Source organism: Coregonus clupeaformis, chromosome 23, assembly GCF_020615455.1.
Source record: "Coregonus clupeaformis isolate EN_2021a chromosome 23, ASM2061545v1, whole genome shotgun sequence".
NCBI lineage: Eukaryota > Metazoa > Chordata > Actinopteri > Salmoniformes > Salmonidae > Coregonus > Coregonus clupeaformis.
This window is the reverse complement of record NC_059214.1, coordinates 46,745,311-46,806,258: the sequence shown is the minus strand read 5'-3', so window position 1 is coordinate 46,806,258 and position 60,948 is coordinate 46,745,311. Positions and strand designations below refer to the sequence as shown.

At 43.7% G+C, this 60,948-nt stretch overlaps 4 protein-coding genes and 1 long non-coding RNA gene across 8 annotated transcripts in view; 1 reads left to right on the top strand and 4 right to left on the bottom strand.

Annotated features, from left to right (window-relative positions):
* Nucleotides 1-426: 426 nt before the first annotated feature.
* On the top strand, nucleotides 427-10,813 carry LOC121536574 (NXPE family member 3). Its single transcript, XM_041843954.2, has 6 exons — nucleotides 427-679; nucleotides 2,659-2,838; nucleotides 3,388-4,172; nucleotides 4,339-4,409; nucleotides 8,480-8,701; nucleotides 8,820-10,813. Exons 2-6 carry the CDS (start codon nucleotides 2,689-2,691, stop codon nucleotides 9,368-9,370), a joined length of 1,779 nt encoding a protein of 592 aa, XP_041699888.1. The 5' UTR covers nucleotides 427-679; nucleotides 2,659-2,688; the 3' UTR covers nucleotides 9,371-10,813.
* Nucleotides 10,814-18,693: 7,880 nt separating this feature from the next.
* LOC121536573 lies at nucleotides 18,694-19,055 on the bottom strand. Its single transcript, XR_005994882.1, has 2 exons — nucleotides 19,017-19,055; nucleotides 18,694-18,972 (listed from the first exon to the last, which is right to left on the bottom strand). It is a non-coding gene; the product is annotated as an uncharacterized LOC121536573 (long non-coding RNA).
* Nucleotides 19,056-19,068: 13 nt separating this feature from the next.
* On the bottom strand, nucleotides 19,069-41,538 carry LOC121536572 (NADP-dependent malic enzyme). The gene is made up of 15 exons (XM_041843953.2): nucleotides 41,311-41,538; nucleotides 40,492-40,706; nucleotides 29,938-30,068; nucleotides 29,161-29,310; nucleotides 28,980-29,055; nucleotides 28,672-28,833; nucleotides 27,998-28,101; nucleotides 27,805-27,914; nucleotides 27,263-27,360; nucleotides 26,936-27,049; nucleotides 25,261-25,366; nucleotides 22,468-22,610; nucleotides 21,489-21,662; nucleotides 21,053-21,151; nucleotides 19,069-20,916 (listed from the first exon to the last, which is right to left on the bottom strand). The coding sequence occupies exons 2-15, from the start codon at nucleotides 40,699-40,701 to the stop codon at nucleotides 20,755-20,757; spliced, it is 1,839 nt and encodes a 612-aa protein (XP_041699887.1). The 5' UTR covers nucleotides 40,702-40,706; nucleotides 41,311-41,538; the 3' UTR covers nucleotides 19,069-20,754.
* Nucleotides 41,539-44,405: 2,867 nt separating this feature from the next.
* Nucleotides 44,406-53,195, bottom strand: LOC121536570 (immunoglobulin-like domain-containing receptor 1). The gene is made up of 8 exons (XM_041843952.2): nucleotides 52,922-53,195; nucleotides 52,348-52,518; nucleotides 51,720-51,869; nucleotides 51,477-51,596; nucleotides 48,850-48,996; nucleotides 48,651-48,773; nucleotides 47,410-48,311; nucleotides 44,406-46,084 (listed from the first exon to the last, which is right to left on the bottom strand). Exons 1-8 carry the CDS (start codon nucleotides 52,983-52,985, stop codon nucleotides 46,046-46,048), a joined length of 1,716 nt encoding a protein of 571 aa, XP_041699886.2. The 5' UTR covers nucleotides 52,986-53,195; the 3' UTR covers nucleotides 44,406-46,045.
* A 2,266-nt stretch (nucleotides 53,196-55,461) lies between these two features.
* LOC121536568 (immunoglobulin-like domain-containing receptor 2) overlaps nucleotides 55,462-60,948 on the bottom strand; it is a 21,956-nt gene continuing 16,469 nt past the window's right edge. For 3 of the 4 annotated variants that reach the window (XM_041843948.2, XM_041843947.2, XM_041843950.2), the window contains 3 exons: nucleotides 60,336-60,537; nucleotides 59,421-60,129; nucleotides 55,462-56,489 (listed from right to left, as the gene is read on the bottom strand). In XM_041843948.2, coding sequence (XP_041699882.1) covers nucleotides 56,454-56,489; nucleotides 59,421-60,129; nucleotides 60,336-60,537 — 947 coding nt within the window. In that variant the 3' untranslated portion in view covers nucleotides 55,462-56,453. Of the gene's footprint in view, nucleotides 56,490-59,420; nucleotides 60,130-60,335; nucleotides 60,541-60,948 lie in introns of all 4 variants that reach the window. The other variant, XM_041843949.2, reaches the window with a different exon arrangement.

The window sequence follows — 60,948 nt, the reverse complement described above, 5'->3', positions numbered from 1 at the left end:
AACTCAATCTAAACCCTCCCCCAATGTGCCTCGTTTCCTTTTCTGTGTGAGAATAAAATAAATATCATAACGGGACCATTCGCTTTCTGGGTCCGTCTGTGAAAGCATTCATTATGCATTTTCACCGATGCCCCACGGTGACAGTATAACGCAGAACAGCAGTCAGTAATGTTATACATAATTGAATAACATATTGCAGGCCAGCCAACCTTCAGTTCAGTTTACATGGATAAAAGAAACGACATATGTGTATATTCTAACAACCAAAATAGCTGTATGCTGGGTCAAATAAATTCACATAACAAATAAAATGTGGTCTCCACCACTAAGGTATAGAAAAACGTTCTCCATATGATTTCCAGTATCTTTGCTTTAAGCCAAAAGGGGATGGCTTTATACTGACGTAGTCTTAAGGTGACGTTATATCATATCTGCAGCACTGCTTGGGGTAACTGCATTTCACTGGTAGGCTTTGATCAAAGTATAAACAGCGCAAACTGATGAATCTCGTTCTGAAATCTGAGAGATTCGTAGAACGACACAATGAGCTGCACGCGCAGTCGTGAACATGAATATGATTGGCACAATCACAGCAAATGATATTGTTGGCAGAGCCGCACAAAGGCACACCGCGCGACAGTGAGATCATCTCTAGGAACGCAACTTTCAGTTCAACTAAGTAAGCATTTGTCATATTTCGCTATCTTATACAGTACGTCAGATATGTGCATGTAAAAGTAGCAAGCTAGCATAAGCAAGCTTGCTAGCTGGCTAGCTAGAAGAGCCAACACGGAAATCGTATTGGCTACACTAATTTAGCTAACGTTAGCTGCTAAGGATACTACAATTGTTAGCTAGGTGGTTAACTACATTTTCCAACGAATTATATTCATTCCTCTGGAACTAGCAAGCTATCTATACAGCTATGACGTGCAGCTGAGCAAACGCTGCATATAAAGTGTGCAGCCCGTTCCCGCCTCCATCTGTTGACATCACCGTCCATTTTTTGTTACTGATAAAATGTGTTTGGGAAAACGCATCTCTGGTGGTGGTGGTAGGTTAGTAGCCAATGCTAGAGTATGTAGCCTACTGCAGGTAGCATGGACTAGCTAGGTAAATGCTTATAATTCTAAGGGTAAATCATTGCGTAGTCTGCCCGGAATAGACATAGTTAGCGGTCCTATGGCTGGCTGTTCCATAGTATGCAACAGGAACAAAAAAACTGCAGGCACTTTCAGTCATGTGACCAGAACAAGTGGATTACAAATGTTACAACATAGCAGCACACTCGTGATACAGATATTTTGCCTGAACAAAGTATTAACTTACTGGCGGGACATTGCTGCAGCAGTGGTAACTGTAAAGTACTTCGTGAGCTATACTGCTGGCTAATAGGTTTGAGTAGTGCACTGAATGTTGGAATACCAAGATATTACCTCAAATGAACCTGGATTCTCCACCCTGAGCTAACATTTGAATGATGTATGACTCTGTAAGTGCTTTCCCTTTCTGTAGATTGATTATAATGACAAGGGATGTCAATGTGAGTGCTTCACAAAACAGGAAATCTGAATTGTAGGATCGGACCCTTTTTTTCAATTGTCGCCTAAAATGACATACCCAAATCTAACTGTCTGTAGCTCAGGACCTGAAGCAAGGATATGCATATTCTTGATATCATTTGAAAGGAAACACTTTGAAGTTTGTGGAAATGTGAAATTAACGTAGGAGAATATAACACATTAGATCTGGTAAAAGATAATACAAACAAACAAACATGCGTTTTCTATTATTTTGTTGTTGCATTGTCTTTGAAATGCAAGTGAAAGGCCAGACAGTGATGTAGGATTCTAGATGTAATTTAGATGTTGTCCACCAGATGGCAGCAGTGTGTGTGCAAAGTTTCAGACTGATCCAGTAAAGAATTACATCACTACACAATATTCTGTATCAAGTCTGCCAGGAGTTTTCCCAAATGTGCCGAATTGGTTTTCAAGTACATAACTATAGAGAACATACAAAAATGCTATGGTAATACAACATTTAAGTTTGCACACTCCCAGGAATGTCATAAATGATGGATCATTAGCTTCCCTACAGAAAATACACTAACCTTCACACATCTAGATGGCCGGGCGGGGTGGGTGTGGAGTCAGAGGTCAAACTGTAGAACCCAGTTCCTACATTTGAATATAAAAATTGATTTTTCAAACAAAACTACACTACAGTTTATCTCTGGGACCCTCAGGATGACAAATCGGAGCAAGATTACTGAATGTAAGTACATTATTTACCTTCAGAGGTGAATGTACCAAACCAGTTGCTGTGATAAAAGTGTTTTGTTGTTGTGCACTATCCGCATGGTATTTTCTAGCTGTAATACCTACTGTAAATTGGACACTGCAGTTAGCTTACATTCTTGTTAATCTTTCTGCCCATATAAGACATGTCTATGTCCCAGAAAGTTGGCTGTTGTTTACAACACCATTCTAGTCACATATCGCATATTGAGCAACAACCGTCCCGTATAAGGGACACCGAACCCGTAGAGGTTAACCTAGGGCTCCATGCTCTATATGTAAATGCAAACACTTTCCCACGGTTGGCTTCTGACTCCTTTATGACTTCTGTACTTCTGTTTCTTTGTGCTAATATCAGGGGGACTGGTAGGGGCGTGACACCGTTGCCATGGTGACATCAGAGCGTGAGACTGGGCCTGAGCATGGGAGGCAGAAAGGGGGTACCGTTTGGAAGAACCTGTCCAAATACACCTCCATCTTCCTTGTGCTGGCCCTGTCAGGAATCATCTTCCTGTTGCGCAACATTCACACTCTTGAGGTGAGGAGGGGAAGGGGGAAAAGGTATGTTTGTTGGAGTTGGTCTAGTAAGGGTTGGGGGGGGGGGATTTACGTTCACTTGGTTGGGAGGGAGGGTTCAGATTGGAGGGAGAGGGGTTCGGACAAAGCATTCTGAAAGATCACCACAACTCTTTCTATTTTTTAAGTGCTGAGGGGTTTCAGTTGGTTTTTTCAGCTGGTCATAGAGCAACTCTAGCTCTAATGTGGAGCAGAGAGAGAGAAAAAAAAAGGTTGTTTTCCTTGTATGAAAACATCCAGTCAAGCTCAGCGTGTCCCTTCCTTTTCACTACCTCCTCTATTGCTTCTTACCTCCTTTTTCGCCTTTGTGATGACTTTGTTGTTCATCATTAGCAATCATATTGAGGACAATGTCAACAAAATGGAACAGCAATAGGCCTATAAGCTGAACAATGAACAACCACCTCAGCAGTGAGATGTGCTTTGATGTTTCTTCCTTTCTCCCACATTTCTTTAATCACCATCCTCCATTACTACCCTCCCTCTTGGTGACCTTTCATCTTCTCTTCAGCAGAAGCTAAACTGCCAAACAGTGTCGACACTCTACCAGTTCCAGAGCAGCATCCATTCAGCCTTCAACCCAGAGGAACCTCCTCCACTGGATCACAACCGGAGCTACTGTGGCCACCTGGGCCTGGAGCCCTCAGCCGAGGAGGCTCTGGAGGAGCGTTACCTCCTGGAGTCCATCGCCTGGCCAGAGCCTCAGCCTCGGCCGACGCCTAGACCCCTGCGGCAGACCAGCGACCCTGCACACAGCCTGTTTGCAATCCTGCCAGGAGAAGGTGGGAGAGAGTGGCGTGTGGGGGATCAGCTTGAGGCGCTAGTCCATATGCATGACTTCCAGGGGCGTCCCAAGCGTCACGGTGGGGACTTCCTGCTGGCCCGGCTGCATTCCCCAGAGTTGGGGGCGGGTGTTGCAGGACAGGTGCTGGACCACCGGAATGGGCTCTACTCAGCTGTGTTCCCGTTACTATGGGAGGGGTCTGTACGGGTAGAGGTGACACTGGTCCATTCTAGTGAGGCAGTTGCTGTGCTGCGTCGGTTACGAGAGGAACGTCCCGACCGCGTCTTCTTCAAGAGTCTGTTCCGCTCTGGATTCCTGTCTGAGACCACCATGTGTAACCTGTGCCTGCCAACCACCCAGCAGCCGCTGTGCAATTACACGGACCCCCACACAGGTGAACCCTGGTACTGCTACAAGCCCAAGCTGCTGAGCTGTGACACGCGGATCAACCATGCCAAAGGAGGCTACCAAAAACACCTGCTCACCAACAAAGAGTCACTGCTCTTCCAGAGGTTAGTGAGTGATAGATAAGAGTATGTGTGAAGACTGTATGTTAGGCCTATGTAGTAGTTGTGCCTTTGCTAGTAACATGTACATTTACAAGGTTTGTTTCAGGTGTATGATATTTTTTAGCTGCAACATTTTTACACAAAATAAGTCTCTTTTGATTTTTCTCAGCGGTGTAAACATCAAAGTCCGTATTCATGCTTCAGGGTCTGACAGTGTCATTGTGCAGCCTGAGAAGAAAGGTAAGACAGCAAGGGGATGCTACACACATGCTAGTGTGCATCCGTGTGCTTGTTTGTAGGGTGGGAGGTTTAGGATTTGTTGGAAAGTGTAATGAAAAACCAGCATACCAAGTGGGTGCATATAAAAGACCTGCACCAGAACAGAGCCCTGGGAACCCCTTGTGTGACTATCCAAGCTGACTATTGACAGACAAGTTGTACCCCAGGGCTAAGTTCTGGGACACTGTTGTTTTTGATCTGCATGCTATCACATGGTATGCTTAAGCAATAAGGCCAGAGGGGGTGTGGTATATGGCCAATATACCATGGCTAAGGACTGTTCTTCAGCATTACATTTTTACATTTACGTCATTTAGTAGAAGCTCTTATCCAGAGCGACTTACAAATTGATGATGCAACACGGAGTGCCTGGATACAGCCCTTAGCCATGGTATATTGGCCATATACCACAAACCCCCGAGGTGCCTTATTGCTATTATAAACTGGTTACCAACGTAATTAGAGCAGTAAAAATACATGATTTGTCATACCTGTGGTATACGGCCTGATATACCACAGCTGTCAGCCAATCAGCATTCAGTGCTCGAACCACCCAGTTTATAATCAACGTTTTGTACTGGATTTGTGTGTATGCAGTATTTGTGTGTTTAAAAAAAAAATCAATTTACAGTCCCTTCAGAAAGTATTCACACCCCTTGACTTTTTCCACATATTGTTGTGTTACAGCCTAAATTTAAAATGGATTAAAATGAGATTATTTGTCACTGGCCTACATACAATAATGTCGAAGTGGAATTTTTTGAAATGTCTACAAAAAATAAATAAATCAAAAGCTGAAATGTCTTGAGTCAATAAGTATTCAACCCCTTTGTTATGGAAAGCCTAAATAAGTTCTGGAGTAAAAATTGGCTTAACAACTCGCATAATACGTTACATGGACTCACTCTGTGTGCAATAATAGTGTTTAACATGATTTTTTGAATGACTATCTCATCTTTGTACCCCACACATACAATTATCTTTAACGTCTTCTCAGTCGAGCAGTGTATTTCAAACACAGATTCAACCACAAAGACCAGGAAGGTTTTCCAATTCCTCGCAAAGAGGAGTATCTATTGGTAGATGGGTAAAAAAAAAAAGCAGACATTGAAAATCCCTTTGAGCATGGTGAAGTTATTAATTACACTTTAGAGATGGTGTATCAATACACCCAGTCACTACAAAGAAAGGTGTCCTTCCTAACTCAGTTGCCCTGAGAGGAAGGAAACCACTTGAGGATTTCACAATGAGGCCAATGGTGACTTCAAAACAGTTATAGAGTTAAATGGCTGTGATAGGAGAGAACTGAGGATAACGGAGTGAAAAGAAGGAAGCATGTACAGAATAAAAAATATTCCAAAACATGCATCCAGTTTGAAACAAGGCACTAAAGTAATACTGCAAAAAACATGGCAAAGCAATACACTTTTTGTCCTGAATACAAAGTGTTATGTTTGAGGCAAATCCACTACAACAAATTACTGAGTACCACTCTTCATATTTTCAAGCATAGTGGTGGCTGCTACATGTTATGGGTATGCTTGGAGAGTTAAAGGATAAAAAAGAAACTCAATGGAGCTAAGCACAGGCAAAATCCTAGAGCTGGTTCAGCCTTCCTAAAGCTGGTTCAGCCTTCTTTCCACCAGACACTGGGAGAGGAATTCACCTTTCAGTAGGACAATAACCTAAAACAAGGCCAAATCTACCCTGGAGTTGCTTACCAAGAAGACAGTGAATGTTCACAAGTGGGCGAGTTATAGTTTTGACTTAAATCTACTTGGAAATCTATGGCAAGACCTGTAAATGGTTGTCTAGCAATGATCAACAACCAATCAAATGTTTTAAAGAATAATCTGCAAATATTGTACAATCCAGGTGTGCAAAGCTCTTATGCAAAGCTCTTAGAGACCAACCCCTATTACTAGCCTGTTCAACCTCTCTTTCATAACGTCTGAGATCCCCAGAGATTGGAAAGCTGCCGCGGTCATCCCCCTCTTCAAAGGGGGTGACACTCCAGATCCAAACTGTTACAGACCCATATCCATCCTGCCCTGCCTTTCAAAAGTTTTTGAAAGCCAAGTTAACAAACAGATCACCGACCATTTCGAATCCCACCGTACCTTCTCCGCTATGCAATCCGGTTTCCGAGCTGGTCATGGGTGCACTTCAGCCACGCTCAAGGTCCTAAACGATATTATAACCGCGATCGATAATAGACAGTACTGTGCAGCCGTTTTCATTGACCTGGCCAAGGCTTTCGACTCTGTCAACCACCGCATTCTTATTGGCAGACTAAATAGCCTTGGTTTCTCAAATGACTGCCTCGCCTGGTTCACCAACTACTTCTCAGATAGAGTTCAATGTGTCAAATCGGAGGGCCTGTTGTCTGGACCTATGGCAGTCTCTATGGGGGGTGCCACAGGGTTCAATTCTTGGGCCGACTCTTTTCTCTGTGTATATCAATGATGTCGCTCTTGCTGCTGGTGACTCTCAGATCCACCTCTACGCAGACGACACCATTTTGTATACATCTGGCCCTTCATTGGACACTGTGTTAACAAACCTCCAAACGAGCTTCAATGCCATACAACACTCCTTCAGTAGCCTCCAAATGCTCTTAAACACTAGTAAAACTAAATGCATGCTCTTCAACCGAACGCTGCTTGCACCCGCCCACCCGACTAGAATCACTACTCTACGGGTCTGACCTAGAGTATGTGGACAACTACAAATACCTAGGTGTCTGGTTAGACTGTAAACTCTCCTTCCAGACTCACATTAAGAATCTCCAATCCAAAGTTAAATCTAGAATCGGTTTCCTATTTCGCAACAAAGCCTCCTTCACTCATGCTGCCAAACATGCCCTCGTAAAACTGACTATCCTACCGATCCTTGACTTCGGCGATGTCATTTACAAAATAGCCTCCAACACTCTACTCAGCAAATTGGATGTAGTCTATCACAGTGCCATCCGTTTTGTCTCCAAAGCCCCATACACTACCCACCACTGTGACCTGTACGCTCTTGTTGGCTGGTCCTCACTACATGTTCGGTCGTCAAACCCACTGGCTCCAGGCCATCTATAAATCACTGCTAGGCAAATCCCCGCCTTATCTTAGCTCATTGGTCACCATAGCAACACCCACCCGTAGTATGCGCTCCAGCAGGTATATCTCACTGGTCATCCCCAAAGCCAACACACCTCCTTTGGCCGCCATTCCTTCCAGTTCTCTGCTGCCAATGACTGGAACAAATTGCAAAAATCTCTGAAGCTGGAGACACTTATCTCCCTCACTAACTTTAAGCATCAGTTGTCAGAGCACCTTACCGATCACTGCACCTGTACACAGCCCATCTAAAATTAGCCCGCCCAACTACCTCATCCCTATATTGTTATTTATTTTGCTCATTTGTACCCCAGTATCTCTATTTGCACATCATCTCTTGCACATCTATCATTCCAGTGTTAATACTAATTGTAATTATTTTGCACTATAGCCTATTTATTGCCTTACCTCCATAACTTGCTACATTTGCACACACTGTATATATATTTTTTTCTGTTGTATTTTTGACTTTGTTTTGTTTATCCCATATGTAACTCTGTGTTGTTGTTTTTATCGAACTGCTTTTCTTTATCTTGGCCAGATCGCAGTTGTAAATGAGAACTTGTTCTCAACTGGCTTACCTGGTTAAATAAAGGTGAAAAAAAAATAAAAAAAATAAAGAGACTTGCCCAGAAAGACTCACAGCTATAATCGCTGCCAAAGGTGATTCTAACATTTATTGACAAAGGGGTGTGAATACTTATGTAAATGATATATTTCTGTATTTAATTTTCAATAAATTTGCAAACACTTCTAAAAACATGTTTTCACTTTGTCGTTATTGGGTATTGTGTGTAAATGGGTGAGAACTCCCCCCATTTACATCCATTTAGAATTCAGGCTGTAACACAACAAAATGTGGGGTATGAATACTTTCTGAAGGCACTGTACTTGTAAGGTGATCATGCTGGCACCTCTTTTCAGACAAACCAGAGATGGAGCGCAGCAGTGTGAGAGCGGAGCCTATCAGGGTTACTCCCTCTGGGTACTACTTCCAAGGGTCATGGCGGGCGCTGGGTGGTGTCGCAATGCATCAGTTTAACGACTCCTCTGCCATTACTCAGTGTCTGAAGGGCAAGGTGGTGTACATGTACGGAGACTCCACTGCCAGACAGTGGTTCGAGTACCTCAATGCCTTTGTACCAGGTGAGTGCTGTCTGCTAAAGCTCAATGACATCTCTCACTGTGCACTGTCTCGGGTGCTTTTTAACTCTCTCTTCTGTTTGTCCAACTCCCCATTCAACTCCTTCCCTCTTTATCACAGAGCTGAAGGAGTTCAACCTTCACAGTCCTAGGAATGTGGGGCCCTTCATGGCGGTGGACAGCACCCACAACATCCTGCTGAGGTACCGCTGTCACGGTCCTCCAATCCGTTTCTCTACTGTCATCGCCAGTGAGATGCGCTATGTAGCTAACGAGCTGGACGGCCTGGCGGGGGGCCCAGATACCGTGGTGGTCCTCAGCGTTTGGGCCCATTTCAGCACCTACCCTGTAGAGGTCTACATACGCAGACTACGCCACATTCGACGGGCGGTGGTGCGGCTTCTGGACCGGGCTCCAGGGACCCTGATAGTGGTGCGTTCAGCCAACCTCCAGGCCTTGGACCCGGAGGTGAGCCTGTACAATAGTGACTGGTTCTCAGTGCAGCTGGACGGGGTGCTCAGGGCCATGTTCAGGGGTCTGGATGTCTTTCTGGTGGATGCCTGGGAGATGACCCTTGCTCACCACCTCCCCCATGCCCTTCACCCGCCTCCAGTCATTGTAAAGAACATGATAGACAATATCCTCTCTTATGTATGCCCAGAGAAGAGCTAGCCGAGGAAGGAAAGAGCGGTATGGAAGATGAAAAATGAGCGCGAGATAGGAGTGTGGTTATGTTTACGAGGGTTACTTATAGTGTGATCACAAAGCTCACCTGTTTACTGCGAGCATGGCCTGATGTAGCCTAAGCCCTATCTGCTGTGTACCTGCTTCCTGTGTATGGGATTGGCTGTTGTGAAGTGACCTAGTGTTTATATCAACATCACACACTCACAAATAAACCAGGAGAGATGGGAAGATAAACAACGGGGCTGATTGAATCAATCAACTATGAGCACATTACTGATTTTGACCCAACCTGCTGTATTTAAAGTTGAATGGCCAACAGGTTTTCCCCAGTTCAAACGTTGTTTCAAAGGGTTATTAGAAGAAATGTGTGTGAAGTTTTATGCAATAGTTTCTGACATTCAGTGTTTGTTTTATGGGAAACAGCCATGTTATTGAATTGTGACCCACAGATTGTTTTTTAAAAAACGACAGATTTCAACAAATTCTGTTCAGCCCACTTTTGCAAAACCTGAATGGGATATCGGCTGCCATAGAGTGCACTAAGTAAATGTAGGCTACTGCAGTGCAGTAGGGGAGATTGAGAGTGGGAATCGCAGTATAAAAAATGCATTGAAAATGACACGTTTGCCAAATACTGTACTTTAGACTTGCATTAATGCTGTTCTCACTCTAAATATCAAATATGTTTGGTTATACAGAAACAGGAGCACAGTGTCGAAGGTATTTTGACAAAAGTAAATGTGAAAAAAATTATACCAAACAATGTGCTTATGGTTACAAAACTCAATGTGAATCCAGCTCTGTCATGTCAAATAAATCAGTGTGGTTTAGTAGTGGGGCTCTAGGAAATGCCCAAAGCATGTCGCCAAGATTTAACCTACAACCTAAAAGATGAATACTTGTTAACTCTGTACCAAATCGTATGCTTTCCTATGTGTTCCATATCCAAGGATGTTCAAAAACTTAACCCTTGAGGACTTTGTCTGCTGGCTTTTGTCATCCATCAAGAGGTTTACAGGCCTGAATCAGATGCTGATGGAAACGGCAAGGGCATCAACCAACAGACAGCCTTCCTCCAGGACTGGCTTTATTCTTTTTATCCAGTGTTATTTTTCAGGTACTTCTGCAACAGTTTATATCAAAAATGTGACATTATTTAAATATAGGAATGAACTTTTAACATGTAACTGTTTTTAACTCTTGTTAGGCAGTCTCAAAGTGATGCCATTTTGTAACTAACGATTACAGCAGTATTATTGCCTAGGCCGTGCACCACAGCTGGAACGCTTTAACATGTTACCCTTTGCCAAGCTATGCTATTGCCAAGTGTTACCTCACTTTCTACCAGTTACCATAAGTGTCAACTTGCCACAATTGAAATATATCTCCCATTGAACAATTGCAATAAAGTGATTGGTGATTTATTTATGAAGGAAGATCTAAGGTCTGACTAGCTAGCTAGGGTTAGCTTCTGCAAATTCTGACTAACAAGGGTGATATTATCAGTTTTATTAGCTATGGAAGCACTGATTTACTTATGACCAGTCTTCGTTGAACAAGTTCTTGCATTCCTGCCCCTCCCCCCGCCCCCCACATTAACAAATGTGCTGATATCCAGCTAGTTAGCTAGCTTAAGGTTAGCTAAAGCTTTAGCTAGCTAAGAATTCTCAAATTCTGCCTGGAGTTGAAAATTCTCAGCTAAGCTTTAGATAGCTTTAGCAAGTGATCCATCGGGATTGTTCGATAGTCCGGAAATATAGGCAACTGATCTGTCTACTTGACACATACTGTACTTCTGCCCTTGATATCAAATATTTGATACTTCATACAAGATAGCCAAACTGTCTGTTTTAAGTTCAAGTTAAAAGCATGTGTGCACCTCTTGCTCGTGCACCCTGCGCGTGTTACCTGCAGCTGCGTGGTGCTTGCTTGCGTAGCCGTTTGATTCTAACCAATCATTATTGCATCATCCATGACAACACAATACAAAATCCAAAGGTACATCTGATGAATTGAAGCGTGCACCTGTCATTCATTCATCATGGGATAAAGTATAGGACTATAGCATGTGTGCTACCATTTTGTTGTGGAAAATAATTAGCTAAATATCAACATTATTGATGCCCTCCTCTCAGTGTTGTCCGAAGCAAAGAGGAACGCTTTCCCAACTCTCTCCATTCTCTCAGAAAATGGTGAGGACTGATTAATAAACTAAATGCTATGTTGGAGTAATAGTGTAAGCAAACAGGGGAGAGAGATGTAACTTAGAATTGTAATCTAATGAATTGCTCATTGATGTCCTCTCTCATTGATAACATTTGGTCATATGTGTCGTCATTTACCGAGCGGCAGATGTCCTTGCTGAAGGTAAAACACATTTTTACGGTCAAAGATCATAACAGAATCCTGTAATCTAGCGGCGATTTTAGCATGTTAATCTTGTTGGGGCAAAAAAAATAATGTTTTAGATGCATGCCAGCAAAGCCACTACACAACACAACACTAAATAATACATTAATTGCACTATAATTGTGACAAACTGTGCCCACAAACTGTTGGGGCCTATATAAAGCTGTCACAATATCAGAGCTTTCTTTTCAGCACCATGGACTCAATCCTTACCACCGCTACACCTGGCTATCATCAGAGCCTTGTCTGACAGCAAAACAGTTAATTCAGCCTCATTTACTGCCTTTTTTAAAAACATAGCTGATATGGCTGACTTTCTTAAACAAATGTGGTTTCTGATGACAATTGAGATGTACAAACTATGGCATAAGGGAACGATGAGCGGATGAGGCAATCCGTAATTTCGAGTAAGACATGAATGAGCGAGCTAAAACGGACGTAGTCAATATAACTATATGTTCAGCACTTTTGAAATGTACAGCGACCAGAATTCAGAACATGGGCCGTTCTTACAGTGTTCTCTCTGTACACCAAGTCAGAACCATAGGATAAATAAAGGGGGCATATAAGCAGACAATGAAAGCTCTTACAATATTCGATGTTGACATTTCTCTAAAATAGGCTGTAGGCTACATGTGCACCACCAAGTCAGAACAGTATGCGAAAAATTAAGAGGGGTAAATTATTAGGGTGAGGCACATGGGCTACTAACAGCTTACTACACTACATACACTTAGTATTACTTTCGTAGCTACAGTATACATATCTCCCTGGCATATTACATCATTTATGTATCAGCATACAATACATTTTTGGACTCACCTTGTTGTGCTGTGCTCACTTGAACAGCCTTGTGGGCAAATTTTGTCATGAAACTTTGTGATCAAAGTCTGGCATTCTCTGAATTTATGGTGCTTTCAAGACAACTGGGAAGTCGAAAAAAAACAAGGTTGAATCATGACGTCGGTGATCTTCAAGTCGGGGCTTTAGAAAGAGGCCTGAGTTCCCGACTTGGAATTCCGAATTGGATGACCGTTCAAAACGTATTTTCCCAGTCGGAGCTCTTTTTTTTCAGAGTTCCCAGTTGTCTTGAACTCAATGAAGTCTGAGATTTCCCAGTTCCGAGTTTCCATTTGGTTTGAACGCGACAGAAGTCATGCTGTATTGACAGCATGGCCAATGTATTCAAACTTTTCTGGCCCATGGTGTTGTGTGTGAATGTTTATCCTTTTAAGCTTGGAAAAGAGACCCTTAAACCCAGACTTGGACCACACACCCTCTCCACCGAATAGCAGGCAGGGGAAGCAAAATAGTAATTGCTTTGCAACGCTTGCAGTTAGCCACTAATTCCTTCCAAAACACTCATTGTTGAATTTGAAATTTCCAACTTATTGTGTAATGTTGATGGCCGATGAGCACCGATACGTTTTAACTATCATTTATCTTCATATGACAAGGATTGAAAAATATTTGCCAGTAGATTGTCGACGTGATTCATGATGATGACTGCTTGTCTAGCTTGCTAGCTAAGATTTTGAAAGTATGATGTTGACATGATCAGTCCAATCAAAGCTACGGTAGATATAACGTGATTTGACATAATTTTATCTGTGGCAAATGACCTTGAGCCTTCTTGGATGGGCACTTCTAATGTAAATCTATGGCAGCACCTAAGGGGGCTTGAACTTTGTAGCTCTCCCTGTAGATTTTGCAGTGACGTAGTGTCCCCATGAGTGACAGAACACTGAGCCAATCACGGCGCAACTAGAGAAGATTAGTAACCCCTACGCTCTGTATTTTCCGCTGGCTGCCCTTCCACCACAGAAAGCACTGAGCTAGGCTGAAACACCTGCATTTTGGAGCTGCCTTACTCAAGAAAGCAAAAAAGAGACCATGTTATTTAAAAATAAATAAAAATAATACTAATTGGGGTAGAGACCATGTTTGTATGTGGCTTTATTAACTCAACATGTTTTTTACATTGCAACGTTTTTTTTAATATAGCTAAACAGGTGGGGCTCTCACCTGCCCTGGATGACGGGTCACCACTGCTGTAATCACCTAATGAGTGTGTCAATAGGTTCTAACACTTCTTGCAATAATATAAATGCTAATGTATGATAAAGAGTGGATACTAGACTTTCAATTCATGTTTTCAAAGTATACAAATCAGAAAAGGTGTGTGTGTGTGTAGCGGACCCGAGTCTGTGCTTGCTCATGATCACGTGATCTGCGACTTCAAAATCAGTGTCGGCCCATCTAACTGCTGTCAAAGAGACTGGCCCACTCCCACAGCCTAAAGCAGGTCACACCTACTGTACGCTGTTTGGCCCCACCTCAAGTGTTCTCCTAACTCCCTGCTCTCCTCTCTGTGTGTGTGTGGCTTACATGTCTTTCTGTCGAGCAAAACATTTTGGGGAAGTTACTGCGCAGCGCACAGACCCCACTCTCGCACTCAACCTCGTCAATATATGTCGAGTTTCCTTAAAAGCCTATTTGGCAGGGAAACTGTGAAGCCAGCTCTATAGCCTATTGCCTGTTTGTGTTTGAGTCTTTTATTAAAGAATGTGAAACAATGTTGTGTCTGTTTGCTGTGTAGTGTATTAAGATTATGACTTTGCTAATGTTTTAAGTGGAACCTGAGAGGATGTTTATTTAGTTTCAAAGGGAGTTGTTTTAGGGTGACGCCCCAGATGGGACAGGGAGTGTGTGTTGTAGACAGGGGATTGGACAGTAGAGGGAGCCACCCATATTTTGGGAAAATTATAAGTACTGGGTTTAAACAAAGAAGAGCAGAGCGGCCATTGCAATTTGGAAAACACTGCTCTCCGGGTGATCATGACATCTGTAAACTTATGCTGAAATCTTGTGATATGAATAAAACTTATGATCAAGGCTCAGTCTAAGCGGACTCCTTTGTTACAGCATAATTAGCAACATTGACTCGACACTACAGCTGCTTTTCATTAAGTCACGCAGAGCTGTTCTTTATATTCCACTGCTATGGCAAAGATCCCTCTACTGCAAGCAACAGAAGGATCTGGAGTCACTGGTTGAGAAGTACACCAGGACTCAACGGCTGGAGTCTTACCAGAAGAGCTTTGCCTACACTTTTAAGTTGCAGTTGTGAATTTCTTGAACTCTATTTCTTGAATTGCATTGTTGGTTAAGCGCTTGTAAGTAGGCATTTCACGGTAAGGTCTACGCCTGTTGTATTCGGCGCATGTGACAAATACGATTTAATTTGAATAATCCTAAATCAATCTGAGAAAAAGTAGCATACTTGGACACTTCTTCTTGAAACATCAATTTCAACCCTTTCAATGACTCTAAAGTCACCTGTTTTGACCTCACATTTTTAGGGAAAAAATAAATAACAAATACCTGTTTTTGTCATGATTTAACTGGATTTGAACCCAAATGCAGATAACTACACCGAGCCAGAGAAGGTTTAACAGGTTTATTTACAAAGTTCAATTTGTCCAGGTTTCCAATAATAGGGGAAGAGCAAGTCCAGGTTTACAGGGAGGGTAACAGATCCAGGTTCAGAGCAGGAGTGGTACCGTAACGTCCTAGTGTCCGTGGTGAGTCCAAAAGGGAGGTCCGGTAGTGGAAAGCAGGATGGTGGTGGCAGGAGTGAAGCGGAGGCAGGAGTCAGGTTCCAATAATCTGTGGCACAGGAGAAAAGTAACTAGAACAGGCCAAAAACACAAAGGGCGAAAACAAGCAGGTTGAGTCAACAGCGAAACTAACATGGTCGTCTTGACTATGATCTGACGATGAGTGGCAAGTTTGACCGGGTCTTTAAGGCTGAGGTGATTATGGTGAATGAGCTGCAGCTGGAACCCTGACTCCCGCACACCAGACTTCACTCCTGCAATCAAGGACAGACAGAGGGGAGGGGGAGAGCAGAGAGAGAGCTACCTAGCAGCAGTAGGCCTAACAGTTTTGCATGTTATTTTGGCATTAATACGTATCACATACCAGTGTTTCAGCCTAGCTCAGTGCTTTCTGTGGTGGTGGGGCAGCCAGCGGAAAATACGGAGCATAGGTGTTGGTAATGTTCTCTAGTTGCACCATGATTAGCTCAGTGTTCTGTCACTCGTGGGGACAGTACGTCACCGCCAAGTCTAAGAGTGGACCTCGAAAATTCACATCCATCCAAGAAGGCTCAAGGTCATTGGCCACAGATAGAATGATGTCAAATCACGTTATATCTAAAGTAATCCTTCTACCCCACCTTACCCCACCCCCAAAAAATTAAATAAAAGGTTTTATTGTAAAGTGGTTCTCCCACTGGCTATCATAAGGTGAATGCACCAATTTGTAAGTCGCTCTGGATAAGAGCGTCTGCTAAATGACGAAAATGTAAATGTAATGGTTTTTGCGACTGCACTTGAAAAAAGTTCTTGACATTTTCCGTATTGACTGACTTTTATGTCTTAAAGTAATGATGGACTGTCATTTCTCTTTGCTTATTTGAGCTGTTCTTGACATAATATGGACTTGGTATTTTACCAAATAGGGCTATCTTCTGTATACCCCCCCCCCTACATTGTCACAACACAACTGATTGGCTCAAACACAATAAGAAGGAAATAAATTCCAGGCACACCTGTTAATTGAAATGCATTCCAGGTGACTACCTCATGAAGCTGGTTGAGAGAATGCCAAGGGTGTGCAAAGCTGCCATCAAGGCAAAGGGTGGCTATTTGAAGAATCTCAAATATAAAATATATTTTGATTTGTTTAACATAAAGAAAAACCCTTGAATGAGTAGGTGTGTCCAAACTTTTGACTGGTACTCTATGTCATTTATCCAGTGTGTTAAAGTAGGGGGACTATCTGATTTTCAGAATAATGTTATGCATTTCTTTGCCGCTAGCACAGACAGATCAATATATTTTTTTACTAGTCCCAAACAGACACAAGCTAGGCATGAGAGGGATAGATATCTGTAAACATTCTGAAATTGTGTTGATTACTGATTCCCAAAACATTGAAATAAGATTGCATGTCCAAAACGTGATAATAAGTACCCTTTTGCCTCTTACAGCACCAACAAAGGAAATATATTTTAGCATTCATTTTGTGAAGTTTTCTGGTGTATAGTAAACTCTGTGAACGGTTTTAATCTGAGATTGTGTATGAGGTTGTAGGAACATTGGTGTGCTTTCAAACATATATAAGACCATTCTTCTCTGCATATTTCAACCTGTACATCTTCCCATTTCAATCTAGTAACATCTGTGTCTACTGGCATATGATCTAACCACAATTTATAAACCTTAGAAATTACACTTGACAGTTTTTTCACTATTATCAGTAAGAAATCAAGTTTAGATGATTTGGGTTCCCCAAGAGAACCCTGTTTCAATTTAACCATATGTCAGACTTGAAAAATAGATGGAATACAGAATTTCTCTCGTACCATCCTGAAAGAGGTGGTACATTTCCTTTATACCCTTGTTGTGCCAGGATTTAAATGTATCATCATTAAAACAGGATGAAAAGCAGGAATTTCTCCATATGGGAGCAAAAGGGGAGAGAGATGCATTGTAACCCAGTCATTTATTAGTTGCTTTCCATACTTGTATACTATTCAAAATGACTGGGGTATTCGTAATCTTCTTTGTCTCTTGCAGGCCAAAATAGGGCAGGTATTTCAACTCATATGGTAAAATGTCAAAGGGTTCTAGCCTTGCCCAAGAACCTAATGAGGGAGAAAATCATTGCCTAACTTGGGCAAGTTGGACTGCCCAATAATAGTAAAGTTTTAGGTTAGGTTAGTTCAGACCACCCGCCTTATATGGAAGATACAGGACCTGCAAACTAATTCTGGGTGATTCGTTATTCCAAATAAATGAGAAGAGGCTCTGCATGTTTGTGACATTAGAAGATTCTGAAACAAATAACGAAAATGTGGTAATATTGGCATTTTGATGACATTAACTCTGGCCAGAAGAGAAATAGGAAGGAAGTCCGTTCTTTTCAAGTCATTGGTAACCTTTTCAATAACTGGAATGTAGTTCAATTTATACACATCATGTACATTACAGGGTTTGAAAAATCCTAAGTACTTAATATTCGTCAAGGACCATTTCCATTTGAGTTCGTCTTGTAAAGGTTTGGGGTTGAAGATAGATATAGGCATAATCTCTGTCTTGGATCAATTGACTTTATAACCAGATAGTTTACCAAACTCTTCAAGCAATGCCAGGAGGACTGGAATTGAATTATAATTCCTTTAATTTGGTAATGTTATCTAATCATGGCGGCAAGGGGTTCTATGACCAAAACATTCCTGCAGTCAGCATGCCAATTGCACACTCCCTCAAAACTTGAGGCATCTGTGGCATTGTGTTGTGTGACAAAACTGCACATTTTAGAGTGGCCTTTTATTGTCCCCAGCACAAGTTGCACCTGTGTAATGATCATGCTGTTTAATCAGCTTCTTGATATGCCACACCTGTCAGGTGGATGGATTATCTTGGCAAAGGAGAAATTGCTCACTAAAAGGGATGTAAAGACATTTGTGCACAAAATTTGAGAGAAATAAGCTTTTTGTGCACATGGAACATTTCAGGGATCTTTTATTTCAGCTCATGATACATGCGACCAACACTTACCGTGTTGCCTTTATATTTTTTGTTGAGGAATGATATATTTATGGATTTAAGGTATTGTTTTCTCTCTATACAACCCGCCTGCCACCCACCCGGGTTATGAGTTACCACCCGCTGCCCTTAAATCTACAATATTTCATGACCCTAAACCGGTTATGAGTGAACCCGCGCATCACTAATAGACGTCGCCTGCTTCCTATCCACTTTCATCACGACACACACACACACACACACGTCAGCAAAATCAGTGTTAATCATCAATAAAACACTCAGTAGTTTTGTTACAACATTCACTTAAAAGTGCATTTTATTCCCTTCAAAAACATTGTCTTTCATTAAAAAACTGAAATAGAATTCCTTTCGTAGCGCATCACTCCTAAGCAGATAATTATTACCTTTGGCAAAAACACCTAAACCGAAACAGGCAAAGCTTTATACAAAACAACACTCAAATAAGCAACCCCTCCATTATATAAAAAACGTACTTAAAGAGGCAATTATATATCTAATCATCGTGGCGGTACACTGGTGAAGTGTTTCCCAACCCTGGTCCTCCAGTAGCCCCAACAGTATAACATTTAGTTGTAACCCTGGACAAGCACACCTGATTCAGCTCATTGAGGGCTTGATGAATGACTAGTTGAATCAGGTGTGCTTGTCCAGGGTTACAATGAAAATGTGTACTGTTGGGGCTACTGGAGGACCAGGGTTGGGAAACACTGCACGAGTGCTTGCTCAAAGATACCTCTGTACATTAACTTTCGGCACCTCACAGACCTGAAGTCAGTTGCTACAGGTAGTGACATTGGGGATAAAACCATGTAGCTATGCATCTCGTTAAAACTCTACTGACACTCGCATATCAAACAGGCGATCAGTGACAAAGTCTAGAGGAAAAATATAAGATGAACAGGGAGTGTTTTTTAAAATAAATTAAAAGCCCTATTTTATATCCTTTAAAAAATATATCCTTTATAACTTTATGGCCATTATCAGCAAGTGGGCTATGCCCAGTGCAACCTGCGTATAAAAGACAATAGTCCCATGATGCATCCTGCTACCAAACAATCTAACCAATCACTGCCATGCAACATGATAATCAAGCCATTTCATATGCATGCTTGTGTTACGTTACAAGGCTTGAAGTTCTATAGATTGTCTATCTGGCCCTGTCCTAACCCAGGCTTTGGCAGGAGTGTAGCCTAAAGCATGCAGGGACAACAAGGAGCAATATGTCAGTTAATAATATAAAGGAGTTGCGCTTGAAAATCAATGAGGAGGTAATGAACAGTGTGAACTGGCTTGTACATCTCATTCCTTACTAATATCTGATAGAATCCTCCAACCAAAGACTGCAGGATATGACATTGTGAGGTCAGAAGGTCAAACAGAGGAAGGCATTATGAGGGTTTGTGCGTTGATGTCCGGACAAGGGGCCCATCTTAATAGTCTAAAACGGGGGTCCTCGTCTCCCATCTCCTTTCATCCTGACTAATTAAAAAACAATGGACAGGTGAAGGCGATATGGTGAATGCCTAATGGGAATTTGCTTTCCCTTGTCCATTTTGCAGATGCAGATGTAGTAAAGATGAAGGAGTCAAGGGAAGGAAGCCAGGTAAGACTCCTGAGATGCACCCTACAATAGATGCCTGAGAGACCTAGCCTTTTGTAATAATATTATGTAATTTATATTAGAGTTTCGCCTGTTAGTTATTGAAGCTAGACCACACAGACTGGACCAGGCCTAGAAAGCTCAATAGAGTGTGTTATTAGGGGCTTGGTGACACAGGACACAGATAGAATACCATGGCGCTATGGTGATGTCAATAGTCTGTCTCCAGATTCTGTATCAATCACAGATAATTCCAAGGTATTAGAATATGGGAACATAGAAATAGAATGTATAGAACAGTTTGAGGGTAGCCTCAATTTATACATGAAATGATGTGGCACTATAACCTGGAAGTACGACTGTATGGATACAATGTTGTGGATATGACAAACAAACCAATTACAAAAGACAAAGGAGGCTTCAAGTTACTGAACCTTCAAAAATACCCTTCAAAGTATCTCTGTGCTGGCTAACTACTGGTCATCTGCAACTAATATGTACATCCTATGCATTACTATGGGCACTGGGGAGTGTCTAGGGGCAAAGGAGTGTCTCGTATTGATGACCTAACTTCAGAAGGAGTTGAGTGATGATTGGTGAAAATATGCGAGTGCTGGAGAGAAGAGGCGGCGGTGCGTTTCTGATATGTGGCTCCCTTGTGCTGTACTGAGAGTGATCGAACAATGGAGACAGAAAGAGAGGTGGCTGATGGGAGATGGAGTTCACACGTTCTGGACATTCATGGCGTCCTGGGGCCAGTTGTAGGTGTCCTGGATGAAGGAGTCGTAGTCGGGGCTGTAGACGTGGGAGAGCACAAATGCCTCCTTGTCCTTGGGCTCCGGGTACAGGGAGGCGATGTTGTGTCTGTAAGCATAGTCCACCACCTGAGTGATTGGTCGAGAGAAAGGGCATTGAGTTAGAGCGCTGATGCAGTGTCTTTCTCTGCAGTAACATGGGTGTGGATGTGGGAATGTAATGCTGGTATTGATGATGGTTTGTGGGGAGGTGTCGGTCTCCAACCTTGACAGCGATCTTAAAGGACACCTCTCTGATGCTGTTGAGGGGAGGGTAGAGTCTCCCTTCGGCTAGGTGCTCCTCTGTTACCATGTCAGCTATCGCCTGAGCGAGAGAGAGAGAGACAGAGAGAAACAGGAAATTTAACAAATAAGTGAATAAATGAGGGGGGAAGGATTTGCGCAAGAGAAGTGAAGCGAGAAAGAGGGTTATGGGTGACAGAAAGAGAAGAGAATGGAAAATAGAAAGTGCGATGTGACATTAAAATAAAATAACTTCTCAAAAATGTGTGTGTGTGACTGTGTGTGTGTGTGGATTTCTCTTGATCAAGTCTCTTCCACTTTACCTCTGCAGTTAGGGAACTTTTTTTTGTCTTTCGTTGAAATGTTTTACGAAAGTCTGTCTTTTGCTGAAAATGTGATAATAAAAGACAAACAGTTACCTCAGCTGTGGTGAGGAAGATGTCGTCAGAGATTTGGCGCACCCCGCATGCGATGACCCCCAGCGCCACGCCAGGGAACACGTAGGCGTTGTTCCCCTGGCCGGGGATGAAGGAGCGCCCATCAGCCAGGGTCACTTTACTAAAGGGGCTGCCACTCGCAAAGATGCCCCGCCCCTGGGAGAGGGAGAGAGAGAGCATGAGAGAGAGAGCATGAGAGAGAGAGAGAGAGAGAGAGCATGAGAGAGAGAGCATGATAGAGCATGAGAGAGAGAGCATGAGAGAGAGCGAGAGAGAGAGAGAGAGAGAGAGAGAGCATGAGAGAAAGAGAGAGCATGAGAGAAAGAGAGAGCATGAGAGAGAGAGAATGAGAGAGAGAGAAAGCATGAGAGAGAGAGAGAGAGAGCATGAGAGAGAGAGAGAGAGCATGAGATAGAGAGAGAGCATGAGATAGAGAGAGCATGAGAGAGAGCATGAGAGAGAGAGAGAGAGAGAGCATGAGAGAGAGAGAGCATGAGAGAGAGAGAGAGCATGAGAGAGAGAGAGAGAGCATGAGAGAGAGCGTATCAGAGAGAGAGAGAGAGCATGAGAGAGAGAGAGAGCATGAGAAAGAGAGAGCATGAGAGAGAGCATGAGAGAGAGAGCATGAGAGAGAGAGAGAGCATGAGAGAGAGAGAGAGAGAGAGAGAGAGAGCATGAGAGAGAGAGCATGAGAGAGAGCGCATGAGAGAGAGAGAGAGAGCATGAGAGAGAAAGAGCATGAGAGAGAGAGAGAGAGAGAGAGAGTATGAGAGAGAGAGAGAGAGAGAGAGAGAGAGAGAGCATGAGAGAGAGAGAGAGCATGAGAGAGAGAGAGAAAGAGCATGAGAGAGCAAGAATATTTAGTAAGCGTACATTCAGCGGCACTCAAACAAGGGAACAGAGAGTGAATCTATATTCTCTAGGTTAGGGTCAGAGGTCAGAGAGGTGAGTGTTACAGTACCTCGGTGAGTTGGTAGCACTGCTCGGCGGTGCACTCTGCCTTGCTGGTGGGGTTGCTCAGGGCGAAGATGATGGGCCTCTCGTTGAAGGACGCCATGTCCTTGATGATGTTTTCAGTAAATGCCCCTCCGATGGCCGCCACACCTGCACACAGGAAAAGAGTACTGAGTGTGAGAATAAAACATACAGTGGGGGAAAAAAGTATTTAGTCAGCCACCAATTGTGCAAGTTCTCCCACTTAAAAATATGAGAGAGGCCTGTAATTTTCATCATAGGTACACGTCAACTATGACAGACAAAATGAGAAGAAAAAAAATCCAGAAAATCACATTGTAGGATTTTTAATGAATTTATTTGCAAATTATGGTGGAAAATAAGTATTTGGTCAATAACAAAAGTCTCTCAATACTTTGTTATATACCCTTTGTTGGCAATGACACAGGTCAAACATTTTCTGTAAGTCTTCACAAGGTTTTCACACACTGTTGCTGGTATTTTGGCCCATTCCTCTGTGCAGATCTCCTCTAGAGCAGTGATGTTTTGGGGCTGTCGCTGGGCGACACGGACTTTCAACTCCCTCCAAAGATTTTCTATGGGGTTGAGATCTGGAGACTGGCTAGGCCACTCCAGGACCTTGAAATGCTTCTTACGAAGCCACTCCTTCGTTGCCCGGGCGGTGTGTTTGGGATCATTGTCATGCTGAAAGACCCAGCCACGTTTCATCTTCAATGCCCTTGCTGATGGAAGGAGGTTTTCACTCAAAATCTCACGATACATGGCCCCATTCATTCTTTCCTTTACACGGATCAGTCGTCCTGGTCCCTTTGCAGAAAAACAGCCCCAAAGCATGATGTTTCCACCCCCATGATTCACAGTAGGTATGGTGTTCTTTGGATGCAACTCAGCATTCTTTGTCCTCCAAACACGACGAGTTGAGTTTTTACCAAAAAGTTATATTTTGGTTTCATCTGACCATATGACATTCTCCCAATCCTCTTCTGGATCATCCAAATGCACTCTAGCAAACTTCAGACGGGCCTGGACATGTACTGCTTAAGCAGGGGGACACGTCTGGCACTGCAGGATTTGAGTCCCTGGCGGCGTAGTGTGTTACTGATGGTAGGCTTTGTTACTTTGGTCCCAGCTCTCTGCAGGTCATTCACTAGGTCCCCCCCGTGTGGTTCTGGGATTTTTGCTCACCGTTCTTGTGATCATTTTGACCCCACGGGGTGAGATCTTGCGTGGAGCCCCAGATCGAGGGAGATTATCAGTGGTCTTGTATGTCTTCCATTTCCTAATAATTGCTCCCACAGTTGATTTCTTCAAACCAAGCTGCTTACCTATTGCAGATTCAGTCTTCCCAGCCTGGTGCAGGTCTACAATTTTGTTTCTGGTGTCCTTTGACAGCTCTTTGGCCTTGGCCATAGTGGAGTTTGGAGTGTGACTGTTTGAGGTTGTGGACAGGTGTCTTTTATCCTGATAACAAGTTCAAACAGGTGCCATTAATACAGGTAACGAGTGGGGGACAGAGGAGCCTCTTAAAGAAGAAGTTACAGGTCTGTGAGAGCCAGAAATCTTGCTTGTTTGTAGGTGACCAAATACTTATTTTCCACCATAATTTGCAAATAAATTCATTAAAAATTCTACAATGTGATTTTCTGGAAAGAAAATTATCAATTTGTCTGTCATAGTTGACGTGTACCTATGATGAAAATTACAGGCCTCTCACATCTTTTTAAGTGGGAGAACTTGCACAATTGGTGGCTGACTAAATACTGTTTTCCCCCACTGTACATAAGATGCTGATGCTCTGCAATGTTGATTATCTGTCCGTTTTAATTCAGCTTCTGAGCTTAGTGGCATTATGAAGAACATGTTGTGTAATACTATGCATGCCACTCTCTCTGTGCTAAGAGTTGAGGCGAGACTGACTGCATCACTTCTTCTTTAACAAAAAAATAAAACCAGGTAAGCCAGTTGAGAACAAGTTCTCATTTACAACTGCGACCTGGCCAAGATAAAGCAAAGCAGTGCGATAAAAACAACAACAACACAGAGTTACATATGGGATAAACAAAACATACAGTCTATAACACAATAGAAAATATATATACAGTGTGTGCAAATGTAGTAAGTTATGGAGGTAAGGCAATAAATAGGCCATAGTGCAAAATATTTACAATTATAATTTTGTATTAACACTGGAGTGATAGATGTGTTGGAAATCTCTAATTGTTTGCATAGTCAACTTACACAAAGCTCTGACACACACACTTACCCCACCAGACATGCCACCAGGGGTCTTTTTACAGTCTCCAAATCCAGAACAAATTCAAGAAAGTGTCCAGTATTATATAGAGCCATTATCGCATGGAACTCCGTTCCATCTCATATTGCTCAAATGCTAATGGAAATCCTAATTAAATACCAAATACCAAAAAAGTAAGGTCAAGAGAAACCAGGGACGTGTTCTGTGGGCATGAAATGGGGGTAAATGTTGACACAACGGTGGCACTCAAAATGTTTTCTCATTTCGGGCCTAGTACATAACCCAGGTGAGCCCTAGTTACACAGGTGAGCCCAACTAAGCCAGTAGGTCAGGGTTCTTCAATTCCGGTCCTGGAGGGCCGAAACACCTCTGTTTTTCACCCTCTCCTTCTAATTAGGGGCTAATTCAGACCTGGGACACCAGGTGAGTGCAATTAACTACCAGGTAGAAATAAAAAACAGAAGTGTTTCGGCCCTCCAGGACCGGAATTGAAGAACCCTGCAGTAGGTGATCATGGGGACTGACCGATGATGGCAGTGGGCTTGATGGTGTGCACCACCTCCTCCAGGGTCTTGACGTGGGCGTGGTCATGGGCAAACTCCTCCTTCTCATGGTTCAGGTTTCCTCTGCCCTGTGGGTCGCATAATGATGACATCAGTAAGTCTGACATACAACTGGATCCAGTTCAGGAGGGAGCAACGTTCTGAATGTTGCCGATACAAAATGACTGACATTCCCTATTCTACATGACAGCGCAGCATGACTGTTCTACATATGATATTTCTATCTGAAGCTCTAGGATGTTGCATCCTACATGTCTAGATGGACAGCTCAGGAGAAGGCTTATCAGATCAGTGTTTTGAAGCTATTCAAGTGTATTAGGAGCAATGTTCCCACTAAGCTGCGCGCGTGTCTGCAGCTCCCCCGGGACTGAAATATCAGCCCGCACAGAGAAGCATGAGACTGAACTTCACTCAACGTTCTAGAGTTTTCCCCCTTAGTTAACACTGTCAATGTTTTCCTTTACTGTGGGAATTGTGATCGAATCAATGCAATATTAGCCACTTTCAATGCAACATACCGAAACAAAACTAACTATGCAAGACTTAGTGTGCAACACTAATAACTATGCAAGAGATTTTGTTGTAGGTAGAACGCATCAGAGTATGATTCCATTGACACGCACGATTCAGCCCGTACTCTACACTAACCGGTGCGGCATAACCAATCATAGCTGCAGTAGGCCTATATGCAAATAGACCATTGCCATATATGGATCTGTGCCATTCACTTTGAACTGGACTGTTTACAGCTGTGGTCGTGAGTAGATGCACTTGTTTTGAGATCAAAGCGAGAGCTACATGTAGCGACGTGTGTTCAACCTTCCCAAGTTCTCTCACGTCACCCCGCTCCTCCGCACACTACACTGGCTTCCAGTTGAAGCTCGCTCTGCTACAAGACCATGGGGAGTGCTTGCCTACGGGCTGTGACAAGCGGCACCTCCGTACCTTCAGGCTCTGATCAGTCCCTACACCCAAAGCAAAGAGCATTGCTTTCATCCACCGCGGCAGTGCTGGTCTACCTCTGCTGAAGCACAGTTCCTGCTCAGCCCAGTCAAAACTAATAGGCTGCTGGCACCTAATTGTGCGAACAAGCTCCCTCATAGCCATAATACAATGAGTCACTCACCACCTTCCGGAGACATTTGAAACCCCACCTATTTTGTAAAGTGGTTTCTTGCATCAAACAACACAACAACATTTTCAGTCACCTCATTGTCTGAAGGACAAGTGGATAAACAGGTTAATGTCAAGCCCTGCATGTTATTTTTTTCAAAAGTCTCATGGAATGTAGGCGTATATTGAACACCACACATTGGCTGCTACTGTAGGCTGAATTATAGAACAGCATGTTAAAATGTTATGGGATTTATTTTCTCCATTGTTTTTGACGGTAGGCCACACTGGTAACCCTACATTATGATCAAATAGCCACAGAAGCCAACTTGACCACTGTCTGAAACTGTAACTTCAAGTGGATACAGCCTCAGTGTTCACAGTAAACGCGCGCTGGAAGTTGCACCGAATTTTCACAATGTTCAAGTTTGCGCTCAGCAGACCTGAAATTTGCTCAGTGCCAAATGTATTTTGAGGGAACATTGATTAGGAGGTTAGCTATGATATTAGGGTATTGCCGTTACCTTGACGATGAGGCCCCTGGAGTCGACCATCCAGATCTTCTTTGCAGCGTCCATGGCGGACACGCCCTCCTTCGCCATGGCCATGATCAGCAGGTGGGCGATGCCCAGTGCAGCCTGGTTAAAAAAGACACATCGTCCCATGATGCATCCTGCTGCCAAGCAATCTAACCAATCACTGCCATGCAACATGATGATTATCAATCCATTTCATATGCATGCTTGTGTTACCTTACAAGGCTTGATTCAAGAGAGTGAGGTTTCCAAACGTTAATAAGTTTTGGACAAAGAGTTTATAATTAACACAGATCAGCACGTTTGTCCTCCTACCTCCCCTGCTCCCTGGAACACAAAGGTGTGGTCTGACAGTTTGTTCTTGATGATCTTCAAAGCAGCCAAGACCCCAGCTACTGCTACCGAGGCTGTGCCTGGGAGAGGGAGAGAGTGAGTTAGAGAGGGTGATAAACACGAGGGATGGGTTGGAAAGTTGTGCTCGGAATGGTTTTCCACATCTATCTTTCAACAAAACAAAAAATTATATAATGTGTCATCAGGATGTCATCCGTGAACCACACAGCCTACAAATCCCAATAACTGTCCATGGTAGGTTTGCAAAAAACAAAACAAATAAAGTTGTATTTATTTATTATTTTGGGTTAAAAAACACTCCAGGCCACTCTTATTGAATAGAGAAAGTATGTAGAAATTATAATGGACCTATACGTTTTCAAATAAATGCCCTCTATCTGGGCCGCAAATTGCTTTTGACAAACAAATCGGTCCGGGAAAAGATTCTGTGTGGCCCTCCGCTGAATTTTGAAAATCTCGATATGGGAGTGGGAGTAGATTTTGGATAGGGTCTGAGAGATTACCTTGGATGTCATCATTGAAGGTGCAGTAGTGGTTGCGGTACTTGTTGAGGAGGCGGAAGGCGTTGGCGTTGGCAAAATCCTCAAACTGGATCAGACAGTTCATCCCGTACCTGCAGCGTAGAGCAGTGAACAGTCGGTCAGATAGTCAAATTACACAGCCCCACCCACCCCCACACACACACACACTACCCACTTGTCAGTAACTGCCTGCATGAACTCATCGATGAGATCATCATACTCCTTTCCTCTGACCCTCTTGTGCTTTAGACCGATATACAGGGGGTCTTCCAGGAGCGCCTGATCAAAGATTAAACATCATCAACTTCACACTCTACGACAAGGAGCAGGGTTTGGGTTAAGGCTAGGTTTAAAATCCGGTTTTATGACTTTGTGGCTGTGCAAGCTAGCGACCACTCTGCAGAGCTGCCTTTAGTATATGAGTAATCTCAATAAATGTCAACCTGCCGACGAGGACCTCTAGGGAAATAAGGGAAGTAACTAAGTGATAGTGGAGCCCTGAATTGCAAATGACTTCTAGCCCCTCCTCCCTAAGCACTTCTGTAGATCTGAAGGCACCTATCCAACCCCATCAGATTTACAGGTCTATGAGTATGACGGGGGAGCTAGAGGTCGATTTGGAATTGAACAATACTGTTATTCAATCATGGTGAATCCCAAAATGATTGGATTCTTACCATAACCCTACATAGATCCCACGGTCATAGAACTAACAGTAATACATTTAGTTCACTAGGTAAGATACTGCCTTTTCTATATGGCTGGGTCAAATGAGAAGTACCGTGATATTAGCCTACGAAGGCCCATCAGGCCTGGGTGTTTCCTCATGGAGTGTCCCAGTTGAAGTACCTGGTTGTCGGTGCCCACGTCCAGCAGCACTGGCAGACACTGTTGGGGTGGCACTCCTCCGCAGGCCGTGTACAGGGCCAGTTTGCCCACGGGGATGCCCATGCCGTAACTACCTAGGTCCCCCAGACCCAGGATACGCTCTCCGTCCGTCACCACGATGGCCTGTGGAATACACACACAAGGTTTGGTTCACATGGTGAAACTTCTAGTCTCCAGCTAAGAGCCTTATGCTGTTTACGACCTCCTGTCCACATCCTGTACAATGGAGTAAAGTAAAGTAAAGCGTGTGTGTTTGTGGTACTCCTCACCTTGATGTTCTCCTCAGGCCAGGAGTTGAGCATGGTGGCGATGTGGCCTTTATCATGGATGGTGATGAAGAGACCTCTGTGGGATACATGCTAACACTTCAGAACCACTGAGACACTATTATCACACAACAATTCCCTGTCTCTGTGTGTGTGTGTGTGTGTGTGTGTGTGTCATGCCTACCGTGGTCTCCTGAAGGCCAGTCCGTACTGTTGGCAGGCCAGCCCTACAGTAGGCGTATAGACGATGGGCATGAACTCCTCTACATCAGACGTCAGCAGGCGGTAAAACAACTTCTCATTCCTGTCCTGCAAAGTCATCAGCAAAATGTACCTGAGAGAGAGAGAGAGAGATAGATAGAGATGGTGAGAGAGAGAGAGATGTAAGAGAGAGAAATAAATAGAGAGAGAGAGAGAGAGAGAGATGTAAGAGAGATAAATAAATAGAGAGAGCGAGAGAGAGAGAGATGGTGAGAGAGAGAGAGAGATGGTGAGAGAGAGAGAGAGAGATGTAAGAGAGAGAAATAAATAGAGAGAGCGAGAGAGAGAGAGATGGTGAGAGAGAGAGAGAGATGGTAAGAGAGATAAATAAATAGATAGAGAGACAGAGAGACAGAGAGAGAGAGAGAGAGCAACAGGAGATGTAGGATGAGGTGAAACAGAGAGCTGGAAGTGATAGTGATGATAATGATAGTGATGATAGTGCTATTGATGATAGTAATAGTGATTATAGTGATAGTGATGATAGTGCTAGTGATGATAGTGCTAGTGATTATAGTGATAGTGATGATAGTGCTAGTGATGATAGTGATAGTGATGATAATGATTTGTGATAATGAGGGGGGAGGAAAGCTAATGTATTTCTGTCTGTATGTGTATTTTTAGCCATCTTGTGTATGTTTGTTTGTATATGTAAGTGTATTATTTGTTTCTGTGTGTGTGTGTGTGTATTTGTGCTCACTTGTCGAGGGGGGTGCGGCCCTCATAGCTTCTCATGATGCGGAGCACCTGGATGTCCTGGGAGAGGAAGACGGGGGGCAGCAGGCCGTGGATGCCCAGCTGCAGGCGCTCCTGCAGGGTGAAGGCCATGCCCTACAGGGGGGATGGAGGACCACACATCCAACATTCGGATCAATCGCTCCAATATTGTAGCATTGATCTAGCTAGCATTGGTCTAGCTAGCATTGGTCTAGCTAGCTGTTGTTCACAAAAACACCCAGCTATCAGGTCTTTACAATTATTGTATTTGATCGAGAAGCTTTGGTGCTTTAGCTGTGTTGTGGTTCTGATCATGTTTAGCATTCATTTATTAGGCCTATTGCATGAAGGAAAATTAATATGGTTGCTCAGTGGGCTGATTGGGTCGTGACTGAGGTCTGGTTGTGGTTAGTGCCACTCTACTTTGTCATGTCAGTATTCTGGAGGGGTGTGTTTGAGCGTTTGGGGGAGGGGAGGTCATCTATTTATTCTGTCCAATAGGATAGGAGCCTGAATTCCCTCCCCTGCGAACTCCCTTCTAATCTCTGCTTTCCTCTTTCTCACACACACGCCCTACCTCTTCTTTCTTCAATGGAAAGAATTCTTCTGAAAGCCAGAGAGGCACGTCATGGAAATAAATCACATTTTAAAAACTTATCAGGAACTTGCTACAGTAAATATACCACTATTGTACTGCCACTATGTAAAGTTGTGATAGTGTAATGTGACACTTGCACCTGTGGTTTAGTTTCCATTAATAATAAATGCCTATTAATGTGTCAATCAAAGTGACACTCTCTCCTACTATGAGATGTTAACCTTCAAATGGAACCTAATCCACTTCCTCATTTTAGTGTGATTACAAGTGGAGAATTTGAACTGGATTTGAGAGTGCATTGTTTAAGGAAGCTAAGAACTGTTTGATGGTGTGACCCTTCAAACGGCAAATCATTCAACACATTGAAAGGTGAATGGGGTATAAACACACAAAAAATACAAGATGGAAATACATTATTCGTACACTTATACAGTGCATTTGGAAAGTATTCAGATCCATTGACTTTTTCCAACCTTATTCTAAAATTGACAAAGCTAATGACGAAGCAAAAACTGGTTTTTAGAAATTTGGGCAAATAAAAAACCCTGGAAATATTACATTTACATAAGTATTCAGACCCTTTACTCAGTACTTTGTTGAAGCACCTTTGGCAGCGATTACAGCCTCGAGTCTTCTTGGGTATGACGCTACAATCTTGGCACACCTGTATTTGGGGAGTTTCTCCCATTCTTCTCTGCAGATCCTCTCAAGCTCTGTCAGGTTGGATGGGGAACGTCACTGCACAGCTATTTTCAGGTCTCTCCAGAGATGTTCGATCGGGTTCAAGTCCGGGCTCTGGCTGGGCCAGTCAAGGACTTTCAGAGACTTGTCCCGAAGCCACTCCTGCGTTGACTTGGCTGTGTGCTTAGGGTCGTTGTCCTGTTGGAAGGTGAACCATCGCCCCAGTCTGAGGTCCTGAGCGCTCTGGAGACAGTTTTCATCAAGGATCTCTCTGTACTTTGCTCCGTTCATCTTTCCCTCAATCCTGACTAGTCTCCCAGTCCCTGCCACTGAAAAACATCCCCACAGCATGATGCAGCCACCACCATACTTCACCGTAGGGATGGTGCCAGGTTTCCTCCAGACGTGACGCTTGGCATTCAGGCCAAAGAGTTCAATCTTGGTTTCATCAGACCAGAGAATCTTGTTTCTCATGGTCTGAGAGTCCTTTAGGTGCCTTTTGGCAAACCCCAAGCAGGCTGTCATGTGCCTTTTACTGAGGAGTGGCTTCCGTCTGGCCACTCTACCATAAAGGCCTGATTGGTGGAGTGCTGCAGAGATGGTTGTCCTTCTGGAAGGTTCTCCCATCTCCACAGAAGAACTCTGGAGCTCTGTCAGAGTGACCATCGGGTTCTTGGTCACCTCCCTGACCAAGGCCCTTCTCCCCCAATTGCTCAGTTTGGCCGGTTAGCCAGCTCTAGGAAGAGTCTTGGTGGCTTCAAACTTCTTCCATTTAAGAATAATGGAGGCCACTGTGCCTCGACACAATCCTGTCTCGGAGCTCTACGGACAATTCCTTCGACCGCATGGCTTGGTTTTTGCTCTGACATGCACTGTCAACTGTGGGACCTTTTATATATAGGTGTGTGCCTTTCTAAATGATGTCCAATCAATTGAATTTACCACAGGTGGACTCCAATCAAGTTGTAGAAACATCTCAAGGATGATCAATGGAAACAGGATGCAACCGAGCTCAATTTCGAGTCTCATAGCAAAGGGTCTGAATACTTATGTAAATAAGGTATTTCTGTTTTCGCTTTGTCATTATGGGGTATTGTGTGTAGATTGTTGAAGAAAACATTTTATTTAATCAATTTAAGAATAAGGCTGTAACTTAACAAAATGTGGAAAAAGTCAAGGGGTCTGAATACTTTCCGAATGCACTGTATATCATTCTGACACACACACACACACACACACACACACACACACACACACACACAGATTAATCGAGTTAAAGTAAACCTGTCAGATAGAGTAGCAGTTAGAGGCCCTAAAGTAAACCCCTTAAGGAAGCAGCTGACTAGCGACCGCAATTACACCTTCAGTCTACATTGACCTCCATAGAGAGAGAGAGAGCGAGTGTGAAAGAGAGAGAGAAAGAGTGTGAGAGAGTGTGAGAGAGAGAGTGAGAGCGAGAGACAGGTATGTACATAGTCAATGGTAGGCTTCGAGGGGACTCCCATGGTAGGTACACCTATAGCTCATCTCTTGGCAGTAGTACTGTAGACTACTTTATCACTGACTTGAACCCAGAGTCTCTCGCGTTCACAGTCAGCCCACTGACACCCCTATCAGACCACAGCAAAATCACAGTCTACTTGAACAGAGCAATACTCAATCATGAGGCATCAAAGCCAAAGGAACTGAATAATATTAAGAAATGCTATAGATGGAAGGAAAGTAGTGTCGAAACCTACCAAAAAACAATTAGGCAACAACAAATTCAATCCATTCTAGAATTGGCAAGAAATTGGCAAAACAATTTTTTGCAAAAAACACACACATTTCTTTCCACAGGGCCGTGGGGTGAGATAGGGATGCAGTTTAAGCCCCACCCTCTTCAACATATATATCAACAAATTGGCGAGGGCACTAGAACAGTCTGCAGCACCCGGCCTCACCCTACTACAATCTGAAGTCAAATGTCTACTGTTTGCTGATGATCTGGTGCTTCTGTCACCATCCAAGGAGGGCCTACAGCAGCACCTAGATCTTCTGCACAGATTCTGTCAGACCTGGGCCCTGACAGTAAATCTCAGTAAGACAAAAATAATGGTGTTCCAAAAAAGGTCCAGTTGCCAGGACCACAAATACCAATTCCATCTAGACACCGTCGCCCTAGAGCACACAAAAAACTATACATACCTCGGCCTAAACATCAGCGCCACAGGTAACTTCCACAAAGCTGTGAACGATCTGAGAGACAAGGCAAGAAGGGCCTTCTATCCCATTAAAAATAACATAAAATTTGACATACCAATTAGGATCTGGCTAAAAATACTTGAATCAGTTATAGAACCCATTGCCCTTTATGGTTGTGAGGTCTGGGGTCCGCTCACCAACCAAGAATTCACAAAATGGGACAAACACCAAATTGAGACTCTGCATGCAGAATTCTGCAAAAATATCCTCTGTGTACAACGAAAAACACCTAATAATGCATGCAGAGCAGAATTAGGCCAATACCCGCTAATTATCAAAATCCAGAAAAGAGACGTTAAATTCTATAACCACTTAAAAGGAAGCGATTCCCAAACCTTCCATAACAAAGCCATCACCTACAGAGAGATGAACATGGGGAAGAGTCCCCTAAGTAAGAGAGGCTATAGAGAGGCTATAGAGAGGCTAGAGAGGCTATAGAGAGGCTATAGAGAGGCTATAGAGAGGCTAACGAGGCTATAGAGAGGCTATAGAGAGGCTAACGAGGCTATAGAGGCTATAGAGAGGCCAGAGGCTATAGAGGCTATAGAGGCTATAGAGGCTATAGAGAGGCTATAGAGGTTATAGAGAGGTTATAGAGAGGCTATAGAGAGGCTATAGAGAGGCTAAAGAGGCTAAAGAGGCTATAGAGAGGCTATAGAGGCTATAGAGGCTATAGAGAGGCTATAGAGGCTATAGAGAGGCTATAGAGGTTATAGAGAGGTTATAGAGAGGCTATAGAGAGGCTATAGAGAGGCTATAGAGAGGCTATAGAGAGGCTATAGAGTGGCTATAGAGTATAGAGAGTCTATAGAGGCTATAGAGAGGCTATAGAGGCTATAGAGAGGCTATAGAGAGGCTATAGAGAGGCTATAGAGAGGCTATAGAGAGGCTATAGAGGCTATAGAGGCTATAGAGAGGCTATAGAGGCTATAGAGAGGCTATAGAGAGGCTATAGAGGCTATAGAGAGGCTATAGAGAGGCTATAGAGAGGCTATAGAAGCTATAGAGAACCCAGGGCCCATTTGAACTTACATCTGCAAGGGCAAACATGATCAGAATCAGAACCATACTTGCATTTCACTCTTCAACCTTTATGTCAGGGGTCGGAACCAGGCACACAACTTATATTATTCACATTCCAGCGTGGTCCATTATTAATATTTTCCATATGGTCGGGTGTAACATACTGTATTGGTACAGCAGCACATTGTAAGCATTAATCAGGTTTTCTATCTACAAATCCATGATGGCACCAACCCCACGACTTCTCAACAGCATGTTTATTTAGTGGTCCTCTATAGCTCAGCTGGTAGAGCACGGCGCTTGTAACGCCAAGGTAGTGGGTTCGATCCCCGGGACCACCCATACACAAAAATGTATGCACGCATGACTGTAAGTCGCTTTGGATAAAAGCGTCTGCTAAATGGCATATTATTATTATTATTTAATGGTCCGGAACAGGGTTAACATACACACATACTGAATGCGGTTACATGCACACAATAATGCGATTATTGTGGATAGTCAGATTAATATAATAGTTTGATTAAAACGTTTACATGCTTTGTAAGAAGAACGATTTCCCTAATAATCCTGTATACATGGACACATCTGAAATCAGGCTACCTGATGGCACTCTGAAAATGTAGAAAATCGCAGATCAAAATAAACGTTCTACCACAGAGAACATGTTATTTTTGGGAAGCATATTTGATTCTGAGTTCGGACAAAGTTTCAATGTGAAAACTACTTCCAAGACGCATACATTCATTCCAAACACACTTCACTTGCGCTAAAGAGGGAGGCTTGTGCTGCTGGTGCTGCCACATGCGCAGATCAAACACACCCCTGGAACTCTGATGAAGGCGTTTACATGTTCTAATAATTCTAAAGATTTCTCAGAAAACCAGGCGTCCTGAATGAGAGCAGTGGCTTTTCATCTGATGGCACTGCACTGTCTGTGGTGGTCTAGGGGCAGGGATCATCAACTAGATTCAGCCGCAGGCCGATTATTTATTCAGCGATGGTCAGGAGGCCGGAACATAATTACAAATAATTTGTAGACCGCAAATTGAAGCCCAAACAGATATAATATTTGACTAAAACATAATAATTTCAAACCTTGCTTACATCTGTATACAATCACATACACTGAGTGTATAAAACATTAAGAACACCTTCCTAATATTGAGTTAAAGCCTCAATTTGTCTGGGAATGGACTCTACAAGGTGTCGAAAGCGTTCCACAGGGATGCTGGCCCATGTTGACTCCAATGCTTTCCACAGTTGTGTCAAGATGGCTGGATGTCCTTTGGATGGTGGACCATTCTTGATACAAACGGGAAACTGTTGAGTGTGAAAAACCCAGCAGCATTGCAGTTCTTGACACAAACCGGTGCGCCTGGCACCTACTACCATACCCCATTTAAAGGCACTTAAATATTTCGTCTTGCCCATTCACCCACTGAATGGCACACATACACAATCAATGTCTCAATTGTCTCAAGGCTTAAAAATCATTCTTTAACCTGTCTCCTCCTCTTCATCTACACTGATTGAAATGACATCAATAGCTTTCACCTGGATTCACCTGGTCAGTCTATGTCATGGAAAGAGCATGTGTCCTTATAGTGGAACTGACAGCATTTTAGCAACATGAAATCTTTTAAAAATCTGATCATATACACCCTCAGGAAGATTATGACATCTTTTGTTTTTAAATTTTCTAACAAGCGAGCACTTAGATATGGCCATTTTCACAAATTCATAGAATGTTTGGGAATTACGTATATGTAGTAAGGCATTTGTCAAAATTCTATAGCAACACAGAGTGGGAGGGCGGCCGTGCGTTTGGACAATTAATAAACACTGCAGCAAATAAAACATTAAAACGTCTGTCTTGTCCAGAACCGGAGCCTGCACAGACCGGTGCGCCATAGCCAATCAGAGCTATAGTAGGCCTATATGCAAATAAGCCAATTGCCACACCGGCCTGCCATCAGGTGTGTTACAGGCAGTAGCAACAAGTGCGAATTTAGATAATTAGAACGCATTCGCCAAAAAATACACCTGAATGGGTTTCTGCAAATATGTAAATACCACGGGAGTCCTCTTACATTTGGGAACGTCACAGTCCTATTGATGAAACAACCATGAAAAGGTAGGCTCTCACTCCCTCAGTTGCCTATGTACATCAACAACAACGAGATCAACAACTAGCTAATGCTAGCCAGAACAAGATGAGCTAAAATCTAACGAGGGAACATTAGATAAACTGTCGTAGTAAATATTAAAATGTTATAGCTTGGTCTGACTAAAATCTTGTGCATGACCCATTTTAATGTTAGGAGCTTGTTTTCAATCAATGCTGTTCCTATGCAAGAACAATGGACAGAGCCAATATCTTCTCAAGGACAACTCCCACGCCACAGGCCACAATCTGGTTGCTCCCCACGAGACTTTCCTTTGAGAACATACACACATTCACACACACATCTCCATGCATACGCACACTCATCCCTCATGCCTCACGAGTTACGCACACACACACACTGCACTTTTTTCTACTGGTCGGTGCCTAGGGCAGAGGACTCTGCCAGTGCACAAAATGGGGCTTCTACTCTGGACAGAGCAGACCCGCCTCCTACGCTTCGGGGAACCAATCAAGGGACTAGAAGAAGGACCCCTTCATTTGTGTTGCATTGTATAAAGTAATGCTGAAAACTCTGTTTTGGTCCCTTCTCAACTGTCTCCATAAGAGGGCAACTGAAATGGGTCCATGCATTGGGCCCATGCATGTAGCTTGAGCAGTACCAGCTATCTCTGTGTTTAATAAACTGCCTTTTGCTTAAACATATTCCTCTCCGTCTAGCGTCGTTGGTTCTGTACTTCCTCTCCTGTATGGTTTCACCAACAAAACCCTCTCCAACTTTTTCAGCTAGTTGGCCGTCAAAATTACACTGATAAACGATGGGGAATAGTAGCCTGCTCGTCCTTCTGCAGGTTGTCTACCAAAGCATGCTTGTCCCAACCCACGTTTTGACAACGGAATGGGAACTTGCCTGCCCGCCCATTTGATCGATGCCAAATACATTTGATTGACAACTAAGAGATATGCTAACTGTGGATAACAGTCATTCAAGTTCAGCATAGCTAGCTAGCTAGCAAAGCGATTCACATTTCTTGCTAGCTAACCAAATGACACCTGCATCTCTAGCTGTCGCCACTGAAAAACGATATGAGGTCACTCACTCACTCCTCCAATGACATGACATCCACCTAGTAGCTAGCTAGCTAACGTTAGACTCAGTGTTTTTAACTTGCTAAATAAATAATGAATGCCGCATTTCTGTATGGTGCACTCAAAACGTCTTGTAGTTGAGTAGCCAGCCTAGGTTACTGCTCAAATGTTGCTGTAATAGGCCTACATGTTTCTCCTTTGCATGGTGTTTTGTTGCAGGTTTAGTTTTTTGGTTATTCATTGTCAAGCTTTAAAAACCGAAGCCAGACTGCAACATTTTAGTAGCCTAGCTAGGACTGTGGCATTTCTGTACACTTTCCCTCCGTTGCATGTGCATGTTGTAAATGGTACACACGAAAGCAGCACAATTGAAGTTGAATTCCCCGATGCGAGCACATCAGGCTGTAATTCCATGAAGTAGAGGACTCAACTGCTGACTCATTTATACTCACTTGTGTGTCCGCATGTGAATCATTTATCTTACAACTTTTTGACAAGCAAGATTACATTTTCTGTAGGCTACAGTAATGACCTGTTGGAACCGAAACTTGGCATGGACATTTAGCCTACAACATGTTTAAACTTTTGGTCTGGTAGAAGATTTGGTCAGTGCCATTAGTGATGATATGATATAGCTCGTGTGTGGGTGGGTCTGGGAGGAGAGTTGTGTGTGTGTGGCAATGCACTGCCGTTTGGCGTGCAGCACGTTGGCAGTGCTTGCTCTGACTTGTAGTGCAGCGGACCGTATGGTAGCGGGCCAAAATGAATTGACAACCCAAATCATTGCGCGGGTCGGATAGAAATGTGTCACGCCTTGTGTTTGATACGTGCGCTAGCCGATTACCCATGTTATGACTGACTTGTGATCATTGCCCTTGCTAGTTTGATTTACAACCAGACAGCAATATTTTTGGACTACCAAGAGATATATTGGTGAATTATATTAATAATGCATTGAACTGCATCCATCTAGAATGCATTCAGAAAGTACTCAGACTTTTTCCACATTTTGTTACTTAACAGCCTTATTCTAAAATTATTATTTTTTAAACCAATTCTCAATCTATACACAATACCCCATAATGACAAAGAAAAAACAGGTTTTTAGAATTTTTGCAAATGTATTAAAAATAAAAAACAGAAACACCTTATTTACATAAGTATTCAGACCCTTTGCTATGAGACTCGAAATTGAGCTCAGGTGCATCCTGTTTCTATTGATCATCCTTGAGATGTTTCTACAACTGGATTGGAGTCCACCTGTGGTCATTTCAATTGATTGGACATGATTTGGAAAGGCACACACCTGTGTATTTAAAGGTCCCACAGTTGACCGTGCATGTCATAGCAAAAACCAAGCCATGAGGTCGAAGGAATGGTCCGTAGGGCACAGATCTGGGGAAGGGTACCCAAAAATGTCTGCAGCATTGAAGGTCCCCAAGAACATAGTGGCCTCCATCATTCTTAAATGGATGAAGTTTGGAACCACCAAGACTCTTCCTAGAGCTGGCCGACCGGCCAAACTGAGCAATCGGGGGAGAAGGGCCTTGGTCAGGGAGGTGACCAAGAACCCGATGGTCACTCTGACAGAGCTCCAGAGTTCCTCTGTGGAGATGGGAGAACCTTCCAGAAGGACAACCATCTCTGCAGCACTCCACCAATCCGGCCCTTAGGGTAGAGTGGCCAGACAGAAGCCACTCCTCAGTAAAAGGCACATGACAGCCCGCTTGGAGTTTGCCAAAAGGCACCTAAAGGACTCTCAGACCATGAGAAACAGGATTCTCTGGTCTGATGAAACCAAGATTGAACTCTTTGGCCTGAATGCCAAGCGTCACATCTGGAGGAAACCTGGCACCATCCCTACGGTGAAGCATGGTGGTGGCAGCATCACGCTGTGGGTATGTTTTTTAGTGGCAGGGACTGGGAGACTAGTCAGGATCGAAGGAAAGATGAACGGAGCAAAGTACAGAGAGATCCTTGATGAAAACCTGCTCCAGAGCACTCAGGACCTCAGACTGGGGTGGGGTTCACCTTCCAACAGGACAACGACCCTAAGCACACAGCCAAGACAACGCAGTAGTGGCTTCGGGACAAGTCTCTGTATGTCCTTGAGTGGCCCAGCCAGAGCCCGGACTTGAACGCGATTGAACATCTCTGGAGAGACCTGAAAATAGCTGTGCAGCGACGCTCCCCATCCAACCTGACAGAGCTTGAGAGGATCTGCAGAGAAGAATGGGAGAAACTCCCCAAATATAGGTGTGCCTAGGGTTATTTATTTTTAATAAATAAAAACCTGTTTTTGCTTTGTCATTATGGGGTATTGTGTGTGTATATTGATGAGGGAAAAAAAACAATTGAATTAATGTTAGAATAAGGCTGTAAAGTAACAAAATGAGGAAAAAGTCATGGATTTTGTCATGGATTTTTTTGTGAAATAGAACCTATTTTTAAAACCTATTATAAAGTTGGTTTTGTAACATAAAACTGGACATTTTATATTTTTTACTGATATTACTGTCTGTTTCATATCTGCAAAGTAGTTCAAACGCTGTCAGTTCCACTTTAATGTTTTGTACACTCAGTGTATATCTCTCTATTATGTGTGAGAATACTTTGGAACAGATTTCCAAAATTAAAATCCCTTGGAGCTGATTTTCTGGTGTTTTTACAGCCTCTTATGTCCAACAATTTAATACAAATAAAATATATATTTTAAATTTTTTGCTCAGAAAATCAGGGGCTGCCAGTTGGGGGACCTTGATCTAGGGCTTTACCTTGTTCAGGTGTGGGTTTCTGGTGATGTCATAACCGCGCTTCTTGGTGTTGACGCTGCCCTTGGAGCCCGAGTGACACCCTCTGACGGCCTCGAGGCAAGTCACACAGGCTATGGTGACAGGGTGACCTGGTGCACCCATGAGGACCCTCATAGCGCCCGCTGTGGTGCTTCTGCACAGCGACACACTCCTTCCCGGTAGGGAGTTCATATTTCCTGTGAAGAGAGAGGTCGGGAGAGGGGCTGTGAGACTGAAATAAGTGCCGGTACTCATTTTGGGTGCCGGTACAGTTTATATTTAGGTGCAGGAGCTCCACAATACTTTTGAGCTAATATGCTATAAGAGGAACAGGAGAAGAAGCAGTAGAAATGTTGAGGTGCCGGTACTCAGCACCGGTGAGCTCCTGCCCAAGTCAAGCACTGCAATGGTTACATATCGGTTGACCATTGGTGATGACTTGTCCTAAATCACAAGACAGACGACCTAGAATTCCATGCATGCAACATGCACAGCCTATTCAAGTTCAGCAAGGTTGCCCTCCACATATAGTTAACGACGTTAGGCCTTGAATATACACATTTATGGCTAGGTTGAGGCTAAATATTTAATTAAACACTCGCAGTAGGTAAACAACAGGTGCCACAATGATCCTGGCAGTGTACATTCAGTGTTTATCAGTATCCATCCTAATGGGCAGTTTTATGTTCCATGTCGGCCTAGTTGGGCAATGTAACGTTATAGCTGAGCTCCAAATATAGACAGCAGCACACTGCACACACAAATTAATTAATTTACAAAACAAACTGCGTAGCTCGCTACCTGAACACGGTTTGACGCTGCCCTTGAGTTCGTATCTGCAAAAAGCTCAATCTTAGGGTTGGGGTAGCAGACGACCGTCGCTCTCCGTCACTGACGTTTTTATCAGTGGATGTTGAGAAAGATCTAAACAGTCGATACAAGCTTATTGACGTTGACGCTTTCACCAGACGGTAGGCGTTCACGTTCCTGTAGTAGAACCACCCATTTTGTCACGGCCGACCAATCGGATAATGCGAAATGTTGTTCGTGTAAGTTCGCAGACAAACAAAATATTTTAGACTCGCCCTTCCACCCGCCACTCTACGCTCCTCTCCTCCTGTTTCTGTGTACTGTATTTACCATTTACATAGTTGTAGCCCTTCCTTTTCAAATAGAGTACTAGCGTAGGAGTGTATTTGATAATGTCCACATAACTGAATTAAATAGATACTCTTTATCCCCCGTATTCACTGACTGGGGGTGTTATTGTCTATTTAGGAAGCTACAGAGGAAAACACACTACATATTGCCGTCATAATTATGGTCATACAGACGGTTGCAGTGCGAGTGAAAAATAGATGTTGCGAATAAATGACAGAAGACAGTCAAACCCATGTCTGTAAAGGTATTTTTTTCCCTAGACAAAACTAAATATATTTCCCAGCCATTTATGGTACTTTATTGCCCTGCTAGGGAGTTTCTATCCAGTCTGCAATGCTGAGTCACCAGCCAGATCTTATTGCTTACAACAAGAACATCCAGATTTAGATTTATGTTATACCCGGAAACATTGAGAATTAGTGCAGACGTTCCAAGGAGTGCACCGCCCTGCAGAGAAGTACTGCACAAATATATATATATATATATATATATATATATATATATATATATATATTTTTTTATTAAGTCTCCCTCTGCTGGGAAAATATAATATAACTCTACTATCATTTCAATCTAATGTACAGTCTCAAGCTATTCAGAACAAAAATATAAACGCAAAATGCAACAATTTCAAAGACTTTACTGAGTTACAGTTCATATAAGGAAATCAGTCAATTGAAATAAATTCATAAAAGCCCTAATCTATGGATTTCAAATGACTGGGAATACAGATATGCATCTATTGGTCACAGACACCTTAAATAAAAGGTAGGGGCCTGGATCAGAAAACCAGTCAGTATCTGGTGTGACTGCCATTTGCCTCATCAAATCAAATTTGATTTGCCACATGCGCCGAATACAACAGGTGTAGACATTACAGTGAAATGCTTACTTACAAGCCCTTAACCAACAATGCAGTTAAGAAAAAAAAAAAAAGTGAAGTAGAAAATAGATCAGTAAAAAATAGATCAATAATACAAATTTAAAAAAGCAAATAATTAATGAACAGAAGTAAAATAAGATAATAGTAGGGAGGCTATATACAGGGGGTACCGGTACAGAGTCAATGTGCGGGGGCACTGGTTAGTCAAGGCAATTTGCAGCGCGACATCTCCTTCGTATAGAGTTGATCAGGCTGTTGATTGTGGCCTGTGGAATGTTGTCCCACTCCTCTTCAATGGCTGTGTGAAGTTGCGGGAACTGGAACGTGCTGTCGTACACGTTGATCCAGAGCATCCCAAACATGCTCAATGGGTGACATGTCTAGTAAGTATGCAGGCCATGTAAGAACTGGGCCATTTTCAGCTTCCAGGAATTGTGTACAGATCCTTGCGACATGGGGCTGTGCATTATCATGCTGAAACATGAGGTGATGGCGGTGGATGAATGGCAAGACAATGGGCCTCAAGATCTCGTCACGGTATCTTTGTGCATTCAAATTGCCATCGATAAAATGCAATTGTGTTAGTTGTCCGTAGCTTATGCCTGCCCATACCATAAACCCACTGCCACCATGGAGCACTCTGTTCACAACGTTGATATCAGCAAACCACTCGCCCACACGATGCCATACACGGTCTGTGGTTGTGAGGCCGGTTGGACATAGTGCCAAATTCTCTAAAATGACGTTGAGGCGGCTAAAGGTAGAGAAATTAACATTCAGTTCTCTGGCAACAGCTCTGGTGGACATTTCTGCAGTCAGCATGCCAATTGCACACTCCCTCAAAACATCTGTAGCATTGTGTTGTGTGACAAAACTACACATTTTAGAGTGGCCTTTTATTGTCCCCAGCACAAGGTGCACCTGTATAATGATCATGCTGTTTAACCAGCTTCTTGATATGCCACATCTGTCAGGTGGATGGATTATCTTGGCAAAGTTGAAATGCTCACCAACAGGGATGTAAACAAATATGTGGCCAAAATAAGAGAAATAAGCTTTTTGTGTGTCTGGAAAATTTCTGGGATCTTATTTCAGCTCATTAAACATGGGACCAACACTTTACATGTTGCATTTATATTTTTCTTCAGTGTATTATTAGTTTATAATATCATCTGAGGAACCTGTGTAGATAAACGTTTTTATTAAAAATTAAAGTTCTCTAAACCTATTGATTTAAAGTGTTAGTTATAGTATATTCCCAGTACAATGTATTTTTTAAATGCAAAAATCTACACATACTGTAAGCAGACACACAGCACTTTGTTTAACTAAAGCATCTCTATCTGTCATATATTTTCCTCTAAGAACTGTGATAGACGTATAAGAAAGACCCACCATACTCTCCAACATGCCACTCAAAGCTGATTTCACTTGACTTCATTTAAATCCCAAGTACAAAATCCCAAGTACAAGACCAATGGAATAATTTATCCCACCACCACAACAGACTAAAATACAACAGACAACTGTAAACAGACAGAAGTACTTGGGGAAACCTGAACAAGAAATGGTAACATACTACAAAATCTACAACAAAACATTGTATACTATACAACTATACATATATATATAAAAAAAAATAAGAAAACAGATACACACTTGATGAAATGTACAATAAAAAAAAAGCATTCCTTACAATTGATGTGATGGTGCTATATGTTTTACATTGTCTTATAGGTAAATTATGTGGCAAAAAAAAAGTATTCTAAAATTGAAGAATTCACATGGATTTCAACAGGTAAAATATGTGCCTTAAGATTCCGGTATTCTAACCCACCCTCCCTCCCTCCCTGCATATACACCTTGCCCTTCAATCCCATTCTATATAAAGTACAGCACAGTATTACAAAAGTACTGTTTAAGCTTCAAATCTGTACATGTATAAAGGCAGCTGAGTCACCTTATTACAATACATCCTGAAGCGAGTCCAAAAACATGTTTGCGTATGCACAGCAGTGTTCTAGAATATTGGACCGTTAGCTTTCATACTTTTCGAATTCTCAGCGTGGCTCAAGCAATTTCTCGAATTGTCAACACATTCCAATTAATAGAGGACGTGTACGCGGAGCCGTGTTGGTTGGGAATTTTGGGCAGTGGTCTCAGAGACCCGTAGCTATGTCACAATGGGATGCTGGACTATCGCGTCTCTGGACTCTGAATTACGCTTAATCATCATTTTGGTTTAGAACCAATTCTCTTCCAAAGGCAGACAGACAGAGACTGTTTGTGGAGACAGACAGACAGTTAGTTTGTGGAGACAGACAGACAGTGGAGACAGACAGACAGTGGAGACAGGCAGACAGTTTGTGGAGACAAACCATCAGTTTACACCATTGGTGCCCAGGAAGTCAAACTTCTTTCTAGTAGACCACATAAAAGTTTTCAAAATGTACGCACTAAAAATAGATTTAGGCAATTCACAGCGTTACCATCGAGTCTGCTTAAAAATAATGAGGTCCACAGTTCTGAAGCACTGTATGCTTTGCTTACAGGTTAGCTCCTTTGTCGAATATTACTGCACAGCCAAAATATTAAAGAAACTGATTGACATAAAATTGGACCAACCCGCGGCACTATAGCTGCTACATTTGTTTTCCAAACTGTCGCTACCATAGCAACCGTCTGCAGTTAATATGTTTACATTTCCACACTTGCGAGACCTGTAACAGAATATTCTTTGTTATTCCAGTGGTAGCTGTTTTTTTACTATGTTTTGTTCTATGAAGTTGTGGTTATGTTTTTAATATGAGTGCTGGACCAAGCAGCAAGAAACCGAAAATCGACCACTTTCACAGTGAGTGGGAGGAAGATAATTTTTTCCCCACAACAAATTCTAAAGGTGTGTGTCTGATCTGACGTTCAAACGTAGCTCTTGCTAAGAAAGGAAATGTCGAGATGCATTTCAAAACTGTGAAATATGAGCTAAAAGTGAACTATGTGAGAGAAAAGTGAAAGAGTTGAAGTTTCAACTAGCTGCCCAACTATCAATCTTTACAAGGCCCAGCTCAAAATTAAAGACAGCCACGATTGCATCATTCCGGGTGAGTCACAAGAAACCATTCCAGGATGGAGAAATGGTAAAAGAGGCCTTTTTAGAGGTGATCACCTGGACACCTGCGTGAGGCTAGCAATCAGTAGCTACAACCCAGACTATGCTTGCTGACAGCATGCAGTGCAAATCATCCAATCAATAAGGTGAAATGTTATTGGCGGGGGGCGGGGGGGGGGTAGACCGTGTTAGGAAGAGGGTGGAAAAAGTAGATCCTATGTAACTAAAGTCTGGGCATCCCTGGTTTACACTGAGGAAAAGGCAGACAGACAGGCATGTTTCAGACAGACAGACAGACAGGCAGGTTTCAGACAGACAGGTTTCAGACAGACAGACAGGTTTCAGACAGACAGACAGGTTTCAGACAGAGAGACAGGCAGGTTTCAGATCACCACACTGGTACCACTACGAGAGCTCTTTTCCTGGAAGAGAAAGAAAGAGGGAGAGAGAGAGGGGAGGGGGAGAGAGGGGGAGGAGAGAGGGGGGAGGGGAGAGAGAGAGAGAGGGAGAGAGAGAGAGAGGGGGAGAGAGAGGGGAGGGGAGAGAGAGGGGGAGGGGAGAGAGAGAGGGAGGGGGGAGAGAGAGGGATGGATGGGGGAGAGAGAGAGGGATGGGGAGAGAGAGAGAGAGAGGGATGGGGGAGAGAGGGATGGGGGGAGAGAGAGAGAGGGATGGGGAGAGAGGTATGGGGGGGAGAGAGGGATGGGGGGAGAGAGAGGTATGGGGGGAGAGAGGGATGGGGGGGGGAGAGGGATGGGGGAGAGGGATGGGGGAGGAGGGATGGGGGGAGAGGGATGGGGGGGAGAGGGATGGGGGAGAGGGATGGGGGGAGGAGAGGGATGGGGGGAGGGAGAGGGATGGGGGAGAGGGATGGGGGAGAGGGATGGGGGGGGAGAGGGATGGGGGGAGGAGAGGGATGGGGGGAGAGAGGGATGGGGGAGAGAGGGATGGGGGGAGAGAGGGATGGGGGGGAGAGGGATGGGGGGAGAGAGAGGGATGGGGGGAGAGAGAGGTGGGGGGAGAGAGGGATGGGGGGGAGAGGGATGGGGGGGAGAGAGAGGGATGGGGGAGAGGGATGGGGAGGGGGAGAGAGAGAGAGGAGGGGGGAGAGAGAGAGGGATGGGGAGGGAGAGAGAGAGAGAGAGGGAGGGAGAGAGAGAGAGAGGGATGGGGAGGGAGAGAGAGAGAGGGATGGGGAGGGAGAGAGAGAGAGAGGGATGGGGAGGGAGAGAGAGAGAGGGAGAGGGAGGGGAGAGAGAGAGAGAGGGATGGGGAGGGAGAGAGAGGGATGGGGAGGGAGAGAGAGGGATGGGGAGGGAGAGAGAGGGATGGGGAGGGAGAGAGAGGGATGGGGAGGGAGAGAGAGGGATGGGGAGGGAGAGAGGGATGGGGAGGGAGAGAGAGGGATGGGGAGGGAGAGAGAGGGATGGGGAGGGAGAGAGAGGGATGGGGAGGGAGAGAGAGGGATAGGGAGGGAGAGAGAGGGATAGGGAGGGAGAGAGAAGGATAGGGAGAGAGAGAGAGAGGGATGGGGAGAGAGAGAGAGGAGAGGGTGAAGAAATCAGTTCAATAGTGTTTACATTTGTGTGGTCAAATGAGTGCATGTGAATGTCTGTGGATTTGTGTGTGTACTATCCTGTTTCTGCAGTATGTCTGTTACAGGACAGTACGATCCTGATCTGTATGTGTGAGTATACAATGTTATATGGGTGTGAGTCGTACATCAGCACTCGTGTTTGTTTCTTACTGAGTAGCGGTCGTAGTTCCTCCTGTTGCTGTTTTGGATCTCGATGGAGGAGTAGCTGGGGGGTTTCTCTGGCCACAGCTTCCCCTTGCCCCCCCTTCCTCCCCCCCTCCTGCTGTCTTCCTCATCCGAGCTCCAGGACCCTTGACGACGGGAAGGAGGTGAGTGGCTCCTGTCTCGCCTGGCGGGGGCTGACCGACGCAGTTCCTCCATCATGTCGTCACGACTACGGGACCGTGGCGCTGACCCAGACCCCCCGGTCCTCCTCCCGGCCGAGCCTTGCCCCTCCCTCCTCGGCCCTCCCCTTCGGTCGCCCCAGTCTGACTCATCACTGTAGCTACGCAGGATGCCCTGCCGCGGAGGGGAGGGGTCGTGTTTGTCACGCCGGTTGTCACTGTAACGCCCACCGCCGCCACCCCCAGTGCGGTTGGAGCTGCCGCTGGATTGGCTGGATATTCTGGGTGCGCCACTGGTCCCTCCTCCTCCCCCTCCATTCCCCCTGCGAGAGGAGAAACTGGGGACCCGCTGGACAATGGGGGGCAAGGTGATCACCCTCCTCTCCACCCCCCTCACCCCCATCTCATCCAGGGCAGACAGCATGCTGGGGGGGCCGGCCGTGAAGGGGACTCCCTGGGAGACTCCCTGGGGCTGGTACTGGTGGGGCAGGTGCTGATGATGAGGGGGAGGGGGCATCTGGCTGTGCACCCCCCTCACCTGGCTCTCCAGGAAGTCCAGCATCTGGTTGGTGCCGTGCACGCTCCCGCCGTGCACGCTGCCGTTACCGTGGTGGATACCGTATTGGTGTTGGGGGATAGGCTGCTGCTGGAGGGGCAGGGGCAGGGGCGAGGGGCCCATCGGGGCCATGGCAAAGTTGGGCTTGGTAGGGTACCCGTCGGAGAACGAGCCTGGAGACAAAGCGAATCACACAGCATTAGCACTGTTATAAGACTGACCTGAGACCAGTAGATCATTTCACAGCATGCATGGTCAAGGTTCTCCCCAGGATTCTTTAACAAGTGGTGCTTCTGAGTACGGCCGGGGGGAGGCCTGGAGGGGGGGGGTGCCCAGAGATTTTTGTGTTTCTATATTTACATAGTGGCGCAGCCAGTCCACAAGGTGGCGCAGCGCCTCTCTTACATTCTTTGGGGAGAACCTTGAGGGTAAAACATTATAACATTGACCGGAGTTCAGGAGATAGTTTCACAGCATGCAGGGTACAAAACTAACAACATTATAAGACTGACCTGAGTACATCACTGGGTTGCCCTGGGAGGTGTGGTTGCTGATGGGGGCGTAGATGGGCTGGCCGTGCATCCAGGGGGCCATTGACTTCTGGGCCTCTCGCATCATCCTGTGCTGCATCACCGCTGGGGAGAGAGGAGAGGTGTGAATAAGTGTGTGTATCACTGTGTGGGTGTGCGCTCACTCGTGTGAGTGTGGTACCTTTCTCAGGGCAGCAGCAGGTCTGTGGGCAGCAGGGACAGCGGACGTAGCAGCAGCATTTCTGGGGGCAGCACTGACAACAGCAGATACAGAACAGCATCATGAGCAGCAGAGCCCCGATGATGATGAACAGCACCGTCAGCCAATCTGGAACAGAGGTCAAGAGGTCATGTAGGACACATACAGTGCCTTCAGAAAGTATTCATACCCATTGACGTATTTCACATTTTGTTGTGTTACAGCCTGAATTCAAAATGGATTAAAAAAATAAAACAAAATCTCTCACCCATCTACACACAATACCCCATAATAACAAAGTGAAAACATGTTTTTAGAAATGTTAGCAAATTTATTGAAAATGAAATACAGAAATGTCATTTACATAAGTATTCACACCCGTGTGAATACATGTTAGAATCACCTTTGGCAGCGATTACAGCTGTGAGTCTTTCTGGGTAAATCTCTAAGAGCTTTGCACACCTGGATTGTACAATATTTGCAGATTATTCTTTTTTAAATTCTTCAAGCTCTGTCAAGTTGGTTGTTGATCATTGCTAGACAGCCATCGTCAAGTCTTGGCATAGATTTTCAAGCCGATTTAAGTCAAGACTGTAACTAGGCCACTCAGGAACATTCAATGTCGTCTTGGTAAGCAACTACAGTGTATATTTGGCTTTGTGCTTTAGGTTATTGTCCTGCTGAAAGGTGAATTTCTCCCAGTGTCTGTTGGAAAGCCGACTGAACCATGTTTTCCTCTAGGATTTTGCCTGTGCTTAGCTCTATTCCGTTTTGTTTTACTCTAAAAAACTCCCTAGTCCGATGACAAGCATACTCATAACATGATGCAGCCGCCACCATGCTTGAAAATATGAAGAGTGGTACTCAGTAATGTGCTGTTTGCCCCAAACATAAGGCTTTGTATTCAGGATATAAAGTTCATTTCTTTGCCAAATTCTTAGCAGTTTTCCTTTATTGCCTTATTGCAAACAGGATGCAAGTTTTGGAATATTTGTATTCTGTACAGGCTTCCTTCTTTTCACTCTGTCATTTAGGTTGTTGATCAATCATCAGTTCTCTCCTATCACAGCCATTAAACTCTATAACTATTTTAAAGTCACCATTGGCCTCATGGTGAAATCCCTGAGCGGTTTCCTTCCTCTCCGGCAACTGAGTTAGGAAGGTCACCTGTATCTTTGTATTGACTGGGTATATTGATACACCATCAAAAATGTAATTAATAACTTCACCATGCTCAACGGGATATTCAATGTCTGTTTGTTTTATTTTTACCCATCTACCAATAGGTGCCCTTCTTTGCGAGCCATTGGAAAACCTCCCTGGTCTTTGAGGTCGAATCGGTGTTGGAAATTCACTGCTCGACTGAGGGACCTTACAGATAATTGTATGTGTGGGGTACAGAGATGAGGTAGTCATTCAAAAATCATGTTAAACACTATTATTGCACAGAGTGAGTCCATGCAACTTATGTGACTTGTTAAGCAAATCTTTACTCCTGAACTTATTTAGGCTTGCCATAACAAAGGGGTTGAATACTTATTGACTTTCAGCTTTTCATTTTTTATTACAATGAACAAAAATATAAAGGTGCTGCTGAGGAGTATTTCTGTCTGTAATAAATCCCTTTTGTGGGGAAAAGCTCATTCTGATTGGCTGGGCCTGGCTCCCCAATGGGTGGGCCTATGCCCTCCCAGGCCCACCCATGGCTGCACCACTGCCCAGTCATATGAAATCCATAGATTAGGGCCTAATTAATTTATTTCAATTGACTGATTTCCTTATATGAACTCTAACTCCGTAAAATCTTTGAAATTGTTGCGTTTATATTTTTGTTCAGTATAATTTGTAAAAATGTCTAAAAACATAATTCCACTTTGGCCTACACATAATACCCCATAATGTCAATGACACAAAAATCTCAATTTAATCCATTTTAAATTCAGGCTGTAACACAACAAAATGTGGAAAAAGTCAACGGGTGTGAATACTTTCTGAAGGCACTGTACTTAGCAACAGAGGAGAGAGCAGTGGGCTGAATCCCAAACCGACCCCTTCCCCTCGCCACTCTCACTTCGATTTGTGTGTCGACGCGTGCCTCCGCTGCATGTCGTGCTGGAGATACTATCATTTTGTTTATACTGTACCTGTGCCATCCTTTCAGATCTACAGAAGTGCATAGTGGGTAGTGGAGTTTTTCTACTGTGTTACTCACATTGTTTTTAAAGATCCACACACAGCGCCACGTTTCTACACTAATATATGGTCACTCATATTCTTATGGAGACAAAATAGGCCATTACATGGTGTACTGTTTGTTGAATGCATGTTTTGCATAGAGAACCCCTGGAACATAGTTATGGAAGAATGAAACATGACCCACTATTGTGTAACACATTAGCTGCACAGTTGGTCCTCAAGCCTAAGGGCACTTTTTAATGATGCGCCACAGGCAGCCCACGGTTTTCCCAGGAAAGCAATGCTTTGGTGGAACATGCAAGTACATACATTTGGTTGCCCTACATGTACTATGTATGCCCTATGTATAAGTGAACATTTTGAGAGTTTTAACACATCCTGAAAAAGCAAAAAAAACATTTGCAGTCACTTACGGTAAACGATGAGTTTGACCTCGCGGTCTGAGTCTCCTGTAGTGTCTCCCTGTGCGTCGATGGAGCAGAAGTACACACCGTTATCCCACCACATCACCTCATTCATAACCAGGTCGGCCTCTGTGGAGGGCAGGTGCGCACACACACACAAGCACTTACTGTACATGTGCATGATAACACTTAATGCAACATTTACAAATCTGAGAATTGGGGTCTCTCTCACTATGTTGGGGTAACACTCACTGTTTTGGATGGATATCTTGCGCTCCCGATACTCAGAGCCCAGGGTGGCCTCATTGGTGCCCTTCTTCTGGATGACGGTGCGAACGGTGCGCTGGCGGTCTGGACAGTCATTGGCTGGGTCCTGGCCCAGCTGCAGAGCCGCCTGATAGGCTACAGCAGGAGGAGAATGGAAGCATTATGATGACATCACTATACACCAACAGCTCCATTATCATATTGGTGTCCCAATCTCAACAGCACCACTATGACATCATACAATCTTCAAAGCCTCATTATGGCATCACTATACAATTCTGACATCACAATCTCTGCTGCTCCATTATTACATCCCAATCGTCATATTCCCATTATGACAGCACAATCTCCAAAGCATGACATCACAATCGCCACAGCACCTTATGACATCACAAACTACACAGTTCCATTATTACATTACATTGCTCTATTACAATATGACATCACAATCTCCACAGCCCTGTTGCTACCTCACAAGCTCTGCAGTTCGATTTATGACATCACAATCGCCACAGCCCCATTATAAGAAGACTATGATAACGTATAGACAGAAGGAGGGCAACACTAGTGTCCATGCAGCCCTCACTCGTTTACCTGTCCTTTAACATCTCACCTGTGGAGTAGAATTCCAGCACGGGGTCCTTGCAGAAGGACTTGTAGCGCCAGGTGACCAGGACGTCCTGTGCGTTGGCGGAGGTGGAGTAGTCACAGCGTATGATGACCGAGGCAAAGAGAGCCGTACTCCTCTCTGTCTGAGGAACAATCACCTGGATGGAAAACACCTCTGAAAGACAGAGAGCGGTGAGATAGAATGAGAGGATAGTAAAAAATAAAAAGGATGTGTGAGCATTCAAATGTTTAATAAAAACTGTTTTTCAAACTTCTTAATTTGTATACATAAGTGCAAATTAGTACTCTGATACAATAATTTATAGCAAGGTTTAATGTAAGAAGCTAGAAAGTAAATTAATTGTCCAGAACACCCATCTGCTTGTAAACACCTTACGGTCACGTGACCATGACTTGTTGGCCTTGTCATGTTTACACCTGTCGATTATTAACTTATTCTAACATGCTTATTTTGGAAAGAATCAAGACAACGAACAATTCAGTTGTGTTTTGTAAGTAATAAAGCTCAATACATGTTAGAGGCGTATCTAAAAGCGCTTTTAGATTAAAAACCTTACCTGTTGGCAGGAAACCAAGCAGAAGCGCAAGCAAGATAAAATGTCCCATTTTGTTCTTCACCATTCCAACGCGGAAGCTTCTAAAAGACGACCAACCTTTAGTCAATCGATACAGAAATAAACAATTAATTTGATAAAACCATGCGACATTTGTCGAAGCAACCCTTCATCAGTGCACTTTCTTGATTTTATGTAAATAGGAGTCTTCAATTTCCTCGTTTTTGTGGTGAAACTACTCCCCTACAAGTGTCGAGGCAACTTTCCCAGGCAGAGTCCCTCCGCGCGTTTCCAATCCCATCCCCCAGCTTCAGGTGACATCACTGACCCCACATCGAGCCGTAACAGGTGCAATACAAACAAAAATATATTTATATGGAAGGTTCGTGCACGTGGAAACGAGTTTTTAATACATATAGGCCTAAATGTATCAAATAGTTCGGGGAAATAGAATTAGGACTTTGAAATTGATTATATTAACAAGATAAACCCTCTGGAAATGCCTTCATACATAGAGTACCTTGAGAAAATCAGATATCTTTAGCTATTGGCCTATCATAGTACAAGTAGTGATCTTTCTAATATCAACTCAAGATCAACACCAGACTGTTCCATATCACTTTTCTTTTCTTTGTACACACATCATTTACATTTTAGTCATTTACATCAGACTGTTAAACAGCCATCACTAGCACATTAGAGGCTGCTGCCTATAGACATAGACTAGAAATCACTGGCCACTTTAAGAAATGGAACACTAGCCCCTTTAATCATGTTTACATATCTTGCATTACTCATCTCATATGTATATACTGCATTCTATACTATTCTACTGTATCTTAGTCCATGCCGCTCTGACATCGCTCGTCCATATATGTATATATTCTTAATTCATTCCTTACTTAGATGTGTTTATTGGGTATATTTTGTGAAATTGTTGGATATTACTTGTTAGATATTACTGCACTGTCAGAGCTAGAAGCACAAGCATTTCACAACACCCGCAATAACATCTGCTAAGCACATGTATGTGACCAATACGATTTGATTTGATTTGATTATATCCAATGCAAAAATATAAACACAACATGCAACAATTTCGAAGATTTTACTGAGTTACAGATCATATCAGGAAATCAGTCAATTGAAATAAATAAATTAGGCCCTAATCTATGGATTTCACATGACTGGGCAGGGGTGGGCCTTGGAGGGCATAGGCCCACCCACTTGGGAGCCAGGCCCAGCCAATCAGAATGAGTTTTTCCCCACAAAAGGGCTTTATTACAGACAGAAACACTCCTCACCAATTGGGATATATCTACAGGCTGGAAGAAAAGGCCTAGGCCACAGTACTGTGAAGACTGGAGGGGAGTTACATTTTACATTTTTGTCATTTAGCAGACTTACAGGAGCAATTAGGGTCAAGTGCCTTGCTCAAGGGCACATCGACAGATTTTTCACCTAGTCGGCTCGGGGATTAGAACCAGCTGCCTTTCGGTTACTGGCACAACACTCTTAACCACTAAGCTACCTGCCACACCTGTTCACAGCAATGTCGTAGTCCATCCTTCACTGAAAGGAGGGTTGATTGTTGCTGGGGGGTTCAGGGACTGTTTGTGTGGTTCTATTCTAAGGCTCTATTCATACTGTTGGTGTGGTTCTATTCTAAGGCTCTATTCATACTGTTGGTGTGGTTCTATTCTAAGGCTCTATTCATACTGTTGGTGTGGTTCTATTCTAAGGCTCTATTCATACTGTTGGTGTGGTTCTATTCTAAGGCTCTATTCATACTGTTGGTGTGGTTCTATTCTAAGGCTCTATTCATACTGTTGGTGTGGTTCTATTCTAAGGCTCTATTCATACTGTTGGTGTGGTTCTATTCTAAGGCTCTATTCATACTGTTGGTGTGGTTCTATTCTAAGGCTCTATTCATACTGTTGGTGTGGTTCTATTCTAAGGCTCTATTCATAATGTTGGTGTGGTTCTATTCTAAGGCTCTATTCATACTGTTGGTGTGGTTCTATTCTAAGGCTCTATTCATACTTGTGGTAGACAGTCGCTTTATAAAGTTTGGCCAAGTCCCAGCATTGAAGGGTGGTGACGTTAAACAAGCCTAGGGGTGCTTTTGTGTTAATAGTCTTTTCAACTCTCTCTCCAACATGCAATCAAGCTTTATTCACTCAACACAAAAACAGGCCAGCTTGAGTTCCACGCTCAACAGCTCTTCTGGACCCAATGTAAAGAGCTTTGAGACCTTGTGAAATGTGGTTTATAAATGAAATGCACTCCATTCGTACAGTGAAGAGGGATTCTGCACCTGTCAAGGCCAGATGCTGAAGCGAAAGCTTCCTTCCTGATATTGTGATGTCATCCAACTTAGAAGAGTTGTGTATATCTGTGGTGTTTGTGTGTGTAAATAAAGTTGTGAGCAAGCACTGTGTGTGTATTAATCGGTTAACATAGATAGCGATAAGAAACACACACTCCATATCCAATGTAAACACACATAAAAGGGCATAATAATCACACACAGTGGCACAATCTAAGATAGGCAACGGACGTTTATATCAAAATCATCAATGTCAAACAAGTGAAATACAAACATCTGCTATGGCTGAATGGCACAGTTTCAAACCAGTTACCTGTGGCCAATAAGGGCCTGTTCAATTAATACTGTGGGCTAATAAAGAAACCATTACAATGCAATTGCAAATCTGTAATACAAATTCAAGCTCAGTAGGTACAGTATATGACACACACACACACAATGAAGGCAGGTGAACCTGAGTTGCCTTTTTTATGGCACAATTGACACCTATTATATGTTTCTTATAGTCTGATGAAATGTATGACACGTGGGGGAGTATTGGAGGTACAATTATAATGGCAAGTTGGCAAATATAGATGTTTAGAATTTATCAAAACAATCCTGCACTTAACACACATGAATTGATCATATGAAGTTTATTTGATTACTTTCCTTTTTTTAACCCCTTATCCTAGCTCTCCCTCCACACCTAATCAATACCTATCGATCGATACCTACCAATACCCCTAATCATATCATTGCTGTCAGCGCAACTTCACGGGAACTAACTGTCACCATGCTTTATAGGTGAGAGAGGGGGACTGCTCTGTGGAATGCTTCGTTTGAGTTTCACAGATAAATCTGAATATGGACACGCAGTACAGTGCACATCCACACAAATGCTTCACACACACGTTGGACCCATACATACCCATTCAAATGGTGTGTTTGTAATGCATGCACGCTCAACACACATACAAACAAAATGGTGTCCAAATGTTCCTTCATCGATGCATAAACAATGCACGTTCCATTGTCTTTTCGTGATCCGTGCAAGGTGCCTTCCTTCTGTGGATTGAAGCCTTCTATTGGATAAGCCTCTTGAGGTTGTTGATGATGAGGATGATCAGTTAGTCTCTCCCAGGCTGATGCGTGATGTTTTAAGTGAGTGTGATTCTCAATACTGGCAGTGCTGTGCAGGCACAGGCTCGAGTTCTCTCTGGTGTGTCACACTATGAGAGAGTCTCTGCTCAGAGCAGGGGTCTGTTAAAGAAAAACACCAAGAGCCATGTTAGAGACCCTGCAATCATGCCGCTCATGCTCAATTAGTCTGGTGTGGTCAGTGAGGTAACGTGGGAATCCACAGCAATCATGCAGCTCATGCTCTGTTAGTAATGTCTGTGAGTGAGTTCCATGAGAATATCATACAATCACATACAGAACATGCATTCTTTTTGGCATTAAGATTTTACCTTTTACCTCTGAAATAAAGCATTAAACTTGAGGATGTTTTCTTGACTACATCATTTACAAAATATTGATCTAAATTACAACATCAAAATAGTGTTTTCTGCCTCTCTTTTCACATAACAACCAATCAATATGAAATACTGTTAGAAAAGGTTTTGATTTATACGGTGCTTTCGGAAAGTATTCAGACCCCTTCACTTTTTCCACATTTTGTTACGGTACAGCCTGATTCTAAAATGGATTATATAAATGTTTTTCCTCATCATTCTACACACAGTACCCCATAATGACAAAGCAAAAACAGGTTTTTAGAAATGTTTGCAAATGTATTAAAAATAAAATAACTGAAATACCTTATTTACATAAGTATTCAGACCCTTTGCTATAAGACTCGAAATTGAGCTCAGGTGCATCCTGTTTCCATTGATCATCCTTGAGAGGTTTCTACAACTTGATTGGAGTCCACCTGTGATACATGCAATTGATTGGACATGATTTGGAAAGGCACACCTGTCTATATAAGGTCCCACAGTTGACAGTGCATGTCAGAGCAAAAACCAAGCCATGAGGTCGAAGGAATTGTCCGCAGAGCTCCGAGACAGGATTGTGACGAGGCACAGATCTGGGGAAGGGTACCAAAACATTTCTGCAGCATTGAAAGTTCCCACGAACACAGTGGCCTCCATCATTATTAAATGGAAGAAGTTTGGAACCACCAAGACTCTTCCTAGACTGAGCAATCGAGGGAGAAGGGCCTTGGTCAGGGAGGTGACTAAGAACCTGATAGTCACTCTGACAGAGCTCCAGAGTTCCTCTGTGGATATGGGAGAACCTTCCAGAAGGACAACCATTTCTGCAGCACTCCACCAATCAGGCCTTTATGGTAGAGTGGCCAGACGGAAGCCATTCCTCCGTAAAAGGCACATGACAGCCAGCTTGGAGTTTGCCGAAAGGCACCTAAAGAAACATAAGAAACAAGATTCTCTGGTCTGATGAAACCAAGATTGAACTCTTTGGCCTGAATGCCAAGCATCACGTATGGAGGAAAGCTGGCACCATCCCTACGGTGAAGCATGGTGGCAGCATCATGCTGTGGGGATGTTTTTCAGCGGCAGGGACTGGGAGACTAGTCAGGATCGAGGGAAAGATGAACGGAGCAAAGTACAGTGAGATCCTTGATGAAAACTTGCTCCAGAGATCTCAGAACCTCAGACTGGGGTGAAGATTCACCTTCCAACAGGACAACGACTCTAAGCACACAGCCAAGACAATGCAGGACTAGCTTCGGGACAAGTCTCTGAATGTCCTTGAGTGGCCCAGCCAGAGCCCGGACTTGAACCCGATCTAGCATCTCTGGAGAGGCCTGAAAATAGCTGTGCAACGACGCTCCCCATCCAACCTGACAGAGCTTGAGAGGATCTGCAGAGAAGAATGGGAGAAACTCCCCAAATACAGGTGTGCCAAGCTTGCAGTGTCATACTCAAGAAGACACAAGGCTGTAATCGCTGCCAAAGGTGCTTCAACAAAGTACTGAGTAAAGGGTCTGAATACTTATGTAAAAAAAAAAATACGGTTTTTGCTTTGACATTATGGGGTATTGTTTTGTAGATTGATGAGGGGAAAAATTATTTAATCCATTGTAGAATAAGGCTGTAACGTAACAAAATGTGGAAAAAGTCAAGGGGTCTGAATACTTTCCGAATGCACGAATACTCAACTAAAAAATATAAAACGCAACGTAATAATTTCAACGATTTTACTGAATTACAGTTTATATAAGGAAATCAGTCAATTGAAATAAATTCATTAGGCCCTAATCTATGGATTTCACGATTGGGCAGGGGCACAGCCACGGGTGGACCTGGGAGGGCATAGGCCCACCCACTGGGGAGCCAGGCCCAGCAAATCAGAATGAGTTTTTCCCCACAAAAGGGATTTATTACAGACAGAAATACTTCTCAGTTTCATCAGCTTTCCGGGTGGCTGATCTCAGACAATCCCGCAGGTGAAGAAACCGGATGTGGAGATCCTGGGCTGGCGTGGTTACATGTGGTCTGCGGTTGTGAGGCCGGTTGGACGTACTGCCAAATTCTCTAAAACAACGTTGGAGGCGGCTTATGGTAGAGAAATTAACATTAAATTATCTGGCAACAGCTATGGTGGACTTTCCTGCAGTCAGCATGCCAATTGCACGCTCCCTCAAAACTTGAGACATCTGTGGCATTGTGTTATGTGACAAAACTGCACATTTTAGAGTGGCCTTTTATTGTCCCCAGCACAAGGTGCACCTGCGTAATGATCATGCTGTTTAATCAGTTTCTTGATATGCCACACCTGTCAGGTGGATGGATTATCTTGGCAAAGGAGAAATGCTAACTGACAGGGATGTAAACAAATTTGTGCACAACATTTTAGAAAATAAAAGCTTTTTGTGCATATGGAAAATTTCTGGGATCTTTTATTTCAGCTCATGAAACATGGGACCAACACTTTACATGTTGCGTTTATATTTTTGTTCAGTATAGTTAAAAAAAAATAACACCCACAAAATAAAGATGATTTAACCATCTAACCATGTCCAGTTGGTGTAATACTAAGACACTTGTTGGCAGTCTGTTAGAGACTGTTAGAGCTACTGGGCTTTCTACGTCTGAGCTCTTCTAGCTGGGATAACCTGAGAGGGGTGGGGTGTTCTTCAACTTGACCCTCCTAAAGGTAACTCACCATTTTTCGGTTGTTGTCCCTATCCTCTCTGCCCCCCTGTACGGTGTGGGCCAGTCCTTTAGGGGGACGGGTATAGGAGAATGGTTGCATGGCCTGGTCAGTGGTGCGATATCGTTCTGAAGGCAGTTCGACCATGCGGTAACGTTCAACGGTTGCGTTGACCATCCGGTACCTTTCCATCTCCAGCTCCGAGTATGGAGGCAAAGGGTCATCCTCCTCGGGCCTGTTGCTAGGTGACCGGCTGTAGAAACCATCGCTGCCCTTGCCCTTCGAACTGCCCTTGGAGGGAGTGTCACTGTCCTCGTCAACCCGCCCCTTTCCTCTCTCCCCCCTCTCTCCTGCCCTCCCCCTCGCCTTGCGCTCCAATAAGTCATTGAGGAAGGCGGCATCGTAACCCCTCCCCTCCTGGGCGTGCTGGTGGGGGCGAGAGGGGAGATCGCTGTCGCCGTCCCACATGTCCCTCCTCTTCTGTGGAGGCGGGCTGCGGCGGGGGTGCCAGTCGTCATCCCTATCTCTGTGGAAACGGCGAGGGGGGCTGTGCTCTCTCCCCCATAGCTCCAGGTCGTAGTCCCTGTCCTGGTCACGGGGGTCGCCCCTCCGTGCACGGGGCCCATAGGACATAGCAAACTCCTCCAGCTCATCCAGTGAGCCGGTACGCCCCCTGCTGCCCAATGTCCTCCTCTCCAGGTGCACAGAGCGAGGGTTCCACCTGGAAAACAGGGAAGACAGGGGGAATCAGAGTACAGATATACAAATGCAGGCAGACAGTGCTAACTAGCATTTTATTCCTACACTAAATACAAGATATACAGCAATGAAATATCCAATACCTATACAACATCCTATTCTCTCTCACACACACACATACACCTGGTGAGATAGTTTGAGTACTGTAGATCCAGTTCAAACTGGTACCTGCTGTCTTGCTCGTCGTCAGTGTGGTTGCCACGGTAATGCCTGGGTCGACGACTGTTGTGCACGGGAGCTGCCATGAGCTCTGATTGGTCATCAAGGTCAGCGATGGGTGGGAGAGATTTCATCTGGACTGTCCGATAGGTCTGCCGGAAATCCGTGTCCCCTCCCTCATGCAGAGAGCTGAGCTCTGATAGGCTACTGGCTGCTGGGACAACACATCACTATGGAGACCGTTACTGCTTTCAAGAAAAGGTTTTCAATGTTATAAATTAACTGTTTTCGCAGCAAGTTTTTTTGCAGCAGTGTTCTATTTACAGTGTTTTGAAATTGCATCTTACCACCATCATTAGGCTACACAGCATGTTTATGCTTCAATCACATACACATCATCAAATATCACCCCTAATGCAAACAACATCTGATAGCCATAGACATCAGTGTAAATATAGATTGGTTATTTCCAAAGCAAATGCTTTTGTTGATGGCCCTCATCATACAGATGTAGGATCTTAATTACAAGCTCTCACAGTCTCACATCAGAATGAGACGTTCATCCATGTTTCTCAAACGACACATTTCTAAATTGTTCCAGACGTCAAATTTCGAAGTATTT

Excerpts from the sequence above, each read along its gene's own strand:
- LOC121536570 (XM_041843952.2), bottom strand. The coding sequence starts at position 52,985 with ATGGTGAAGAACAAAATGGGACATTTTATCTTGCTTGCGCTTCTGCTT. Across the intron at positions 51,597-51,719 it reads CAAGATATCCATCCAAAACA|AGGCCGACCTGGTTATGAAT; the intron begins GTGAGTGTTACC and ends TGCCCTCCACAG. Across the intron at positions 48,312-48,650 it reads CAACCCAGTGATGTACTCAG|GCTCGTTCTCCGACGGGTAC; the intron begins GTCAGTCTTATA and ends CTTTGTCTCCAG.
- LOC121536574 (XM_041843954.2), top strand. The coding sequence starts at position 2,689 with ATGGTGACATCAGAGCGTGAGACTGGGCCTGAGCATGGGAGGCAGAAA. Across the intron at positions 4,410-8,479 it reads TGTGCAGCCTGAGAAGAAAG|ACAAACCAGAGATGGAGCGC; the intron begins GTAAGACAGCAA and ends ACCTCTTTTCAG. Across the intron at positions 8,702-8,819 it reads CCTCAATGCCTTTGTACCAG|AGCTGAAGGAGTTCAACCTT; the intron begins GTGAGTGCTGTC and ends TCTTTATCACAG.
- LOC121536572 (XM_041843953.2), bottom strand. The coding sequence starts at position 40,701 with ATGAACTCCCTACCGGGAAGGAGTGTGTCGCTGTGCAGAAGCACCACA. Across the intron at positions 22,611-25,260 it reads CAAGCCCACTGCCATCATCG|GTGTGGCGGCCATCGGAGGG; the intron begins GTCAGTCCCCAT and ends TCCTGTGTGCAG. Across the intron at positions 20,917-21,052 it reads CCTTTAAGATCGCTGTCAAG|GTGGTGGACTATGCTTACAG; the intron begins GTTGGAGACCGA and ends CCAATCACTCAG.